General features: G+C 44.2%; 2 long non-coding RNA genes across 2 annotated transcripts; one reads left to right on the top strand and one right to left on the bottom strand.

Moving 5' to 3' along the window:
• Positions 1-1,385: 1,385 nt before the first annotated feature.
• LOC145516308 (uncharacterized) lies at positions 1,386-37,504 on the bottom strand. The gene is made up of 10 exons (XR_014061289.1): positions 37,296-37,504; positions 35,542-35,663; positions 34,140-35,223; positions 28,844-28,917; positions 22,732-22,882; positions 14,410-14,522; positions 13,613-13,702; positions 12,845-13,259; positions 5,170-5,408; positions 1,386-1,673 (listed from the first exon to the last, which is right to left on the bottom strand). It is a non-coding gene; the product is annotated as an uncharacterized LOC145516308 (long non-coding RNA).
• Positions 37,505-37,644: 140 nt separating this feature from the next.
• On the top strand, positions 37,645-55,315 carry LOC145516309 (uncharacterized). Its single transcript, XR_014061290.1, has 3 exons — positions 37,645-37,781; positions 46,442-46,771; positions 53,834-55,315. It is a non-coding gene; the product is annotated as an uncharacterized LOC145516309 (long non-coding RNA).
• Positions 55,316-72,089: the final 16,774 nt, after the last annotated feature.

A 72,089-nucleotide genomic window follows, 5' to 3' on the forward strand; every position in this document is an offset into this window, starting at 1 on the left:
CCAAGGATCAAACCTGCATCTCCGGTATTGGTAGGCGGATTCTTTACCCCCGAGCCACCTGGGAAACCCCGTAAGGTACCTGTTGGGATGAAAAAATTCGTTTACTTATATCAGTATAATATTTAGAACTTTTATGTTTAAACCATATCATTTTCAAGTGTAGTCTTGAATTATTTGTTTATAAAGGCAATCAAATAAATCTCAAAATTTTCTAGAGGATGCTCATATTAATATTAATAAATCAAAACACTTTAAAATAACAAAACAGAAATGTTTTTGTATTTTTACTGTAACCTTATTTTTTAATTTTTACTTTACATCGGAGCTTAGTTGATTAACGATGCTGTGTTAGTTTCCGATGGCAGCAAAGTGGTTCATTTTTACATATACGTTTATCTATTCTTTTACAGATTCTTTTCCCATTTAGGTTATTATAAAATATGCTGCTCGGGAAAATATTCTTAACTTAAATTTCCTTTAAAGTGATTACATTTAGTTAAAGGTTTATGTAGTACCTCCTCAAGAGATATTAATGTGACTTGATGTGTTAAAGGACAAACAAATGAGCTAAAAAAACCCTTGTTCTCCATCCAGTCCTAACATGGGCAATAAGCCAGACACCGCAAAAAAGAGTGTTATGAGTGAGTGTTCGGGACAATGGAATGAGCATGCTACGGATCTTCATGGAGCATTTGCCACTTGAGCTGCCCTTGAACTATGATGACACCAGGAATAGAAAACAGATTCCTCATGACCTAAGTGAGTAAAGCTGTGAACAATCATGGGACTCTTCAGAAAATAGGTATATTCTTGGTTCTTGGAAGAAATACTTTGAGTCAAAGTTGAAGAAAAAAGAGAGCCGGAAAAAAAACCATGACATAGACATCGGGCTAAGGGTAGAAAGTCGGATGGATGTTACAGTTTCCCAAAAAGCCCCATTTTATTAGATTTATGACATAATCCATCAGGATTCAGTTTTATTAATTTCTGAACAGCATTTAATGAATGCAGATACAGTAATAATTTACACTTGGCTTATGTTTTTCTTTCGTTATTTCCACAAGGGCACAGATTCACTTAGGGGAGAAACAATAAAAATGTTAACACAGTTTATGGTGACCATGGGAGCATGTATAGTAATTACTCTTTTCAAAACGTGGCTAAAGAAGAGCTACAAAATTATTTTCCCTCTCCACATCTAGAATTTCGTAGGAAATTATTTTTCCCTGTTTTCCAAAGGGAGAATTTATTTTTCAGGCTAAAAATAAATGCCAGATGTCAGACTGAATTAGGATGCATCACCTGACTCCATGTTGTAACTCCATGCTCATCTTCCATTTTGCAAGTTTTTGGTCCCCCCTCAAGCATGAATTGCCCAGGGAAAGAAGGAGGCTAACAGTGTTTATTTTGGTCAACTTTGATTTTTGTTTTCTACGAGATGATGAAGAATTAGGAGTTCACTTTAAAGGAGAGAGCAGTTTCTTAGGCAGGAGTGTGACTTTGACTGATCTGCATTTTTTGAAGATAGTTCTGGAGTCAGAGATCAAGATCTAGAGGACAATCCACCAACACCCAAGGGCAAAGGAACTGCTTTTTGGGACTGTGTGCTGCTCGGTAGATGGAGGAGCAGGAGGAGATGTTTTCAAAGGAAGAACCCAGAGGACTTGATGACCCTAAAAGGAAGCAGTAGTAAAGAATCAGCATCTTTTCTTTCTATTGTGGGTTTACAAAATTAATTAGCAAATACTCATGGAATACCGTTATTTGTGATTCACTAGGGCTAATTTCCAGTAGTCATGTATGGAGGTGAGAGTTGGACTATAAAGAAAACAGAGAGCCGAGGAATTGATACGTTTGAACTGTGGTGTGGGAGAAGACTCTTGAGAGTCCCTTGGACACCAAGGAGATCCAACCAGTTAATCCTAAAGGAGATCAGTCCTGAATATTCACTGGAAGGACTGATGCTGAAGCTGAAGCTCTAGCACTTTGGCCACCTAATGAAAAGAACTGACTCATTGGAAAAGACCTTGATGTTGGGAAAGATTGAAGGTGGGAAGAGAAGGGGACGACAGAGGATGAGATGGTTGGGTGGCATCACCAACTCAGTGGGCATGAGTTTGAGTAAACTCCAGGAGTTGGTGATGGACAGGGAGGCCTGGTGTGCTGCAGTCCATGGGGTCACAAAGAGTCAGACACGACTGAGCGACTGAACTGAATTGAACTGAGGGCTAATTTCATATCTTGACGGTAAGAAAATACAAGTGTTCTAATATTTTTTTTCCTCATTTGCATGATATTGTTGACATTTGATCAGAGCGGCAAACATAAATGAATCTGAAAATCCCCATAAACGGTTGAGCTACAGAGCAGGGTGGTTAAGCCAGGTCCCTCTGATCTGTGCCCAGAGCATCTCCAGGGCCCTCACCCAGCACAGCACCAACCCCACACCATGGCCACCTTCACACCTGATGTGCAGGTGAAGGGTTGGGTGATGCCACTTAGAGAAAGAGAAGCTAGGTTTTCATAATCCAGGAAACCTTTTTAATTTCTCTCTCTCATCTTATTTAAGTGTTTCAAGGCTCACATCAAGTCTATCTCTTGAATAACTACTTAACTCACTAAATTATATGAACATTTAATCCCACCACTGGCTCTTCTTGAAATTTTATGAATCAATCAAAGAATAAAGAGTGTCAAATCAGCTTATAGTTTTTCATATAAACTGTCCTTCTTAATAATCTATAATGTGGTACCTTTTAAGCTAATTAGATTACTAGCAGTTATATGAGTACATAAAATGACCTTACAAGCCAACTTTCAGTTTTTTAATGAATAGAAGTGTTTTTCATATTTCTAGTAATGCTGGAATGAGGAAACTAAAGATATCATTATTTTAAGTTTACTGATTAAACAGCCAGGCAATCTGAATGAGTCAGCTAAAAGCTAGAATGATAAATTTATTAAAGTAGCTAATTAAAGGAAAAAACAGAAAGCTAGTCATTGTATCCATACAATAGTGACTATCTTATGATAAAGCACATCTTGAGTAATTTTAGAAGTTTAAAAAGTTAACTATTAATATCATATTATGGAAAAATATAAAAAAAGGACAGCTCACAAGAGTAATATTCACTCTCTTGACTTTTAGAAAAAAAAGGCAGAAAAATCTACAGAAATAAAATGAAGTGAAAGGACCAACAGTAGTTTGGAAACATTTGCCTCAACCAGTTTGGATAAAGAGCCATTACTATTAGTGCAAGGACTTCCCTGGTGGCTCAGATGGTAAAGAATCTGCCTGCAGTGCGAGAGACCTGGGTTCGATTCCTGAGTTGGGAAGATCCTCTGGAGGAGGGCATGGCAACTCACTCCAGTATTCTTGCCTGGAAAATCCCCATGGATAGAGGAGCCTGGCGGGCTACAGTCCATGGGGTTGCAAAGAGTCAGATGGACTGAGCGACTAAAGCACAGCATTAATAATAAATAAAATTGCATTGGAGTTAGGAGAGAAGCATTAGGATGCCATTTATAAAATGAATAAGTTGTATTTTATAACTTGTAAAAAAAAAACAAAAAACATTAGGATGCTGATACAAGATGAAACCAGGGCAGCTGTTTATTGTAGACATCATGATGAGCCCATAACCATGGAGTCAGTATGACAGCACATGGGACGAGCTCTAAAGATATTCAAAGACTCTGAACTCTCCGGAAGATCTCTTAAGAATTTATAAGATGGAACTTTTTCCCAGATGTGAAGAACCAAGTCACCCCAGCTGAGTTACCAACGATAGCAAACAATTTCAAGTATTCTAAACAGCTAATGTTAGAGAGAAATAGATACTTCACTAAGCTGGTTAATGTAAATGCACTATATATACACACATATATGTATACATATAATTATTTGTATCACATCTCTTTCCATAGAATACTCGAGACCACCTAAAATTAAAGAAATATCTGTTAAAATAGTAAAAAATGTATAAAGTATAAAGTAAGAAAACACTAAGGAAAAGGCATACAAAGTTCATATGAGAGTTGGCATTATTTCTATGAATACATTTAAGACGGGGTTTAGGAGCCTACTGACGTCTTAGGCAAGAAAGAAAATAGAAATATATTCAGAATTCCAGTTATGAGAAGGAAAACACACCAAGTTCTAGGTCAGCAAAGAGTTTCTTTCCTCCTAAGCTCCAAAACGACTTTCTTGAACAGAAGCTGTACACTGTGTCATGAGGAACAGTTACATTACTGTGTGTGGGTGCCTGGATGATCAGTCAGGAGCACACACAGGACAACACCATGAAGACGTGTGCGAAAGTGTGAAACTTATAGAGCCCACAGGTCCTAGAGTGGGGGCATAGCAGGGCATGCTGGGGCAGAGCAGGGCATGCTGGGGCAGAGCAGGGCATAGCAGGGCATGCTAGGGCATAGCATGGCACGTTGGGGCAGAGCAGGGCATAGCAGGGCATGCTGGGGCATAGCAGGGCATGCTGGGGCATAGCGGGGCATGCTGGGGACCATGCAGAGGGGGCATCCGGCAGGTCGGGGCCAAGAGCGAGGCCCTATGGGCAAGGACATTTCTGCGGGTTAAGGTGGAGCACAAAAGCAAAACGAATTGTAACATATTTAGCACAATGTCTCACAGAAAAGCTTATTTTAAATGGTGACTAATATTTTAGAAGTTAGTGACATATTTTTGGTGGATCGTACTTTTTTTTTTTAGTGGTGCAGGGATTCAAGTGATCTTGTGCTTTTATTTTAATTAATTAATTTATTTTAATTGGAGGCTAATTACTTTACAATATAGTACTTTTATATTTGTATAGCATTTAAGCAGTATGGGCCAATAGGAACCCTCCTTCCAGAGTGGAAGAAATAATTTAGGCAAACTCACATAAGAAACTTCTTTAAATTAACTAAAACTCTCTTTCAGCAGTTTGTGTTACTATTTTAAGTACTGGACTTCAATGAAGGAAATAAAAGCTTAACTTGACTGAAAAAAAGTTAAAAAAAAGATGGGTGTGAATGTCACTAGTCACAGTCAGGTGAGGTCAAGAAGCAGGGAACTTGTGATAAAGGCCAGTCTCACGACCCCTGTGGACCTGGTCACCTGTCAGGGATGCTCACAGCCTGTTTGTGGGGATGTTAAAAAATTTACAAACTTACGGTGCAAACCTGGAGGACAGGAACCCGTGTAACAGCTGAGCAGTCAGAGTACTTTACATCTTTCCGTGGGAATACGTTTCTAAGAAGCTAATGCAGATGAACATCATCCTTAGTTTGGAAACACATCTGAAGAATCAAGAGGTCCTCATACAACACAACGCATCCCTAGTCTCGGGTACCGGAGGTCTTGTCACCAGAGCAGAATGGAGGGGACTCAGACATGTGACCTACTTCGTTTCCTTGTGACAGTGAAAAAAACCAACAAACATAAAGTCTCCAGATTAATGGACTGTTGCTTCGCTTTTGTAAGGTGAAAAGAAAGTGAAAGTGTCTTGCGCTCAGTCCTGTCTGACTCTCTGCGACCCTGTGGGCAGTTTTATAGGGCAGCCACAGGCAAATTTTGATATTTTGTTGACTTTGATAAATGTATAATGTGCAAAAACTAAAAATCATTATACCCACAAGCTAATCTGGATGCAGTATTAATAGCACAGTGGGTTGATGTGTTGTGTGGGTTGGCCTCCTGCGTGTTTTCCATCTCTGGGTTTGTTTTAAGTACTGAAATTCAGTGAAGGAAATAAAGACTTAACTCTACTGCAAAAGGAAAAAGGTGTGTGTGTGTGTGAATGTCACTAGGTCACAGGTGAGGACAAGAACAGAACTTGTGGAAGGACGTGTGTAAGTTGAGTTCTCAGCTGCAATGATTTGTTTAAGTAATACTTGAGCAGGAGGCCAGAGCTACGGGCCTCGTCCAGGGGTGGTGAAGACATGCACGCTGGATCTTGCAGCTGAGAAGTTCCAGCTCACACCCCTGGAGCTCCCCACGTCTTGCCCTTGACCTGTGAGCAGTGCAGGGAATCTGAGTCCTTACCTGCTGGGTGGCGATCAGGCCCGCCTTATCTTCCTCTCCCGCAGTAACCGAGGAGTTATACCAATACTCTAGAAGCCCTTTAACTAGCCCAAAGTCCTAAAAATAACATACTTGTGTGATATTTTGGGCCAATTGTGCCTGCTGTCCCCAGCCAGGAGGGGATGGAGGAAGCCTGTGGGTTTGTGAGCAAATGTCAGGGCTGTGAAACGCCATCAGTGGCCCCTCCACCCACCAGGTATGCAGGCCATCTCACTTTGAGGTGAAAGGTGTGAAAGCGTTAGTCGCTCAGTCATGTCTGACTCTCTGCGACCCCATGGACAGCAGCCCGCCAGGCTCCTCTGTCCCTGGGATTCTCCAGGCAAGAACACTTGGGTGGGGTGGGGTGCCATTTCCTTCTCCAATAGTTTAGCCTAAGACATAATATTTTGAGGATAGCTCCTCTGTATAAACTTGGTTGGGCTTATGGACTTTAAGAATCTTTACTTAGTTCCTAAATTCTCTTTAATATGCCAATATCTGCTTTATAATAGAAAATTGCAAAGGACATAAACTCGCATAATGAACTTGTCAGGGCATTGAATGTCCACGTCCCCACGAAAAATCACCATGACAAGTCACCGAGTTCCTGCGATGTGGTTGCTCCCTTAGTACACAAGACAGACAAGAGGTCACCTCTAGCAAAGTCTGCCTGGTATATCTATATCAAGTGTGTCTTCCAAATCCTCCTACATAGCCTCTTTTTTTAAAAAAAAATTACTGGAGGATAGTTGCTTTCCAATATCGTGCTGGTTTCTGCCGTACATCAACATGAATCAGCTGCAGGCATACGCACGTCCCCTCCCTCTGAGCCTCCCTCCCACCCCCCACACCATGCCACCCCTCCAGGCTACCCCAGAGCACGAGGTTGAGCTCCCTGTGTCACACAGTGAATTCCCACTAGCTATCTATTTCACATTTGGTAATGCATATGTTTCCACGCTACTCTCTCAATTCGTTCCACTCTCTCCTTCCTCCACTATGTCCGCAAATCTGTTCTCTATGTATGCGTCTCCTTTGCTACCCTTCATATAGGTTCACTGATGTCCATAGACAGATAAATGGATGCAGAAATTGTGGTACAAATATACAATGGAATAGTATTCAGTTATGAAAAAGAACACATTTGAGTCAGTCCTAATGAGGTGGGTAAACCTAGAACCTATTGTACCGAGTGCAGTAACTCAAGAAAGAGAAAGACAAATACTGTATATTAAGCACATGTATGTAGAATCTACATAGGTTCTTTTATCTTGATACTTTGTAAAACAGTGTCATTAGGGAAGAACTGCACTGAATCCTTTGAGCAAACCATGTTGCTGAGTAAATAACAGAGTAATAATTACACAGGATGAACTAGGAGTCCTATAGGGGCCTAAGACCCATGTGGCCAACCCATGATATGATGTCTTCAGTATCCTGATGGAGCCATTCCCCAGCAAAAGTGCTTTCCTGTATCTGGGTTAGCCTCTGTGCTGTGTACTTAGTCGCTCAGTCATTTTAGATTTAAATTTTAGATTCCTAAAAATGTGGTGGTCATCATCATGGAGCTGGGGCTACGCGGTGCTTAGTCGTGTCCGACTCTGTGCGACCCCGTGGACTGTAGCCCCCCAGGCTCCTCTGTCCATGGGATTCTCTAGGCAAGAATACTGGAGTGGTCTGCCATGCTCTCCTCCAGGGTATCTTCCCAACCCAGGGATCGAACCCAGGTCTCCCTCATTGTAGGCAGATTCTTTACCAGCTGAGCCACCAGGGAAATCCCCAGTCTGCTTACTTCCGAGAGTACAAGAAACGGGGGGTAGGTGTTCTGAGCTGAACTGTATCTCTCCAAAATCCATATGTTGAAGCCCTGACACCCTGCACCTCATAATATGACTGTGTGCGGAGAAAGACGTGTTAAAGAGGTGACTTAGGGCCTTTGAATGGGTTATACGGATGGTCCTTAAACCAATTTGACTTGTCTCCTTATAAGAAGAGAAGTCCAGGACCCAGAGAGTCACAAAGAGATGGCGATGTAAAGACCCAGGGAGAAGACAGTCGTCTACAAGTCAAGGAAAAATCTGAGGAGAAATCAATCCTGCCGATGCCTTGATCTCAGAGTGTCAGCCTCCAGAGTTGTGAGAAAATAAATGTCTGTGGTTTACTCAACCGGGGCTCTGGTAGTTTGTTCTGGTGGGCAAAGCCCACGCGCCCACGCGTGCAGCAGAAAAGGCAGGAGCAAGACTGCTTTGCTACAAAGAAATACTGGAAACATGTGTAAGAAACTAAAGATTGTGGGGAAGAGGGGTGGTGGGAATGGATCAGCAGGTCCAGGTATCAGAGAGAAGGGTTCTGAACCAGGTGAACGTTTTACATATTTAATACACAGAAAAAAGAACTTCAATACTTTGGGCACCTGATGCAAAGAGCTGACTCATTAAAAAAGACCCTGATGCTGGGAAAATTAAAGGCAGAAGAAGGGAACAACAGAGGATGAGATGGTTGGATGGCATCACTGACTCAAAGGACATGAGTTTGAGCAAGCTCTGAGAGTTGGTGATGGATAGGGAGGCCTGGTGTGCTGCAGTCCATGGGGTTGCAAAGAGTCAGACATGACTGGGCGACTGAACTGAACTGAAGGGGAACACTTGTGACAAATGGCTGTGATGTTATCATTTTACTATCTGATTTCATCATCCTCACCCCATTAATACAAAGCCCCCCACCTCTCTGCTGCTGTTCATGCTGAGGGAGAATAACATTCATACAAAACTCTTCCTCCTACCCCTCAAGCTGCCCTATTACTAAATGCCTGATTCATTTCATACCTAGAGCACATCACAGTTATGATCCTTGTTTACCATGACATAATGCAAAGTTAACCCTAAGTGACTTCTTTCTGGTATTTGTTAAAAAAAAAAAAGGTGAATTGCATTATCTTCAGTTCATCCTCAACTTCCCACCAGTTAACTTTCCAAATTCTCCTTTAATCCTTTGTTCCACGATTTTCCAGTTTCTGCAGAATAAAAGCGTGACATTTCAGGGCTGTACTTAAGGCTCTCCACTATGGTTTATGACAAAGGCACACTTCTCTGGGTCCTGCCTCATGGAGTGACTTGAAGGGTCTCCTGTCCTGCCTGATACACACACACACACACACACGCGCGCGCGCGCTCAGTATCCTGCCTGGCCCTCCATCTCACAAAGCCCCTGGACAAGATCAGCATTGCTGTTCCTGCTGTGCTGAGACCGCCCACCCTGGGTTCGGGTATTCGCTGAGTTTCCATCATGGTCTTGTCACCAACAAAGCCATGCCAGGAATGCCATCACAGCGTCAGCTGTCAGACAGGGAGACAAGCTGGGTCCCAAACCCACTGCTCTGAAGCCGGGCCCAGGAGCCTGCCTTAGAGAGCTATGTGTGGAGAAAGGGGGCTTAGTCGACCAGGATCGGGGTGCATCCTTGGTGAGGGTGGACGTCAAAAGGAGGAGAGACTGAGCCTGGATTAATGGACCTAGACCTTCTGGGGTGAAGGACGTGATGGCCTTTCTCTATGGCCTCTCTGGCCTCATCCGAACCTCAGCATTAGTTCCGGATGCCTCACTGGGAGGGTGTTAAACAAGCGGAGCCCAGTTGGAAAACCACGGCCAGAGTGAGTGGCGGGAGAGAGCCTGGGAGGGGGCGGGTGGAAGCGGGGACAGCCGTCCACCAGCTCACAGAGGCTTAGAGTGAAGCGCTGCCCTTGCCTGTTTGGAAGGTCCAAGTGCCTGAGCAGCATTGTGCTGGTCCCCGGATGGGCCTGGTGGCTCCACCAAGTTTAAGTCCTGACGGGAACTCCTGTCACCGTGTGACAGCAGGGGACTGTCCACAGGGCAAGTCACAGCGCTGAGATGCTCCCCGGAGGCTTCCGAGTGTCGCTGCCTGACCACCTGGCAGGGCTGAGGTGGGGGTAGTTCTCTGACCGGGTTCGGAAAGCGATTTGAGTCATGATACCCGGGTGGCACTTCCCCAGTGGCTTAGCAGGGCAAGAATCCGCCTGCCATGTGGGAGACCTGGGTTCGATCCCTGGGTTGGGAAGATTCCCTGGAGAAGAGAAAGGCTACCCGCTCCAGTATTCTGGCCTGGAAAATTCCATGAACTCTATCGTCCATGGGGTTGCAAAGAGTTGGATGCGACTGAGCGACTTTCACTTCAGACCCAGGTAGCGCTAGTGGTAAATGACCCACCTGCCACAGCAGGAGACATAGAGATGTAAGAGACGCAGGTCCCTGGGTCAGTGAGATCCCCTGGAGGAGGAAATGGCAACCCACTCCAGTATTCTTGCCTGGAGACTCCCATGGACAGAGGAGCCTGGCAGGTTACAGCCTATGGGGTCTCAAAGAATCGGACACGACTGGGTGACTGAACATGCACGCACCTAAACCTCACCAGATGAAGATCTGCCTACATGAGATTCTTTACTTCTCTAAGCCCTTTGGCATTTGGGGTGCACACCTGGCTCCCCTCCCAGCTCCTCAGCCTCCCTTCTCCTTCTGAAATCTTTCCAGACTCTGCAAAAATCCTGCCACCATCCAGAAAAGGGCAAGTGACACGCTGCTCCTGGAGAGTCCTACATCTGTGCTGCAGACCAGTTCTGCCAGGTCTCCCTTCCAAGGGGACTACTAACACTCACACTCCTTGCCCCTCCAGGGCCCGTGGTCCGGGCCTCCCTCACACACCCAGAGACACTGCCAAGGTCCTAGCTTGTCCTCTGTCCCCTCCTCCCCTTCTTCTGGCCCAGACTTCATGCAGCAGCAAACAGACCTTCTCTAACATAAGTGAGATCACACCATCCCAGTTTAAGGGACTTCCCAGGGGACCCTGGGACTTCCCAGGTGACTCTGGATTCCCTGGTGGCTCAGACGGTAGAGTCTGCTTGCAATTTGGGAGAACTGGGTTCGACTCCTGGGTCAGGAAGATCCCCTGGAGAAGGAAATGGCAACCCACTCCAGTATTCTTGCCTGGAAAATCCCATGGATGGAGGAGCCTGGCAGGCTATGGTCCATGGGGTCACAAAAAGTCAGACACGACTGAGCAACTTCACTTTCTTTTTTTCTTTCTTTTCAGGTGACACTAGTGATGAAGAACCCACCTGCCAATTCAGGAGACATAAGTGACACAGGTTTGATCCCTGTGTCAGGAAGATCCCCTGAAGGAGGGCAAGGCAACACATTTCAGTATTCTTGCCTGGGGAATCCCGTGGACAGAGGAGCCTGGTGGGCTACAGTTCATGGGGTTGAAAAGAGTCAGGCACGACTGAAGTGACTTAGCACGCAGACACAACCCAGATTAAGCTGCTTGCCACGCTTCCCGTTAGCGTTAGGATAAACCAAACTATCGCTGCTGTCCCAAGGGCCTAGGCTGTGCTTGTGCTCGTCTCTTAAACTCTGTCCTGGGCCGCCTGCCACCCCATTCCTGCTCCCCAGCCCCACTGACTCCTCTCGGGCCCTCGGATGAGCCAAGTTCTTCCCTCCTCAGGCCTGGACCTGCCGCTGACTCTGATGGGACGCGTCTCCCTCCCCTGGGCGTGGTTGGTTCCATTCTCCATGGTCAGCTCCCCTTTCAGGTCCCCAGCTCAGACAGGCTCCCCTCTGCTTCTGCAAGGGCAGCCCCTCCATCCTTCTCCTGCCCCGCAGTCGCTGGACCTTCCCACTGCTCACTGCTCAGGGCTCATGTTTACTTTGACTACTGGTTTCCTTTCTTGGGGTTGTTTCGGTCCACAGGCATAGAAACTAATTCTGTGGTGCTCGTGGATCAGCTGTTCACGTATTCTAGACCACCCCTGACCACCACCCACCAAGTCACATTCCTGACCCTACTTGTTTGTTGGTTGGTCGGTTTTTTGCTGTTTTTGTTTTCATAACACTTGAGTCTGATGGACACAGTTTTATTGACTTAATGCTTCCCATTCTGCTCCCCACCTGCAGAAAAGCATAAGCTCTATTAGGGCAAGAGTTCTGTGGTCTCAAACCCATTCCAGTCCGGGGGACACCTAAGGTGCCTAATAAGTGCTTACGGACCACGTGTTCTGTGAACAAATGTGTTATTGGATTTTCTCTAGTGCCTAGCAGTGTGTCCCATGTATAATCAAAGTTATGGTTTTTCCAGCAGTCATGTACGGATGTGAGAGTTGGACCATAAAGAAGGCTGAGCACCGAAGAATTAATGTCTTTGAACTGTGGTGTTGGAGAAGACTCTTGAGAGTCCCTCGGACAGCAAGGAGATCAAACTAGACCATCCCAAAGAAAATCAACCCTGAATATTCATTGGAAGGACTGATGCTGAAGCTGAAACTCCAAAACTTTGGCCACCTGATGTGAATAACTGACTCATTGGAAAAGACCCTGATGCTGGGAAAGATTGAAGGCAGGAGGAGAAGAGGACGACAGAGGATGAGATGGTTGGATGGCATCACCGACTCATTGGACGTGAGTTTGAGCTGACTCTGGGAAATGGGGATGGCCAGGGAAGCCTAGCGCACTGCAGTCCATGGGGTCGCAAAGGGTCAGACATGACTGAGTGACTGGAAAACAACCCATGTGTAGGTGGCACCCAGAAAGCGGTGATTATGTAACAAATGTGGAAGCGGACAGCAAAATGACGTCTTGGCCACCAGTAGGATCTAGGTGTTTTTACGGAAGAGACTGAAGATTAGGAGTTAGACGACCCTGCAGTGATGTGCTAATCGTGTTTTTCACTCTGTGGGATGTTGGGAAAAAAACACATGACATTGTTACAGTGCAGGGTCTCACCTTCAAAATGGGACAGTGGCGTCATGCTGTCACATACTGCCGAGATGACCGAGAAGTACAGGACTTGTGAGTCTTGGGACTCTTTGGTGAGAGAGGAAGTCTCCATCTGGCCCTGGGCTGCTGTCTACTTGGAATCCTGGAGACCTCACCCAGGACACTGCTGTCAGCGTTCTTCCTTGTCAGGGAAAAGGAAAAAGGGTCACAGTGAGAAAGATGCATTTTACAGCAGAAGTTAACAAACACTGTAAAAGGAAGTGCATTTATAGTGTTATGTCATAGAGATCCTGTATTTTATGGGAGATGAATGTAGTGTATTCCATATTCTGGTGTTATCTGATACTGGTTTTATCTCCTTGCAGTCCAAGGGACTCTCAAGAGTCTTCTCCAGCACCACAGATCAAAAGCATCAATGGAACTGTAGAAAAACAAAAACACAAAAATAGAAAATGAAAGATGTATCTAAAGAGACCTCCTGAAGCCTGCCAAAAGGTCTACTGTACTTTCAACCAAAAGACACTGACATCCAATTCATGGCTTGTTTAGAAAGCTCTGTGATGACATTTCTTGGCAGCGCAGGAGTGTCTCAGAATTTAGTTCCAGTCTGCTAGCAGAGTGTCTCCAGCTTTGCCAGCCCCACACGGTGTGTGAACACGCCATGAATCACTCCTGGATTTTCTCTGGGCCTCTGCCACCGCGCTTTCATTCAGGAGGCTGACCTCCATCCAACATACTTCCCTGGACCTTTCTAAAATCCCATAAAACACAAACCTGGCATTTACGGGAGACAGGACGTCAAATGACATGCTGCAAAGTAGAAGTTGCTACCCTCAGACCTTCAAACCCCCAGATGACAGGCTTCTGTTGAATGCAGAAAGGATAAATAGGGATTTGGAGTTGAGATTAGCATAGAGACGTAAATACCGCACACAGCACAAAGGAAAAAGAAACTGAAATTTTTCGGGAAAACAAAATGTGTAGAGAAATCATTCATTTCCATTTTAAAAGATAAGCTTACATTTAAATGGAGAGAGTAGCATGGAAACATATACAGTATCACATGTAAAACAGATACCCAGTGGGAGTTTGCTGTATGATGCTGGGAGCTCAAACCCCATGCTCTGTGACTACCTAGAGGGGTGGGATGTAGCGGGAAGGGGGAGGGAGGTTCAAGAATGAGGGGATATACATATACCTATGGCTGATTCATGTTGATGTATTGCAGAAACCAACACAGTATTGTAAAGCAATTATCATTCAACTGAAAATAAATGAATCAAAAAATATAAACACATCCACAGTTATGGGGAAGATTTAGCATGTTAGTCAATGCTTTGCACAAATTGTGATCTTTTGTTTTAGTGAATGTTTTGAAGTTATTTGAGAAAACAAACATGTGTCTCTTTTCTGTTTGATAATTATTTGGAATATAGCAGATTATAGTTTAAAAATGTTTGTTTTCTATGTCTGTGGATCTATTTCTGTTTTGTATATAAGTCCATTTATATCATTTTTTTGATTCCACATATAAGTGATATCGTATACTTGTCTTTCTCTGTCTGACTTACTTCACTCAGCATGACAATCTCTTGGTCCATGCATGTTGCTACAAATGGCATTATTTCATTCTTTTTATGGCAGAATAATATTCCATTGCATATATATTCCACATCTTCTTAACCTAAGTGTAATAACCTAAGGTTATTAACCTATAACCAATAGGTAAATGAATAAACAGAATTCTCTAAGTTTTGCTATGTCTACGTATAGAATTCTTGGGTTTGAATGAGGATAGTGGGAAGCAAGGGAAATTAAAGCACCTAATTGAGAATTTCTATTAAAATAGAAATTATAGAGTTTTTAACTATATATTTGTTAACATTTTAGATAGAAGTTCATATTTATATGTATATATGTGCATATGCATACATACCCCTCACACACACAATTTATTATGGCCTACAAGAATTAGGCTTTTTGAAAAAATTAGTAGCTTTTTAAAAAATCATAATTTTCTACCATCACTTTGGCCAATATGGTGCATTTTAAATTCAGGCAAACCAAGTCTGTTTCGTGTTCACCGCTTATTTTAGGCAAGTCAGGCCCACAGGTTTAGACAATGCTCGCTGTTCAGGGAGAGGGGACTGTGTGTGCTCTTGGCAGCTTAGAAGCTGAGCTGCCTGGAGGCCTGGAGGTCTAAATAGAGAGCACAGGGCGTTTTCACCTGGGCGAGTAGACAGGGACCCGTGATGCATATAGTGGTTCCCTATTGCTGCTGTAATAAATTGCCATGAACTTAGTGGCCTGAAAGAACATGAAGTTCTCTGATTGTTCTGGAGGTCAGAAGCCTGAAATCAGCAACAAGGACCAGACTCTGGAGGTCAGCAGGGCGGCATCCCTGGTGACTCCGGCAGAGGGTCTGCTCTTTGCCTCCCGTGGCATCTGGCAGCTGTAGCATTTCCAGGTTTGTGGTCACGTGGATCCACTCTGCCTCCTTGGTCACACCGCTTCATGCTACTCAGAGTGCATGGACTCTCCTTCCCTAAAGATACGTGGGACTGCATTCAGGGCCCACCCAGATCACCTGGAGTAACGTCCCCATCCAAGATCCTTGATCACATCTGCAAAGATGCACACTGGCCACATAGGCTAACACATTTTCTAGAAATCAGGAAATAGATGTTTTCTGGGGGGGAGTGGGGGAGACGTTCTAAAGTCTACTATGGTTTAATAGTTTCCCTTTAGAGAATCAAAGATGATCAAGACTTCTTTTTTAGAACCCAAGGCACACTTTTTAGTATTAGCTTTGTCTTAGAAAGTGAAGTCGCTCAGTCGTGTCTGACTCTTGCAATCCCATGAACTGCAGCACGCCAGGCCTCCCTGTCCATCACCAACTCCCGGAACTGGAAGAAAAGTTGACACTTTCGGCAACGTTTTTGAATACTCTGACTCTGTGGTGCCAACCACCGGATTTTTAGGAACTGAAAGCAGATTCAAAAGATCACACTGCCTCTTCTCTGAAAGTGTAATTAGTTGGAAGACTGAACATCGCCTTTTCTCATATTTTGCATAAAAATGATGAAACACAGCATATTTTGGATAAAACAATAATGTGTACCTTTCTCATACAATGCTTCCCAGGTGGAGCAGTGGTAAAGAACCCACCTGCCAATGCAGGAGATGCAAGAGACATGGATTGGATCGCTGGATTGGGAAAATTCCCTGAAAAAGGAAATGGCAGCCCACTCCAGTATTCTTGCCTGGAGAATCCCGTGGACAGAGGAGCCTGTCGGGCTACAGCCCCTGGGGTTGCAAACAGTCGACCATTACTGAGCACAGCATAGCACGGGCTTCATGATGACAACCACCAGATTTTTAGGAACCGAGAAAGATTCAAAGGACCACACTGCCTTTCCTCTGAAAGCTTAATTAGTAGGAGGACTCAACAATGCTTTTTCTCATATTTTGGATAAAACAATAATGTGTACCTTTTTCATATAGGCCTTTCTTTTTAAATTAATGTTATAGGAAAATGCTTTAAAGGTACACAGCCAAAAAAGAGATTCTTTTCCCCTTTAGGAGTTAGCAGAATCTTTAAATCCCTTTTGTTCGATGTTCCCAAAGAATACATGGATTCTGTCTTGAGAAAACTAAACATAGGCCAGTGAAATATTTGCTCTGCAAACCGTAGATAAGGTATTGAAAGAGTTAACGGACGTCTTCCCTGTCTCCACATTTGCCTTGTATTAAGAGGAAGAGCTGGGAGGCAAAGAGATGAAGGATGAAATAGCTGCTGTTACATTTAAGAAGGCTGTTCACACAGAGCGGCTCCCATCTCTGGCAAAAGGGGGATTCCCATTCAGCAGCCTTGAATGAAACCCAAGCAGCTATCAGCTGAGACGAAACCCTCTGCCTCCCCTGCCCTTGAAAACCCACAACAAGGGAGATCAGAGCACAGATGCCTGCCTGAGACACATTTCCAAATAAAAAGGGCAGGCGAGCAGAACTGGCCTCCGTTTTCCTCCTGTTTGCGAATCACATCATTCATGCCTTCTCTCTTAGGAAGGGTAAGTGGGTAGAAAAGAGAGGCCAAGAGCACCAACTAACCTAAAAGAAGACCTCTGTGTGGAAAGAGAAATTTCTTTTTTTTCTATTAAATTTGCCATCATTTCCTTATATGTCTGATTTGTTTGGAGAAGCCAACAATCACATCATAAAAGTAGTAAAGTTTGTCTGAGAGTCCCCAAGCCACCATAATGCAGCATATTCCCTCCAGCTAAGCAGGCATATCCTGGGACGCTTTAAAGGGGGAGACACACTGGTAGCAATCAAAGGATTAGCCAAAGCATAACTCTGAGGCAGGGGAACATTCACAGACAGGCCTGCCTAAGTGTGACTCAGGACAGAAATTCTTGCTCATGTGCATGACCCTGGGTCATTGAAAAGAGAATCTACAAAGCAAGAGAGAACTTAATGCAGGAAAACCATTGCACAGATGAGGGAGGAGCTGGGGGGCGGATGCAGAGTTTAGCATGGGCAGGAAGCCACTGCACCCACGCCAGCGGGCGATGGCCAAGAGGATGGAGTGGAGCTGAGCTGAAGCTCACCTTGAGGGGTCTTCCTGAGATCCTGGGGTTACCACAGTGCCACTGCCACGGGGGGCAGATGGCAGGAAGATGAAGCTGGCTTTTCCCTTTCCTCCACTTTCCAGGCTCTCCCCTGGCAGGGTCTGGCAGGGCTGCACCCAGCCAGTTTCTGGTGGACTACGATCTGGGGAAGGCAGAGAGAGGAACCAACCCGGTAGCCAAGATGCCCAGAAGTCATCAACAAGAGGAATAATTTTCTATCCCACTTTAAACCAAGGAAGCATGTAATACTCTGTAATCATGGTTATTTTGCTTAAATGGATCTAAAGTGGAAAGTTTCAATGACTTGGAACACAGAGGGAATTATAAAAGGCAGAGCAATTTGATGTAATTTAGTGAAAAGATATATTCCTTGTAAAGCTCCAGAGGTTTTGAGTGTCATTATATAACAGGGAGAAGTAGTAAACCATTACCTCAGTCTCAGTGGATGTTAAATAATCTGGATGTTGGATTTTCTATTCGGAATGGAAAAAATAAAAAAGCATATTTCACAAACTTCTTAGCATTGGTGGTATTTAAACAGTGATAAAGATTCTTGTTATGGACTAAATACTTGAGTCCCTCACCCCAGTATCATAGTTGTCCCTCAGTGTGATGTTAGGAGCTGGGTCCTTGCATCTATAAGAACAGATGAAGTCATGGGGGTGGGCCCTCAGGAATTGGATTAATGTGCTTATTAGAGGTGCAAGAGGGCTTGCTCCTCTCTGCTCTCTGCCATGTGTGGACACAGTAAGAAGTCAGAACCCAGAAGCAGGCCAGGGCCAGGCCAGGCCATGCTGGCACCTCCATCTTGGACTTCCCAGTCTCCAGCACTATCAGAAATAATTTTTTTACCCAGTTTATATTTTGTTATAGTTGCCCAAGTGGACCCCTCCTTGACCAACTCAAGTCAAGTTACTCTGAGCTTTCTTTTAATTAGCTGACTTGGAGCAAAGCACAAATTCAAAGAAAGATGCAAATTAACAAAACTGATTTAAAAATAAATAGAATATTTGAACAGACTTATAACAACTAGCGATTGAGTTAGTAATTAAAGGCCCATGAAGAAAATCTCAGGCCCAGATGGCATCACTGGTAGATCTTATCAAACATACAGGAATTATTAGTAATTCTTCACAAACTCTCCCAAAAATAGAACAGGAGAGAATATACTGCCTAACTCATTTTATGAGGCTAGTAGTATAATATCAAAAAAAGATCAAAACATCACAAGAATAGGAAACTTCAGACCAGTATCTTTCATAAGTATACATTGTTTTAACTCCTCAACAGAATGATAGCAACAAAATCCAGCATCATATATGTTATACACCTCAAACAAGTGGGATTTATTCCAAGAAAATGGTATTGGTTTAACATCAATAAAAGTTAGTATAATTCACAGTATTTGGGGGTTCTAAAATCACTGCAGATGGTGATTGCAGCCATGAAATTAAAAGACGCTTATTCCTTGGAAGGAAAGTTATGACCAACTTAGACAGCATATTAAAAAGCAGAGACATTACTTTGTCAACAAAGGTCTGTTTTGTCAAGGCTATGGTTTTTCCAGTGGTCATGTATGGATGTGAGAGTTGGACTATAAAGAAAGCTGAGCGCCGAAGAATTGATGCTTTTGAACTGTAGTGTTGGAGAAGACTCTTGAGAGTCCCTTGGACTGCAAGAAGATCCAACCAGTCCATCCTAAAGGAGATCAGTCTCGAGTGTTCATTGGAAGGACTGATGTTGAAGCTGAAACTCCAATACTTTGGCCACCTGATGCAAAGAACTGACTCATTTGAAAAAACCCTGATGCTGGGAAAGATTGAGAGTTAGAGGAGAAGGGGACAACAGAGGATGAGATGGCTGGATGGCATCACCAACTCAATGGACATGGGTTTGAGTGGACTCCAGGAATTGGTGATGGACAAGGAGGCCTGGTGTGCTGCAGTTCATGGGGTCACAAAGAGTTGGACACGACCGAGCAACTGAACTAACTAATAGAATAAAAGGCAAATATCTCATGTCATCATATATATCTCCTTATGCTTGAAATAAGAGTATTAAAAAACAGAGACATCACTTTGCTGACAAAGGTCTGTATAGTCAAAGTCATGGTTTTTCCAGTAGTCATACACGGATGTGAGAGCTGGACCATAAAGAAGGCTGAGTACCGAAGAACTGATGCTTTCAAATTGTGGTGTTGGAGAAACTCTGAGACTCCCTTGGACTGCAAGGAGATCAAACCAGTCCAACCTAAAGGAAATCAACCCTAAATATTCATTGGAAGGACTGATGATGAAAGCTGAAGCTCCAATACTTTGGCTACCTGATGCGAAGAGCTAACTCATTGGAAAAGAGCCTGATGCTGGGAAAGACTGAGGGCAGGAAAAGGGGATGACAGAGGATGAGATGGTCAGCTAGTATCACCAACTCAATGGGCATGAATTTGAGCAAACTCTGGGAGACAGTTAAGGACAGGGAAGCCTGGCAGGCCTCAGTCCATGGGGTGGTAAAGAGTCAGACATGACTTAGTGACTGAACAACAACAACAAAAAGCTTGAAATAGGCCCATACTTACCTTGAAGGAATAATTTCAAACTAACTTCACTTTGTTTTTCTGAGTATAAAGCAAGCTGTTTGGTTTTTTGACCCTACACTGCACTGTGTTCTGTAAATTTCTTACACAAAAATCCAATCTAACTGCTTGCATCTCTTCTAAATACAAAGACTACCACTTCATTCGTGTCTTATCCTGTGAACACATTCTGTGTTTGAATGAGAGGATAGGGACCATTTTAAACTATAAAGATTTTAATCACAAACCATAGCCTCTGGATCAGAGATTTCCCAGCTGCTGGGGCTTGTGGAGGCACAGGAAATGCCATTCTTCAGGCTGACTCTCCTCATCTTTTTTCTCACTTCTCTGCATCTTTTCCCAAAAGTAGAATCTTGACTTGATCCAGTTCTCACTTAAAAACTTCATTTATAGGATTTTTCACACATTTTTGGGATACATTTATTTTTTATTTTTTGTAATACTCTCACATACCACACATAAGCACAAGTTACTGGTGTAGGGTAGAAAATAATATTGTTGAACAGTTTCTTAATTTTTAAAGAGTGATTATTTAACTGTGGACATTTAGCCCAGAATAATCCTGATAGAGAAATGTCTCTACTAGAGGACGTAGGAGTACAGTGAAATCCTGCATGCTGGACTCCATTCACTTGCTCAGAAGTCATGAGTATCACAGACAAATGTAAGAGGATCCATCAGGAGCTATGCCTACCATGCTTTAAAATCAGAGATGACTCTCTTTTTTGACGAGGCCTAATTTTGATTTATTTAAATAAATTACAGGGCAAAGTTTGAACATGCCAGCGTATCAGGGACCAGAAAAAGGTTATCCTTACGTCCCTTCTCGTCCAGTCAAATGAGACCAAGCAACATTCAGGTAGGGCCTCGCTCGTGTCAGCTGTGGGTGTTCTTCCTTTTTCATGTGTGGAAACGGAAGCCCACCCCTCTCTTCCTCTCAAAGACAGGATAGCACACAGCTTCTCTATCTAATAGGGCCTCTGCCTCAAAGAACAAAAGCATCTGTCTTCTTCTGAGCCTGTCCTGAGACCGAAAGATGGGCAAAGAGGACATGAGTCATGGTTCCATTGTCTCATTAAAAAAGGCCCAGTGAGGATCCTTTCTATTTTTGAGCACAAGTATTAGAGAACAAGAAGCTATGATTTTGTACCAAAAATTCCCATAGGAACTTAGCAAGCTTTCCGTGTTCTACATGCTGTGATAAAGTGAACAGTTTCTTTCCAAGAAATGTGCCCATGGATCTTGATGAGAATTTCTTGAGAAAACTAGTTAGCAGTCACATTTTTAAAAATTGTCTATTTTTTCCCAAGAAGGAGGGTAATGATATTCAATGCATGGTGAGCATCAGTAAGCTACAGGACACTAAAAAGGCATTTTACTGAGCCTTCTGGTATAGAGCCTTAATATATGGAGACAATCACTAGCTTAAAAACAAGGCAAATTGACTTTTTGTAATCAGACCAACATTTTAGGAGCTCCTGAGGTCATTCCTAGCTCAAAAGATCTCTGTGACAACTCTTTTGAGGTTGGAGAATTCCTTCATGATATAAATAAACACCTCCTAGCTTAACAGATATATTGCCTGTGTTTTCTTACAAGCAAGTCTGTTAATGGATAAACAAACCATTGTATATTCGTACAATGGAAAATTATTTGGTGATAAACGGTAACAAACTACTGATGGAAAAGCTGTCAGTCACGTAGCCTCCCCACCCCCCACCACACACACACACACACACACACACACACACACACACACACACAGAAATACCTCTTCACACTCACTAGAATGGTTCAAACTAGAAAGAGAGATGACATTATATTTTGCCAAAGATGTACAGTAACCTTAAATCTCCTATATTGCTGGCAAGGATTTAAAATAAAGCAACTCCTTTAGAACATGTTTTGGCACTTTCTTGTAAAATTAAATGTATAACTACCCTATAGCATGGCAATTCTATTCCTAAAAATAGTGAAAGTATTCGAAAATAAATGGAAAAGTGAAAGTAAATCTCTACAATAAGAATTGTAGAAAATATTTATTCATGAAGGTCTAAAACTGAACACTACCAAAAAATTCTATCAAGCAGCAAATAGATAAGTGGGATGGATAATTTTATGTGTCAGCTTAGCTAGGCTATGGTGCCCAGAAGTTAGGTCAAACACCAGCCTGCAATTTGCCTTCAGATGTGATGAATATTTAAATCAGCAGACTTTGAGTAAAGCAGATTTGTAAGGTGGGTGGGCCTCATCCAATCAGTTGAGGGCCTTAAGGAAAAAATGACTGAGGTCCTCTAGAAAAAAGGGATTCTTCTTTCAGTCTTTAGACTCGAGCTGCAATATCAACTCTTCCCTAGATCTTCATCCCGCAGCCTGCCCTGTAGAATTCTGATTTCCCAACCCCCACAATCATGTGAGTCAGGTCTTTAAAGCATCTCTCTCTCTCACACGCATAAACCATCCGCACTCCCCGATATTGATTCTATTTCCCTGAGGTATGTTGACTAGTACACAAAGAAAAATTGTGAAATATTGACACAATGGAACATGATGAACCAATAAAAACTAATAATCATAGCTATATTAATCTCCAAAAGCTATAATGAGTGAGAGAAGGGAAGTCGCTCAGTCGTGTCCGACTCTTTGCGACCCCGTGGACTGTAACCTACCAGGCTCCTCCGTCCATGGGATTCTCCAGGCAAGAATACTGGAGTGGTTTGCCATTTCCTTCTCCAGGGGATCTTCCCGACCCAGGGATCGAACCCAGGTCTCCCGCATTGGAGGCAGACGCTTTAACCTCTGAGCCACCAGGGAAGTCCGCTGAGTGAGAGAAGCGAGACATAAAAGAGTAAATTTGGTGAAAGTCTATTTGAAAAGACACACACACGTCTATATTCATAGCAGTACTATTTACAATAGCCAAGACATGGGAATAAACTAAATGTCCATTGACAGAGGGATGGATAAAGAAGGTGTAATATATATGCACAATGGAATGTTACTCAGCTATAAAAAGGAATGAAATAATGCCATTTGCAGTGACATGGATGAACCTAGAGATTATCATACCAACTGAAGTGTCAGAAAGAGAACGACAGATACCATGTGATATCACTCACATGTGGAATCTACAATAAGATACAATTAACATGTCTACAAAATAAAACAGACTCACAGACATAGAGAACAGACTTATGGTTGCCGAGAAAGAGGGTGAAGTAGAGGAAGGAAGGACTGACAGTTTGGCATTAGCAGAGGCAAACTACTATTAATGTATTTAGGATGGATAAACAGCAAGGTCCTACTGCATAGTACAGGGGACTATATTCAATGTCCTGTGATAAGCCATAATAGAAAAGAAAATGCAAAAGAATATATATATATTCACAACTGAGTCACTTTGCTGTACAGAAGAAATTAACTCAACCCTGTAAATCAATTATATTTCAAGAATTTTTTTATTTTTCTGTTTTTAATTTTTATTGAGGCATTATTATCACATACACTATATTAGCTTCAGGTGTACAACATAAGGACTCCACATTTGTATAGATTGTGAAATTCACATATTTTGACCACACCCCACTCCTTGCCTGTAGCAACCACCAATTGGTTGTCTGTATATACTAGATTAAGTTTTTGTTTCTTTCTTTGCTTGCCTAAGATTACAGATATAATGACATTATATGATATTTGTCTTTCTTTGTCCAACTTATTTCACCTAGCATAACGTTCTCAAGTTTCACCTATGTTGTCCCAAATGGCAAGATTTCTTCTGCAAGAAGTTATGCAATCTTTTCAACATTATGCTTCAAAAATTAAAAAAAATAAAAGTTACGAGTGACAGAAGCCAGACAGAAGAGTAAATACCACAAAATTCTATTTATATGATGTTAAAGAACAAGCCAATAGTAATAGAAAATGGTCATAGGACATGACAATAGTACCTTTCAGATGGGACGAGCACAAGGGAAAATAGAGTGACCGGCATGAGGTAGCATGGGATCAGATTTTTGACATATTTTTATTCTAGAGCCAATAGTGATTGCTGTCACATGTCATGTGAACTATGGCAGCAAGTGTGTAGTCAGGGGTAAATGCAGACTTTTTTTGCTTTTGCTTGGTGAAAGGGAAGAATGGAGTTATCGTTTACAGAGATGGCAAGGAATGAGGAGGGGGTAGGTTTAGGGGTCACCTAGGAATTGGTTTGGATCGCATTAAATTTTGAGACGTTCAAGTACAAGTAGCAGTGATGACTTTGTGTAAGAATACAGAAGTTAGGGGAGAGGATCACGCTGGGACTAGCTTGTGCACAGATGGTGTGGAAACCATGAGACTTGATGAATTTATCAATGAATAATTGTGGATTGAGAGAAACGATTGAGCTCCTTGGTCAGAGAGATCAGAGCCAATAAGGAAAGAAGAAGGAGGAGTGAGAGAGGCAGAAGCAACACTCGCAAGAATGAACATCACACGGTCTCGTTGTCCCCGTGAGAGTGGCTTGTGTACACAAGTTCTGGGTCATTTACAAAACTCTAAATCTTTTCAGTGAGCTGGCATTGTTAAGGAGGGACTTGATCACAGTGGTACAAGCTGCCTACTAGATTACACAAGGTGACAGGTCTACCTGCAATTCAAGGATTCCAAACCTCACTCTGTGTGAACCAGACCCTAAACTGCAGAGGATCGTGCATTAAGACCCCTTAAGTCAAGACATGGATGTAACTGTGTCAAGCAGCTGCTTAAGTCGACCAGAGGGCATTTCTCAGACAGGGCCTTCTTCCACAAATCCCCACCAGCACTGACAGCCATGCAGCCCTATTCTTCCATGGGATATCAAAAGAATGTCCCCAGGGCCAAGGTCAATCCTTGGTTACCCAATATATGCAAATCATGAACATACTGGTTCATGTAATAACCTATCTGGATGCTATTTTGGTCCATTCCTGCTGCTACAACAATATATCACAGATGGGGTGGCTTAGGACCACAGGAATTTATTTCTCATGGTTCAGGAGGTTGGGAGTTTGAGATCAAGGCACTGGCATATTCCACATCTGGTGAGATCCCACTTCTTGGTTCATGGATGGTCTCTTCTCGCTGAGTCCTCACGTGGCGGAAGGACGGAAGGAGCTCTCTGGGATCTCTTTTATAAGAGCATTAGTCCCATTCATGACGACTCTGCCCTTAGGACCTCCTGGAGGACCGACCCACTCTTGATCCCATCTCCTTGGGGATTAGGTTCTCAATGTATGAATTTGCTGGGAAACACCAACCTTAGTCTCTAGCACATGTTAATTGCTATATGTGAGGTGTGTGTGTGTTAGTTGCTCAGTCGTGTCTGACACTGTGTGACCCCATGGACTGTAGCCCGCCGGGCTCCTCTGTCCATGGGATTCTCTAGACAAGAATCCTAGAATGGGTTGCCATTTCCCTCTCCAGGGGATCTTCCTGACTCAGAGATTGAACCCAGGTCTCCTGCATTGAAGGCAGATTCTTTACCATCTGAGCCACTAGGGAAGCCCAATTGCTGTATATGTTCATAGCTAAAGGAAATTTAACTATTTTGATATTTATGTTTCTCTTGAAATTTTTGTAGGTTAAACATACCAAGAAATGTATTAAAATTGTGTTTGTGTTTTGAATGTTTGAAGTGACCCGATGTCTTTCATCAGGTGACCTGTGCACTAGGAGGCGAGGAGAGAGCGCTCTGGGCGGAGAAGACAAAAGCTATCATCTCACTGAGAGTATAAAGAGCAGGGATGCGAGAAAGTGGGATTTGGGCATGTGGTCAAAATGAATGAACTTAGAAAGTAAAATTAAACTCTACTCTCTCTATAAATACTAGGTACATGGATATGTCATAATAAATGAACTATTTAATATTTAATTTGTATGCTGCATAGATAACTGACGTGCTATTGAAGTATACGTCCTCTATCAGCTCATGATTTCTTAGTGAAATCAAACAATGGCAAAATTTTTGAAATTAGGAACGTGGTTTATGAGCATTTAGTAAGTGCCAATGTAAGCATTCTCCTGAATCGATGCCATGTATGTTATTTACAAGACATTCTGATTTCTCTTTCAGAATTCAGTATGTTGCTGTGACTTGGTTTGCTTATGGTAAGTCCTGCCACCCATAGGTAAACAAGCCTTGGAAGGGCCAGTGAGATCCTGGTACTCCGTAATTCCAGAGGCCAGGCGTACGACTCTGTGTGGATTCTGGGAGTGGGTAGCAGCAGGCATTGGCTGACATAAATATCCCCCAGACTTTAAGATTTTTTTACTTCTAATATTTTTAAAGTAATCAGGTGATGGAAGTTCTGTATTTCTGCCAATTCGCTGTTCTGTTGATTTAGAGCATGTGTGTTTTAGTTGCTCAGTCGTGTCCGATTCTTTGTGACCCCATGGACTGTGGCCTGCCAGGCTCCTCTGTCCATGGTCTTCTCCAGGCAAAAATACTGAAGTGGGTTGCCATGTCCTCCTCCAGGGCACCTTCCTGACCCAAGGATCAAACTTGTGTCTCTTGCAGACAAATTCTTCACCACTAGCACCACCTGGGAAGCTAGTTGATGTAGAGCAGTGCTTCTCAAGGAGGGGCAGTTCTCGCACCCAGGGGACATCTGACGGTGTCTGGAGACGTCTTGTTGTCACGACTCAGGGGAAGGTGCCCCTGGCATGGTGTGGGCAGAACCCGAGGATGCTGCTAAGTGTCCTGGGATGCACAGTCAGTCCCTGCCGCCAACAAAGATTGATCTGGCCCTGAACGTTAGCAGTGTCAAGGTTGAGAAAGCCAGATTTAGAACCACTGGCATAAACCTCTGAGAAGCAATCATTAGTCATCATCTGTGTGGCTCTGTCTCAGGCACAAGGCATAAGCTTTAGGTTAAGGTTAAGGGACTGAAGGTTTGCCCATGAATGGTATTTGAGGTTCAGTTCAGTTCACTTACTCAGTCGTGTCCAACTCTTTGTGACTTCATAGGCTGCAGCACTCCAGGCCTCCCTGTCCATCACCAGCTCCTATAGCTTACTCAAACTCATGTCCACTGAGTCGATGATGCCATCCAAACATCTCGTCCTCTGTCGTCCCCTTCTCCTCCCACCTTCATTCTTTCCCAACATCAGAGTCTTTTCCAATGAGTCAGCTCTTCACATCAGGTGGCCAAAGTACTGTAGTTTCACCTTCAGCACCAGTCCTTTCAATGAATATTCAGGACTGATTTCCTTTAGAATGGACTGGTTGGATCTCCTTGCAGTCCAAGGGACTCTCGAGAGTCTTCTCGAACACCACAGTTCAAAAGCATCAATTCTTCTGCTCTCAGCTTTCTTTATAGTCCAACTCTCGCTACCATACATGACTACTGGAAAAACCGTAGCCTTGACTAGACAGACCTTTGCTGGCAAAGTAATGTCTCTGTTTTTTTAATATGCTGTCTAGATTGGTCATAACTTTTCTTCCAAAGAGCAAGCATCTTTTAATTTCATGGCTGCACTCACCGTCTGCAGTGATTTTGGAGCCCAGAAAATAAAGGTTGGAAAACCCAAAAGAGAGATGTCTATTTATACTAAGACAACACCAGCTCCTTTAAACATAAGCACCCAGTTCTCACCGCACAGCACAATGAAAGTTCATTTCGCACTCACATCTTGGTGCAATAACAGGGTCTTGTGGTGGAGCACTTTTCACAGGTCCCTTCAGGTTTCCCACCCCTTTTGAGTCCCCTCTGCTTCCTCAGAGCACTATGCATTCAATCCATGGAGGGGCAGGGAAAGACGACATCTCATGGGAGAGTTCCTGGAAATGATGGGAGCCCTTGGCACTCAGCCACAAGGCCACACTTTCCTGCAGGAAACGACTTCTGGTCCCACATCCCAAAAGAAGAGGCTCCAGGTTCAGGCAGCATCCAACCTGTCCCCGCCAGACCAACCAGCCTCTCTAACAGGTCGTGCACATTTCTGTGATGAATACAAAGAGAATTCTAAAGTTGGGAGAACTGAAAAACATCGACACCCTCTCATCAGACAGGAGAGGAAAATTAGTCCTGAAATATCTGCCTTTGAATAAACAGCAAGTAAAGGGCCAGGGACCTACCTCAGAACCCTGGCCTCATAGTTTAGGTCCTGTTTCATAGTCTAGTGCATGCAATTTCTGAGCATTCTGCACACCTTGGAAATACTGTTACATAAACAGCAGGCTGCATGCTACGTCATTTCAGCTGTATCCTACTCTGTGCCACCCTATGGACCATAGCCCACCAGGCTCCTCTGTCCATGGGATTCTCCAGGCAAGAATACTGGAGTGGGGTGCCATTTCCTTCTCTAGAGGATCTTCCTGCAACCCAGGGTTTGAACCCACATCTCTTCTATCTCCTGCTTTGGCAGGTGGGTTCTTTACCACTAGCGTGGGAAGCCCAAATAGCAGGCTGCGTGGCAGCTGTTTACTTTAGCAATAATAATGACAGCAACAATAAATTACCTTTACTCAAAGGAAATAGTCTTAGATATCTTAGAAACAACTTTTCTGCAAAAATATTGGAGAACAAGAGGCCTTGCTCCTCCTGGAGGCATGTCTATTCATCACAAAACACACCTGTGTCTGCAAAATTCCTGAGAAACTCATTCAGCTTTGGAAAGAATAACCAGCGTGTCTGTTTCACCCAGATGCTCCTTGGAAGCAGACTCTAGTAACACTTTCCTGCTTCCAAATATACCAGATCTACTTTCCACAACTGCTGGAAACATGGAGAGTTGGATGAGGAAAAAAAAATCTGTACTCACATATGAGGGCCAGCTGGTTCTTTTATAGCTGTAAGGTCTGGGCTTCCCAGGTGGTGCAGCGGTAAAGAGTCTGCCTGCCCGTTGCAAGAGACAAAAGTTCGAACCCTGGGTCAGGAAGATCTCCTGGAGGAGGAAATGGCAACCCTCTCCAGTATTCTTGCCTGGGAAATTTCATGGACAGAGGAGTCGGGTTAGCTACAGTCCCTGAGGCCACAAAGATTTGGGAGCATACACCCACATGTAAAGATATGGAAGCAATAAATCTTAATACTACCCTCCAAGTAACAACTAAGATGACACTATGTTGTTGTTCACTTGCTCAGTCATGTCCGACTCTTTGCAACCCCATAAACTGCAGCAGGCCAGGCTTCCCTGTCCTTCTCCATCTCCCGATGCTTGCTCAAACTCATGTTCGTTGAATTTGTGATGCCATCCAACCATCTCATCCTCTGTTGTCCCCTTCTCCTCCTGCCTTCAACCTTTCCCAGCATCAGGGTCTTTTCCAGTGAGTCAGCCCTTTGAATCAGGTGGCTAAAGTGTTGGAATTTCAGCTTTAGCATGTGTCCTTACAATGAATATTCAGGGTTGATTTCCTTTAGGATTGATGGTTGGATCTCCTTGCAGTTCAAGGGACTCTCAAGTCTTCTCCAGCACCACAGTTCAGAAGCATCAATTCTTCAGGGCTCAGCCTTCTTCAGGGCTCAGCCTTCTTCATGGTCCAGCTCTCACATCCATACATGACTACTAGAAAAACCATAGCTTTGACTAGACGGACCTTTGTTGGCAAAGTAACATCTCTACTTTTTAATATGCTATCTATGATTTTCTATGCTATCTTTTCTTCCAAAGAACAAGGGTCTTTAATTTCACAGCTGCAGTCACAGTCCGCAGTGACTTTGGAGCCCAAGAAAATAAAGTCTGTCTCTGTTTCCATTGTTCCCCCACCTATTTGCCATGGAGTGATGGGACTGGATGCCATGATCTTAGTCTTTTGAATGTTAAGCTTTAAGCCAGCTTTTTCACTCTCCTCTTTCACTTTCATCAAGAGGCTCTTTTGTTCCTCTTTGATTTCTGCTGTAAGAGTGGTGTCATCTGCATATCTGAGGTTACTGATATTTCTTCCAGCAATCTTGATTCCAGCTTGGGCTTCATCCAGCTGAGCATTTCTCATGATGTACTCTGCATACAAGTTAAATAAGCAGGGTGACAATATACAGCCTTGATGTACTCCTTTCCCAGTTTGGAACCAGTCTGTAGTTCCATGTCTGGTTCTAACTGTTGCTTCTTGACCTGCCTACAGATATCTCAGGAGGCAGACAAGGTGGTCTGGTATTCCCATCTCTTTAAGAATTTGCCACGGTTTGTTGTGATCCACAGTCAAAGACTTTAACGTAGTCAATGAAGCGGAAGTAGGTATTTTTCTAGAATTCTATTGCTTTTTCTATGATCCAACAGATCAATATGACACTAAAACCACAAAATTTCCATAGTAACCACTAAAACCTAATCAAATCTGTAGCTAGTACTTGTGTTTTGATTTTACGGTGTAGCTCTGTTGCTTATAATGGTTGTCTTTTGAATTTAGAAGGTTGAGCTGGTTGTTAGGAGGATGGTATAAGGAGATACACATGCGCGCGCGCGCACACACACACACACACACACACACACACAGTTGTGCAGATGGCCAAGAGACCCAGCAAGGTAGAGAAGGTAGAGCTACAGGAGTAGTGGTCTCAATGTGCAGAAGTGTGTTTCTTACTCAAGATCTGAAACCCTGTCCCTGAGGATGAGTCACTCTTCCCTAAGCAGGGATTCCAGGATGCATGCTCCTCCCTTCTTGAAAGGACTCATGACCCCCAAGGTGGCATGTTTGTCTATAGCAAGTCAGCAGTTGAAGCAAAAGTGTGGAGAGTCTTGGATGAGGGTCTTGAAGGCAAGGACTGAACGTATTACTAAGCACTGGACGTTCAACCTCACATCTCTTCAAACCTACCAGCTTATGCACAGTCACTGCTTCCTCTGGAGGAAGACAAGGGCTGATGACCCTTACAGGGTCTCATTCAACCCTGAAGTTCAGTGTTGAATCCACCAAGTTCAGTAATTGTTTGCTACAAGGGCAAGTAGGGTAAAAAAGTGAAACTGTTAGTCGCTCCTTTGACCTGACTTTTTGCGACCCCATGGACTGCAGCCCGCCAGGCTTCTCTGTCCACGGAATTCTTTTCAGGCAAGAATCCTGGTGTGGGTGGCTATTTCCTTCTCCAAGGGATCTTCCCCACCCAGGGATCAAACCCGGGTCTCCTGCACTGCAGACAGACTCTTTACCATCTGAGCCCCCACAGAACCCCGAGTAGGGTGATAGTCCTCCAAAACACAGAAATAGCTGTCGCCAATTTGAAAGCCTCCACGTCTCAGTCTAAGGAGGACAGGACAAGGAGAAGAATTTGAGGGCTGCTGCCAGGATGCACGGCGAGCCCCATGCTTAGTTTGGCTCAGGTAAGCGAGCGTCAGAGAGACCTGTGAATTTCTGAAAGCATTCTTCTGAGAAGTAAAATGAGGAAGGGCCAGCCGAGCCCCCGTGATTCTGAAATGTTCTTGCAAACAGTCCTCTGCTTCTCTGAGAACTGTCTTGGTTTCCTGAGGCGGTTGCACCCAGACGCATTTTCCCAGCAGAGACTCTGCCTTTGATCTGTGATGGGGCCACACTGCGCCCACGCTGCCTTCTCACCTGGAACCAGCTCAAGCATGTGCTCGGCGGATGGGCAAGAGCAGTTAGTGCATCTCGAGAGGGGAGGGGAGGCTGACAAAAGCATGCCCTCTCTGTGACACTCTCTATAATCATTTATAGATGGCATTCGTGAGTCAGGCATTGGGAGGCAGTTCCCATCCCCGGGTCAGGCTGTAAGTCACTTTCATCCTGCTTAAGAGTTTGCTTTTGTGAATTCTCAGACTAAACTATGCTCAACAACAAAGCCAACAGACACATACTAAGTAGAGCTGTTAAATGATGCAAATAACAGCCTATAGGCACTAGTTTATAAAACAACAAGACGGAACACTGGGATGATTTCAGAAGCGTGATTCATGAAGGGCGGCCATATTAAAATATGCTGTAAACTGAGAAAAGCCGCTCAAGAACCATGAGTTTCCCTGAGTCCTCGCATGATTGGCTCTACATCTGCTCGTCAATCAAAGAGCAGCAAGATATCTGGGTGCGTCAGGCCCCGTGCCCTCCATAATCCACCCTATTTAGATGCTAGGAGAGAGAATACTTCAGTTTGGTTATAGAACATGTAGTCATGAGGACAAGGATGTGGGTCCATCCATTTGCGTGGGTGACAACTCCAATTCACTTTCAAAGCAGAAAGGGAAATAGGTTCTTGGAGAGAGTTTGAGTTGCTGCCTTCTATCTTCATAGAATTTTCCAGATTCCTGGAAGCACACAGGCTGGTGGCCTACACAGCAAAGTTGGGTCACCTGTTCTGTTGTCATATTTATCTGGTTGGAGGTGAACAGGGCCATTGTGGGATATTTATTTGATAAATTGATTAATCAGTTTATCCCCAAACTTTTCTTTTTTAATAGAAATCATATGTTAAAAAAAATATTTTGGGGACTTCCCTGGTGGTCCAGTGATTAAGACTTCACCTTCCAATGCTGGGGACGCAGGTCCTATCCCTCGTGGGGGCACTAAAATCCCACACACCTTGCTGCCGAAAGACCAAATCATAAAACGTAAGCAATATTGTAACAAATTCAATGAAAACTTCAAAAATGAACTTCATCAAAACAAAACAAAGCAAAACAACTTTCAACATAAGAAGATAAAATAACAATTCAAACCGATAAGCACAAAGAAATCAAACAAAAGAAGAAGGCGGGATTTGGAAGACGACCACCACCCGCATCACCTCATGGGGGATTATCCACTGTCTCACTGCTCACTGAACCCAGGGTAGGCAAGGCACGCGCTGAGAAGCTGGAAGAACATGAGAGGTGCTATAAGAGCTGCAGACAAGCTTTATCCATTAGTGGCGGATGCAGCAGCAAGGCACAGACATGCTTTATTCCCTCGTGGCTGACGCCGATGCAAGGGCTTTTCAGGTGGTGCTTACATAGGTGTACAGAACAAAGGTGGCACATGGCCAAGCAAGTACATCATGACGCCTGTGCACATCACTATCAACCACCTCAGCTGTTACATAAGCATGGAAAGTCATCGTTTACAGAATGAACTGAGAGCGAGAGCGCGGGGGAGGGGGGAGGTGAGAGAGCCTGACCGTCACCATCTTGGCTAATTGCTCTTTCCCTACATCCATCTTTTAATGTTGAAAAAGTAAAGGCCTGAATTTCCAACATACACACCGTGGGAATCCAGTCCTTCTCCAGTCACCCCCAGGGCTTCTGTGACCCCGTCTTTCTCCTGGTTTCCTTCCCTAAAACTGATTCCTGCATCTGTTGAGTTCTCCTGTTCTGTGTGGGGGAGCCTAAGGCCACGCTCAGGCTTGAGGACTCACTATTGATAGGAGAGCTCCCAGCCCTTGGGGAAGCTGTTAGACACATAGTTACGGCTTATTTCCATGCACGGCTGTGGGGTAAGACGGGCACAGGGTGAAGAGACACGGTCCAACATCCAGAGAAAGCCCGAGAAGCCGCCAGGGGTCCTCTCCCTGTGGACGAGTGCGGTATCACCAGCCAGGGAAGCTCAGCTGACCCCGCGTCCAGGTTTCTCAGTGGGGCGCAGTCCCGGTGCCTGAAGTGCTTACACGTTGAGGGCTTTAGTTCTTCTGAATTTTTAGAATCTCTGTCCCAGGCCTGTCTTTGGGCTTGCTGTGTGGTTCTCACCACTTCATCCAGATTAGGGGGCAGGTCACTTTAGAGCAGAGCTTCCGAACCAGGAGCAGAGGGTTAGGAATACTCTTAGATGGGCAAACATCCAGCATTGCTCTTTTAAACGGCTTATGGCACGTGCATGCCAAGGTGCTTCAGCTGTGTCCCACTCTTTGTGACCCCATGGACTGTAGCCAGCCAGGCTCCTCTATCTGTGGGATTTCTCCAGGCAAGAATACTGGAGTGGGTTGCCATGCCCTCCTCCAGGGGATCTTCCCAACCCAAGGATCAAACCCAGGTCTCCCGAGGCTCCTGAATTGCTGGCAGCTTCTTTACCACTAGTACCACTTGGGGTAAATGGCTTATATGGCTTTATGCTTTTTTATCCCAGCGCCCTCTAGACTCACCCACACTCTTCAATGTGGGAACATCCCCTTTTTCTGCCTCTGTGGACAGTTTTCCTACCAACCTGGTCTTCATCCCTTCAGCTGGAAGGATACTCTGCAGGTGGGTGTTTTCAGTTCCTGGTCTGCGGCCAAGCAATCAGGTCACGCTGCAAAATCAACTGCGTAGGACTTGCTGGATTTTAGCCGCCATGAGAGGAGCCTCACTCCTGGAGCTGGACGTGGGGGTGGGCGTCCAGGGCCACTGTGAGAATTCTCAGGGATGCCAGGTCCCCACGTGCAGTGTGACATGTGGCACCTCAGCCACCTCCTTGGTGTGTTTCTAGGGGCACCGATTATAATTCCAGCTGCAAAAGGAGTCACAGGTGACCTAGGATAATTTCTCTGAGTTTGGGAGATTCTAAAAGGCTTGAAAGTGTCTGCAAAAGAAGTTGGAGAAGGACCGGCCTTCACTGTTGACTTCCATTGCTGAGGAGTCAGTAACGTGCTAACAAGGAAAATGCTTCTCAGAGAAGAAAATCAACAAGATGGGAAGAGTATGTTTTCCTGGAGGTTCCTCCTGAGCTCCTAGGATAGGACAGATATTTCAGAAGAAAAAGAGAAGAACAAAAGTAACAGCTTTATTGCTGTTATCACAGAATTACATAAGGTCTTTGTTTTTGAATCTCGCAGTGTGGTATCACCATTTTTCTCGCGTAGCTTTACAATATCCTGGGGAGACATAGGCAACTATGATGATGTGTACATAATGGATGAGAAAACTGAAACATAGACTGTTTCATTTAAAAGTCCCTGGTCAGCAATGAAAGTGAGAATAACGGCCATATTTACTCATTTCTAGGTCCTGAGAGCCACTTATTTAATAATAAAACAGTTTGCTATCCCCAGGAATCGAACACCGTGTTAGATGTAGGGGTGAGAGAGAAATCAGAGCCAGAAGAGCAAAAGATTCAGGCATGAAAATCAGTGTGAAAAGCTACAGTGTGATGTGTGCTACAATATTGATGTAGGCGTCAATTATTATTTACTGATTAATTGCCTCTACAGAAATATGTGGAGTGATGTGTACAGGTGATATGCATGGATGAGTAGGGGTGATAGAGCACAGAGAATGAAATATGAGATTCCTGTCTTCCTGGACCTTGCAACCTGGTAAAACAGGAAAAAAAAAAAAAAGACATATTAAAGCACAAATACTTAATTACCATGATCATACAGTGCTGTAAAGGATGAGGACAGGACCCGCTGGGAAATTTTATGAAGATTTCAGGCTGTAGGAACACAGGGGAAATTTTCTACTACAGGAACACAGGAGAAATTTTTTACTGTAGGAACACAGGGGAAATTTGTTACTGTTGAGAATGCAACAACATGATTGATATGAACTCTGTATTACTTTCTTCTACCATATCAATATCATTTTCAATTTCTGAAAGAGACTGAAAAAGAATGGAACAGTGAACAGACCTGAAAATCCAAGGACCTGCAGTCCGAGTCACCGCCTGGGGTATTTTAGACAAAGCATGAGGGATGGACTGGGAGGTTTTCAGGGTCTTCTCGGAATTCTTTTTCTGTTGTGTTTTCAAAATCTGTTTGTTGAACACACAAGCATTTGAAAAGGAACAGGTTAATTCACTCGAGTAATGTTTAACCTCACATCACAAATCGTCTCTAATAAACTCTTGAGCTGATGCCCTAAAGCCTGCATAGATGCACTCCCCAGCACACAGAGCACTGATGGTCTCCTGGAGAGCTTGGCCTCAAAGCGGTAAAATGACTAATATTGTAAATGGAGTGCTTATGTCTCTATTTGGGATGTTAGCATAGAAGGTGAAAGTGTTTGCCGCTTAGTCCGTGTCTGACTCTTTGCGACCCCATGGACTGTAGGCTGCCAGACTTCTCAGACAATGGAGTTTTCCAGGCAAGAATACTGGGGTGGGCTGCCATGCCTTTCTCCAGAGGATCTTCCCAATCCAGCTATCAAAGCCAGGTCTTCTGCATTGCAAGCAGATTCTTCACCATCTGAGCCACCAGGGAAGCCCTTGTTAGCATAAGGACTAGGTCTGAGTGCAGCTGAATACAGACATGTGATAAGTAAGAGTGCTGCAAAGAGGCAATCTCTCATCACTGACTACTCTTTGCACCGTGCTGGAGGAACCACAGCCTACCCATCCTCTACTGACTGCATTGTCCTCTGTGGACATCCTATGAGTTCCAAACACTCGGAAGGCAATGCCACCTGGAGCTTGCTCTTAATCAGTGCTATGTTAGAAGACTAATAGCCCCTCAACAATGTCCTTGAAACATATGAATCTCTTTGTGATGGAAGGTCACCCAAAAGGCCACAAGCTCTAAAAAAACATTGTCTCCCTTCAGGATCATGATGGTTCAGATGGTAATGTATCTGCCTGCAATGCAGGAGATGTGGGTTCCGTCCCTGGGTTGGAAGATTCCCTGGAGGAGGAAATGGCAACCCACTCCAGTGTTCTTGCTTGGAGAACCCCAAGCACAGAGGAGTCTGGTGGGCTACAGTCCACGGGGTCATGAAGGGCTGGACACGACTGAACACACATGCACAGTCCAGAGCATGATCTGTAACAAATTACTTTCTGGACTTGAAAGAATATTGAAAGCGTAGGAGTCAGTCTTTATCCTTGGTATACGTGAAAAACGGACTCCACTTTTTCTATTTTGCTGACAGTGTTTCACATTTCTATTTTCTGCGTCGGTCTTTCATGTGGCTGCTTCCAGTGCAATGGTTCAGTCCACTGGTGAGTGTGACGAGATCAGTGGTCCTCAGACTTCAGCCCAGAGGAGAATCACCTGGAGGCTCCTGAGGACAAAACCGTGGAGCCATGTCCCTGGGCTTTGTGATTCAGTCAACCTCGGGTATGTGCTAGTTTATAGGCGATGCTGCTACTACTGGTCTGGGGACCACACCCCGAGACACGCTGATCTAGACCACCTCCCCCTTGCTGCGGACCGTGTTTCCAGTGAGGTGTGGCGGGGATCACTCACTCCACTGTCTGCCATGTGAACAGAGATACCACGGGCTGCACAGATTATCTCCCCTCAGACTTCTGTAGTAACCCAACAAGAAACGGAGGCTCGCTATTGGGGACCACCAAAGCATTTAAACAAACAAACAAAAACAGAACCAATTCCTTGTCTTCCAGTTACATTTTAAATCTTAGAGCAAAAATAAATGTCTTGACTTTTACCTAGATTTGCACTGATATGATAGAAACAAAATTAATACTCGCTTGTGAGCGCTGACGCTTTCCTTAAACAAGTCTCACTAATATTGCCCACTTTCGCTTAACTCAAATCACAAATGAGTATCCCAAATTCCAAATTTCTCTAGAAGAATATTTTCTTAAATTTTAAGTTAAAAAAAATAATACTGAGATTGCTTGACCTGAATGACATTAACAAATCAACCACACACCCTATGAAAAAATGTGTGGACTCAGGAGTTAAAAGCTCACATTGCAGTATTATGAAGTCATGTTAAAACATAATCGACTCCACCCATTTCCCTCCTCTGCTAGGCTTCCGCCTTAGCTTAACAGGTGGCTTGCCAGCAGAATAGGAATCAATTGCCGAGAGATATTCCAAACAAGCCAGGATCTTGGAAAACTAGCTGGCATAGGAAACTACTTCAGCTCACGTCCCTCTGAGAGAGGCATGTTTCCACACACAAAAAGGTACATGCACGTATTATTTTTCTTATGCATTTTGATACTCTTCTTTTACAACATTGCTGTGAAACTTTCGAGGGAGTATGTTTCGATTACTGATGATTATTATCATTAATGCTCAAATTAGTGTTATTTTTATAAGTTCTGAATTATATGATCCATGACGACAAATAGAACATTTAACACTCAGAGATTTGACATTTAGTTTTTTTTTTATAGATCTCTTTATAGAGTCAGATCTTGCAGAGGTAATTTATATTCTCATCATTGCTGTGTTCCAGATTCTATTTTCACAAAATGCAGAAAGTTTACCCCATTCACTGCTTTTGGATACATTTTTTCCTTTTATTTTCCAGAAAGTTAAAGCAAGGAAGACAACTCCCTAAAAAGATTGTTCCATTTTAAATTTTCTGAGACACTCTTCACTTTATTGTCAGACATCAGATGGAACTACTTGATTTCTGCAGAACAAATAGAGAAAAAAAAAAAGGGTGGACTGACTCTTGGGGAAATTTTAGTACTCAGTGAAGTAAGTCAGACAGAAAAAGACAAATATCATATGATATTGCTTATATGTGGAGTCTTAAAAATGATACAAATGAACTTACAAAACAGAATCAGACTCCTAGACTTAGAGAATGAACTTACGATCAACAGGGGTGAAGGATGAGGGGAAGGGATAGTTAGGGAGTTTGGGATTGACATGTACACCCTGTTATATTTGAACTAGATAACCAACAAGGACCTACTGCTATGGCACAGGGAACTCTGCTCAATATTATGTAACAATCTAAATGGGGAAATAATTTTAAAAAGAATAGATACATGTATATAGATAACTGAGCCACTTTACCGTATACCTGAAACTAACATAATGTTGTTAATCACATATGCTCCAATTTAAAATAAGACATAAAGAAAAGAGAGGACAGAGTGAAGGCAGGTCCTTTTGACCACGGGCTGGTTTCCATCATCTTCCACTAGAGAACAGTATTCAGGCTGGACAACATCGAGGTGTGAGCAAAACACTCTGTGTCCTCTGAGGGGGGTAGCAAGAAAGAAAACCATCAGATACTCTGGGAAAGTGCAAGTTACAACTTAGTCCCAGCAAAGTTACCACCGGGGCCTGAGAGTATGTGCAGAGTCTGTGAAATGTGACAGAGGATTTATTTTTCCATGAGAAAATACTGAATTGTGGGAGAGGAGCCAGATGAGTGGAGGAGGCAAATATTTTTCCAATTTCAAAATTGGAAAAAAGGATGCATTCCTGAGACCGCAGGCCAATCAGTTCAACATTGATCACTGACAACAGGGAAGACGTGATTATTAACAGGCTGGTGGGCACGTTAAAAGGAGCAAGGGCCACGAGATCCGGCTCAATTAGTTTCACAAAGAAGCTGCGTGTTTTCTCTTTGTTTAGTAAATTCACTTTGCTGGGTCCTGGCGACACAAGGATTAATGAAGAGCTGTACTTGAACTTCAGGAGCAAATTCTACCAGCATGTCAGACCGGTCCCTGCCTCCAAGTTTCCCACTTCAGCCCGGCATGGAGCTGTCCTTTCCATATCCCTGTGCACTTGATGAAATCACAGTTCAGTAGATCAGAACCCCCTTAACAATCTACACAAAGACTGCTACTAAATAATTGGTGTCAATCAAAGAGCAAAACGCTAAAACACACAGAAGTGTGTCCTGTTCTTTATCATGTGCTGACGTCTATTCCGTGGTTTGGATCAAGGCACAAAACACATGCCTAGGAGATTTGCACATGACCCCAAACTGGGAGGGGTCCCTGATAGAGCAGATGACAGAAGTGAGCTTCAGAAGTATTCAAAACAGGGAACTAGAACCAAGGAAATGGGATAAAACTTCAGTGGGGGATATACAGTTAGGAGTTTCTAGGAATTTGTAGGCCGGGGCTCACAAGATGGCCAGCAATCAGAGTTCCATACCTTCTCCAGGTTGAAGTTCACAGGAACTGGGTGTGTACTTACGGAAGTGCTGGGGTTTTGGTCCCAGGGGCAGTGGGGACCGCGTCCATGCCAGGCAGGGCTGGCGTTCGTGTCCAGAGCAGTGTGGCTTTTGTTTTCCGAGCACCCACAGAGAAGGTATGCCGTGAAGGGCATGAGCCTGGGTGAGAGCCCACCCCAGCAGATGGAACTTGAATGTGAGTGGAGCCATCGGCTGGTTCCCTCTGTCCTACAGGTCATGATGGGCGCATGGCAGTGTGCTCCAGTAGGAATCAGATCCTGGCTTTACTAGAAGCCACGTGCATCTACAGACACCTCCATCCAGGGGTGAGCCACGCATTCCGAGGGGAATTCAAGCCAAGGCTGCAGGGCCATAGTGACACAATACGGAGCGGAGTCTGCATGGGGGACCGGCTGGTTCCAGGCCCTTCCGGATCTAAGATTCTCACCTCCCTGGTCTGGGCTGGCCAAGTGCTCAAGGGCCCCTTCAGGGCGTGTGTGCACAGGTGGACACAGACACACAGTCATGCGCGCGTGCGCGCACACACACACACACACACACACACACACACACTCACACACAACATTCTGCTCAGAAGAGAGCCTGGCATGGAGGAAATGAGAGCTGTCCAAGTATAATTCCTCTCCTGTCACTGTGGACCCTTCACTCAAAATATGACTCTTTCCAAAGACCATTGAGCAACACAGCATCCTTTTATAAAAAAAAAAATAAAATTAGAGTATAATTGCTTTACAAGGTTATGTTAGTTTCTTCTGTAGAGCAAAGTGAATCAGTCATGTGTATACATATGTGTCCTCCTTCTGGAAGCCTCCCTCCCCCCACGACCCCACCCCACCTCTCTAGGTCATCACAGAGCCCCTGTTCTGTGCAACAGGTTCCCGCTAGCTATCTGTTTCACACATGGTAGTGTGGATGTCTTGTCTGGTGTGTTTTTCATTCACATTTGCTGCTGCTGCACCAAGAATTAGTTGGGTCTAATGAGACGCCTGGTCTAAAGCCGCCAGGTTTTAATGAGACTTTGGTTTCACTGTAGCTCATTCTCTCTTGCTCCTATTTGTTTCCTATGGCAGCACTTTGGATGTTGAAGTAATGCTTGTCCCAGATCCAGCTTCTGAATTAGGAAAACACGGGTTCTGAAAACCTGATGAAAACATCTATGGACAATTAATAAAGGAACTTTATATTGTAATTAGTGATTTTTTAAATTGCTTCCACAAGAAAGGAATAGCAGGGTTTTTTTTTCTGGATAAAATTAAAAAAAAAATTAACAGCAGGAAAATGTAATAGATGAAAACTTGAAGATTAATTGAAGAAGACATGGAACTCCCTTTCTTTATAAATTGAGATAACAGTTATGAAACATTTTGAAAAGTATGAAGTAGTAATGATAACACCATTTTATTAAATATAGTATTATTTAGTAACTGGCGCTAATAAAACGGCAATCATCCCACATTTTACCTCTGAGGAATGAACTTGCAAACTACAGCAGAATTCTGTCTGTGCTTAATTTTTCAAAAAGGAAAATGATGAGAAAGATCAGAAAAGGATGTATACTCATGCTGGTGCTCTCATTTCCTTAGAATTCCAAGACATGGCCTCATCTAAACCCAGACAATTACCTTGGCTGTATCATTCACTCCTTCTTTCATCCATCCATCCATTCATTAATCGAGCCAGCAGCAGTTTTTATGTGACTCCTACGGAGAAGGCAATGGCACCCCACTCCAGTATTCTTGCCTGGTAAATCCCGTGGATGGAGGAGCCTGGTAGGCTACAGTCCATGGGGTCGCTAAGAGTCGGACACGACTGAGCGACTTCACTTTCACTTTTCTCATTCATGCACTGGAGAAGGAAATGGCAACCCACTCCAGTATTCTTGCCTGGAGAATCCCAAGGATGGTGGAGCCTGGTGGGCTGCCATCTATGGGGTCGCGCAGAGTCAGACACGACTGAAGCGACTTAGCAACTAGCAACGAGGTGCATTTCCTGTTTGCTTGTCTAGTTTCAGTGACTGTCAATGATGTGGATGACAACCCACACATCCTGGAGCTCGGGATCTTTTTATTTTTATTGGATTATAATTGCTTTACAATGTTCTGTTAGTTTCTACCACACAACAGGAATCAGCCATATGTACACACAAGGCTTCCCTGGTGGTTCAGACAGTGAAGAGTCTGCCTGCAGTGCAGCAGACTCAGGCTCGATCCATGGGGTGGGAAGATCCCTTGGAGGAGGACATGGCAACCCACTCCAGTATCCTTGCCTGGGAAATCCCACGGAGAGCGGAGCTTGGTTGGCTATAGTCCACGGGGTCACAAAGAGTTGGACATGACTGAGTGACTGACACTGTCACTTTTCATCCGTGGGGCTGTGGGGTCATTAATCTCACAGGAGAAGCATTCAACAGTTACAAGCAATGAGACGGCTCCTTCAGATGGACAGTAACATGATGGTGGTCCTGTCCGCAGGGATGTGGGCGCACGGATGAGCCACTGAGACCATGGTGAGCATGAGGAGTCTTGCCTGAGGCACACCGTATATGCATCCTCCAGTTCTTGCTGTCAGCATTCCAGCCTGAGTTTACAGAGCTGAGGGCAGAGGGGAAACGGCTCTTGTTTTCCCTGGGAGGGAACAGACTGTGTTCCCTTTGACAGCATGTTCACTGCTTGGTATGAAAACCATACACTTTTAAAACATCAGGAAGACCCTGCTAAAGAAGGTTCCAATTAGATGGGTATTTTGACTCAGGTTTACTGATCCTAGGGAGGCATAACTAAGTCCTGAACCAATAGCGGTTGTGCATGGGTCTATGCCAAGGAAATTTGAGAATTTGCAAACCTTCATTCCCTAGTATTAGAAATGTGCTCCTCAGTCAAACCTTATTTGAACTAGCATGTAAACCAACAGGAAGAAGTACAATGGAGCACCCTTTATCAGACCCGTTCACATGAATGATCTGGGTGGAGACAAAACCAGAATCACTGGCGATCTGAGCACAGAAATGAGAGGTCTTATAAAGAAAAGGATTGCTCCTGCCGGTGCAATGTGAGACCTATTCAGAAGAAGGAAACTCGACTACTTACGGTGCGAAGCAGGAGGAATCACTGAACATCCACGTGAACTTCATTCATCTCACAGGTTGTGTGTGTGTGTGTGTGTTTTCTTTTCTTTTTTTTGAGAAACTTTGACTGCACCTTTGTTTAATTTGTTTGGAAAGGGCCACTGTAGGCAATTCAATAGCCAAGGTCCAGCAGAATGTGGCTGTTGGTGTTACCTGGTGTCAGTAAACCCCATCAAAGTGGGATGGAGCTGAGCTCCTGTGCTGTTCAGCAGGTTCTCAGGAGCTATCTGTTTTACACATAATAGTGTATATATGCCAAAGCTAGTCCCCCAATTCATCCCATCCTCCCCCTCTCCACATCCTGTGTCCATTCATCCAGTCTCTATGTCTGTGTCTCTATTCCTGCCCTGGAGCTAGGTTCTTCTGTACCATTTTTCTAGATCCACATGGCAGAGTCACTTCATGGTACAGCAGAAACTAACACAGCATTGCAAAGCAATTATAGTCCAGTTACAAAAAAAAAGTAGTGCACACACAAAAACAACGTGCAAAACAAACTTACAGTGCCATAACAATACATACATAGGAGGGCTGGCATCAATTCAGTTCAGTTCAGTTCAGTCGCTCAGTCGTGTCCAACTCTCTGTGACCCCATGGACTGCAGCACACCAGGCCTCCCTGTCCATCACCAACTCTCAGAGCTTACTCAAACTCATATCCATCAAGTCGGTGATGCCATCCAACCATCTCATCCTCTGTCATCCCCTTCTCCTCCTGCCTTCAATCTTTCCCAGCATCAGGGTCTTTTCCAATGAGTCAGTTCTTCACATCAGGTGGACAAAGTATTGGAGTTTCAGCTTCAACATCAGTCCTTCCAATGAACACTCAGGACTGATCTCCTTTAGGATGGACTGGTTGGATCTCCTTGCTGTCCAAGGGACTCTCAAGAGTCTTCTCCAACACCACAGTTCAAAAGCATCAGTTCTTGAGAGCTCAGCTTTCTTTATAGTTCAACTCTCACATCCACACATGACTACTGGAGAAACCATAGCCTTAACTAGATGGACCAACCATACTAAATGTAAAAACCAGGTGGGATGGAAAGGGGTTGGCATTAGAGAAGATGTCTCTTTGCAGGTGCGTGCCTCCACTGTGTGGGGTTGCAAAGCAGATGACAGCCCAGGCTCCTTGCTTGCACTGGTACTTTAAGTTTTCTCTGCTGTGTGTGTGTGTGTGTGTGTGTGTGTGTGTGCAGGGGGCTTCTCTGGTGGCTCAGGTGGTAAAGTATTTGCCTCCAATGCAGGAGACTCGGGTTCTATCCCTGGGTCCAGAAGGGCCCCTAGAGAAGAGAATGGCTACACACTCCAGCATTTTTGCTTGCAGAATCCCAAGGACAGAGGAGCCTTGTGGGCTACAGTCCATAGGGTTGAAAAGAGTCAGGTATGACTGAATGACTAAAAAGAAACAGCAACAACTCTATCAGCCCTCAGTTTGACCTACTCACTCCTCACAGCTTTGCTTCCGCAGTGCCCTCCCCTCCTGCTGCCTGGAGAAGGTCTCCCTTGGCTCAAGTTCTAGTTCAAATGTTCCTCCTGCAAATTTTTCTTTGACTCTACTGGCCACACTCAAGCAGAAGCCATTTAGGTTTTGAATGACAAGCTTTATTTGGCTTCCTCCTATGGCTGATGTTACAGGAATATTCTGTTTCTCCCTGGAGGAACTGCAAAATTTGGGGCCTGGACTACTTTCTACTTTCCCTTGTGTCTTCAGAATCTAGCTCCAGTCTTGGAACATCGTGTTCCTTCAAAAAGTGTCTGTGGGTGTACAAGCTCCCAGGAAGGGTGTAGGCAGGGTATCTACTCCCCACAAATAGTCATGTGTGTGGGCTTGCTCCTGACTGCTGCAACATCCTCCCCATTCAGAAATCTCCCCTTCGCTCCTTGGCCAGACTCTCACCCTGGCTGACTCCCTGTGGGGTCTCCTCGTTGCCGTGGTGGAGGTGGCCCTTTCTGCACATCAGGCCTCTGTACATGCCCCCCTTTCCAATGGCCACACACTTCTCTCTCTCCTGGGCACTGGAGATGAGCCGTGGGCTGGGAGAAGGAACAGGGCCTTGCGCCTGACAAGGGTGAGGAGGTGCTCCTCAGTTACAGATGAGGAGTGAAGAAGGGTCTTCCATCACAGGGTTAAATGTTGTCGGTAAAATAAAGCTGAATTACACACATGTATCTCAAGAACTCAGGTGGCTTGTCACCACTGAACAACTGCTGTAAACTCCACTTTGATGACCTATTCTCCACAAAGTTCATCAAGGGTCACTCCCCAGAGGCTGAAATGCATCAGCTGATGAATTTCAGGGAACCATTTTAGAAGTGACATTTGTGGGACAATTACCAAGGGCTAGGGATCATACACACAGCATTGCTTTTCATTGCATCCTCAAAGCAACACTTGCTGTCAGCTGGGCTCCAGTCTCAGTTCCTAGAGGTTATCCACAGCCCTTACCATGTAGCCCTATCCATCTTTAAAGCCCCAAATGGAAGCCCTCTTTCTTATCAAATCCCTCTTATTCCTTGAAATGACCTCCTCTGACAGGAAATGCTTAGTTCCCTTTAAGGATTCACCTGATTTTCCATCCCAACAAAGACAATTTCATTCTCTTAAAGTAAACTAACTTGGGGCCTTGATCACATATTAAATGAACTCCCTCACAGTAATACTTAGATTAATGTTTTACATAATAACTGGAAGAAGATGTACAAATATTAGAGTGAGAATGTTAAGGGTGTCACAGACTTTTATCTGCCATAAGAAGAAAAGCAACCACGTTACACAATCATCTATTCTTTCATTTAGCAGATATTTACCTATTCTCTTCCATGTACTGGTCAAGTACTGACCATAAGGCAGAATTCTTATGAGCTTATGAGTTCATTATTTTGCATGAGCAAGGGAGATGTAAACAAATAATAAATGAATAGTGTAACAAATGCTATACTCTATTAAGGGTGCACCATTAAGTGTTACATACTGGCAAGCAAAAATGGTATAAAACGTTTTTTAAAAGTTAAGCCAAAAGGATTTGTTGATTAATAAGAAAAGTAATGGGAAAATCAATGGTGTCTGATCATTAACTGGGGGCCAGTATCTAAAAACTGAGCCAGTCACTAGGAGGGCAAGGTAGAATAAATGGTAGATTTGAGGAGAAACAATTAATCCACAATTTGACAGTCTGAGTTTGAAGTACAAAGAGGTCATTCAGGAAGAAGATTTTCTGAAAGTATACTAGTTGGAGAGATTTTGAGTGTATAACTTTGATGCCATTATTCTAAAGTTGAAGGTGCAACCATGATTAAATATGAACCAAAGGAGAAAAGGGGGGATGGGATGAATCGGGAGATTGGGATTGACACATATACACTATTGACACTATGTGTAAAATAGATAACTAATCAGAACATACTATATAGCAGATGGTGACTGCAGCCATGGAATTAAAAGACGCTTATTCCTTGGAAGGAAAGTTATGACCAACTTAGTCAGCATATGAAAACGCAGAGACATTACTTTGTCAATAAAGGTCAGTCTAATCAAAGCTATGGTTCTTCCAGTAGTCATGTATGGATATGAGAGTTGGACGGTGAAGAAAGCTGAGTGCCAAAGAGTTGATGATTTTGAACTGTGGTGTTGGAGAAGACTCTTGAGAGTCCCTTGGACTGCAAGGAGATCCAACCAGTCCATCCTAAAGGAGATCCATCCTGAGTGTTCATTGGAAGGACTCATGTTGACACTGAAACTCCAATACTTTGGCCACCTATTGCAAAGAACTGACTCATCTGAAAAGCCCCTGATGCTGAGAAAGATTGAAGGCAGGAGGAGAAGGGGACGGCAAAGGATGAGATGGTTAGATGGCATCACCGACTCAACGGACATGAGTTTGGGTAAGCTCTGGGAGTTGGTGATGGACAGGGAGGCCTGGCGTGCTGTGGTCCATGGGGACGAAAAGAGTTGGACACGATTGAGTGACTGAACTGAACTGAACTGATATAGCACAGGAAACTGTACTTAATACTTCCTTGTGACCTGAATGGGAAGGAAATCCAAAAGGAAGGGCATATACGTCTATGTATGGATGATTCACTTTGCTCTACAGTAGAAACTAGCAAGCACTCCAAGAAAATTAACTTAAAAAAGATGAATCAACTTACCTGAGACAGTGTGTGGAGAAATGGCAGGCATAGTTAAGGACAAGATTTCAGATAATACTAGATTAATCGTGTCCATAGTTAAGGACAATATTTCAGATAATTCTCCTGAGACTTGAATATTTGTGAAAGTTTGCTTCTTCCTCTAACTTGGAATTTCTTTCAGTTCATATTGTCATGTGTTGCTTTGCTCCAGCTTCTCCCAGGTCGTATCACAGTCAATGTAGTAGCTGCTTAAATGCTGTTTGTTGATGGCATAATGATAGATTTGTAAATCAGAGTTCCCCAGATGTTAACTTATAACAACTGTGCCAAATCCTTAGGCCAGATGAGATAATATATCTGAAAGTATTGTAAACCCCAAAAAAGCTCTAATAATGCAAATTATTACAAATAGTGGAAGCAAATGTAACTAGTCCAGAAAAAACAGTATGCGGAAGGGTGCTCTGAGGTCTCCCTCCTAAGGATTTTGCTTTAAGGCCCCAAGTTGCAAATCCATGTGAGCCTAGGAAAGTATGCCCGAGTGAAAGCTGGGTGGCAGACTGACAGATCTGGAAGTCATGGAAGGCAATGAGAATCATTGCTTCACAAAGAGGAGAATCTCTGCATAGGCTTTGACTTTCTCTTCTCAGAGACACTTCAGGAATGTTCTGAGGGCTGGAATTTGAACAGGAGTTTCTTCAAACAGAATTAGGATGCTCATGGGAATTATTCTGTCTATAAGGAATCTCCCAGTATTGGCAATACTCTAAATCCAAATCTAAAAGAAGGTTCTTCCAGATGATCTCCATGTCTTGCAGGCATGTGGCTTTGGCCCCTGTGAAATGTCTCGGTTTCCTGCACAGAGTCACCACAGCTCCATGTAAAGAGATGTGTGTGGAGCATCTTCTGAAGGTTGCTTCTTCACTGACGACTAGCTTTCCCTCAAGAACATCATCTGCAATCCTCCTGTCCACCAAGGCTTCATGTCTGCAGGGCTCTCATCTTATATCTTTAGAAAGCACCACACTGGCTTCCTCAACCCTGTGCTGACTCTCATGAAAGAGGGGATTCATCAGTTGAGCACTTGATGTTTAAGTCGATGACTATTTGTGGTTTCATTTTTAATCTCATCACAATATGATGAATTCTCAAGCCCTCATATGTACTTTAAAAGAAAATACACACTTTAATCTGGGGATCATCCCTGCATCTGAAGGTGGGAGAAGAGGAAGGAATTGCAGGCACAGAGACAGTCATGTTGGGAAAGTTATGGTTCATAGTCCTTGTCTACTGGGCGGAAGCTTGGTGGGGAATACTATGGATGGTCTACACATTTGTAAAATAATTTAGGGTGGTGGTTCCTTATGTATTTATGTTAAGACTTTCATGCTTGACTCTATATTAATACATATTTTATGTTCTTATGAATACTTTAAGTGAGAACACTCAAGCATCTAATTCTTAAGCAGTCATGAATATGAACTGTCTGTGAAAAAGATACTACTTTCATTTATTCAATCTCTCTATTGTATGTGGAAGCTGAAAATCCAATACTTTGGACACCTGATGTGAAGAGCAGATCAGTGGAAAAGACCCTGATTCTAGGAAAGACTGAAAACAAAGGGAGATGGGGACAGCATAGAATGAGATGGTTACATAGCACAACTGGCTCTGTGGACATGAATCTGAGCAAACTTTGGGAGACAGTGGAGGATAGAGGAGCCTGTCATGTTGCAGTCCCTACGGTTGCAAACAACAACAGCAATTCTATTCACAAGACAAGGAAAACTCTTTTCCTTTTATTTCCTGTCTGGACTTGTCACCGACTATTGATTGTTCCATTCTAATTTCTTCCATACTCTGTTCCTTTCTCACTTGGTACTGCTGTCAGTTGAGTTCAGGTACCACCTCATGTTTGGTCATCACTGAAATAAGGACAGAACTGGTCCATAAGAAAGAGCACTTAAGCACAGTGCAAATCAGTGACAAGGTATGGTCACAGGACCTAACTCTTCCCTTTCTCCACCAACCCCTCCCTTCTTTCCGCCTTCCTTTCCTTTTGTAGACATAAACTGAGAACATCTCTTGTGTTCCCATCTAAGTTTACATAGGCAAAGAGTAAAATCCTTATCCTTAATGGAGCTAATTAAAAAACACTGTCATAAATGTCACGGCAGAAGACAGGGGGCTTGTCTTTCCACTTGGAATGGGCGTTGGATTTCTAATGCAGTCATTCTGGAAGAGAATTTACCATCTCAGCTGACACTTAAAGGATGGACAGGTGGTGAACAATGAAGGAGGAGGAGTTTACCCCAGGTCCTAGAAGTAGCAGAAGCATAGAACATTTCAGAAGAGAATACTTTGTTGTGGTTCAGTCCCTAAGTCATGTCTGATTTTGCGACCCTATGGACTGCAGCATGCCAATCTTCCCCATCTTTTATTGTCTCCCAGAGCTTGCCAAATCATTGATTTGGTGATGCCATCCAACCATCTTATTCTCTGTTGCCATCTTCTCCTCCTGCCTTCCATCTTTCCCAGCAACAGAGTCTTTTCCAATGAGTCGGCTCTTCGCATCAGTTGGCCAAAGTATTGGAGCTTCAGCTTCAGCATCAATCCTTCCAATGAATATTCAGAATTGATTTCCTTTAGGATTGACTGGTTTGATCTCCTTACTATCCAAGGGACTCTCAAAAGTCTTCTCCGGCACCATAGCTTGAAAGCATCAATTCTTTTGTGCTCAGCTTCTTTGTGGTCCAACTCTCACATCTGTACTTGACCACTGGAAAAACCATAGCTTTGACAATTTTGAACACTTAGTAGAACATATATGGTTCAGAATGACATGAGAATTAGATTCAAGAGAAAGAGCTAAAATAGAGAGTTCAAGTTGCAGCCCGACTGAGATCTTGATGGAACTTCCAGACCATGCCAAGTTTAGATTCCTTCCTAAGTCAAATGACAAATGAACAGAAGATTTAAACAGAGAGTCATGAATGGATTGCTCCATCCTGGTTTGTTCATCCTTCTAATGTAGATTCTAAAGAGCACAGACATTGCTCTGCTACCAGGATCAAGGCGAATGCCTGCTGATAATAGGCACATAATAAATATATGTAGTATACATGAATGAATATGCATTTTTCAAGAGCTTTAAGTGGAAGGAACTTCAATGGCCAAGACTTTTTGTGGATTCTGGAAGAAAATGCAAGTAATCTGATGTGCAGAGTCATAATAAGAGACATAATAATATAAAAACTTACCTCATAACTAACTTAGATATACACATAGGGGGAAGGCTCTGTAGCATAAAAGAGGTCTTCTTTAATCATTGATGGCATCTCCCCGTGATTGTTCTTGAGAGTTGCTGGGATGAATGCCCATCACTGAAGTACCTACTAGGAAGGCAGAAGAATCTCTGACTGCACAGAGAAAAGTGTGAAGTAGGGGGAGTGGATCATGATTATGCAAAGGGCCCCCAAACGGTAGGTTCTGTGGCTTCCTCAAGCCACGTTACATGCAGTGGAGAAAGAAGAGTTAAGCCCTCTGGCTGCCTCCGATGTCATCACACCAGTCCACGGTAACAGTCCCCCAGGACGTCTCTCTGGTTCTCATCTCCACTCCCACATTCCTGGTCCAACCGACCTGCACTCCATCAGACTAATGCTCCCCAAACACTCGTTTCATCATGACATTGCCTGGGTCAAATAGTTACAACCTAGACAGCATTCATCTCACAAGTATTTATGACTTGGCAGACGGGGAGGCTGGGCTACAGCAAAGCAAACCTAGATAAGCCACTGCCCTGTCCTCACAAACCTCAGGGCCTGGGGGATGCTGGCCACAGGGGAGCACCTGGGTTGGCAGCTTCGGCTGCTGTTCTGGACAGGACTGGGCTGTCCTACCCATGGATACAAGCTTGGACAGGCGCTCCGTCCTGTGGCACGTCAGGTTGCTCACCCGCCAAGTGGAAACCAGGACTGCCTCTCTGAGGGTGGTCTTGGGATTTCATGTGAGAAGGCATGTGAAGGATAAACTACTGCACAGGTTCATTGGGTATCAAGAGTGGTCCTGATGCTGCCATCCAGAGGATACAGGATGGCAGGATGCTGTCATCTGGAGGATACAGGATGGCATTTTTTAGGACACTCTCTAACTTGGCTCTTGATTATCTTGAATGTTTTTTCCTGACTCTTTTAACAAACCCACTCCAGGTAGCTGTTCCCACTATCAACATATTTCATATTTCCTGCAGGGAAAGGGACCTTTGGTTGTCTTTAGAGTGAGAGAGAAGATCTCAAGGTCACCAATGACTTGGCTTGTTTCTCTATCACATGACAGTAAGTCTCTCTCTCTCTCTCAGGTGCTAGCTCTAAGTACTATTGTAAGGTTAACCCTAATTCCATCTCAATTATCTGAGGGTGGGGTGCAGAGAGAAAGAAATAAAAATGGATTCATGTTTATGATGAGCGTCCCTGATGGCTCAGATGGTAAAGAACCCTTCTGCAATGCAGGAGATCTGGTTTCCATTCCTGGGTTGGGAAGATCCCCTGGAGAAGGAAATGGCAACCCATTCCAGTATTCTTGCCTGAAGAATTCCATGGACAGAGGAGCCTGGCAGGCTACAGTCCATGAGGGTGCAAAGAGTTGGTTACAGTCATGGTTGAATATTTCACACCACTCTACAGAGGGCAGTTTATCACACCAAATTTTTGGATGAGACACTTGAGACTCATGGAAATGAGATGACTCATCCCCAGTCACTCAGTTAGCAAGTGTTAGAGTCACCTTTCATGTCCTTGCTCCAAAGCCTACATTCTCTCCCTTTATGCTGTTCAGACTCTCAGAAGCACATAACATCATTTCTTGACTGGCTCCTTGAGCTGCTGTAGAGGCTGGTTCTTTCAAAGCTGGCAAAGAGCTTTTTGGAATTTGAGTGATGAGACAAACCTCCTCCAGAGTGGTTGGCCACAGTCTAGGAGGATGGCCTTGTCCTGCAGAGCCCTGACAAGAAGGCTAACAGGTATTGCTTACAATGTCTTCTCAAGTGGAACCAGTCTGCTAGTTATTAAGTGTCTGGAAGCATTTCCCAGTTTTTAAGTAGCCAGAATATGCTGCTGATACAGTCAGAGCCAGCATGACGCTCACTGCTCATAAATGACTTACTTAGAAAGAGGCAAGACTGTTGTGACTTGGCTGTCTTTCCATTCTTCAGAGATAAGGTAGAAGTTCCTAGTAACAAAACATGAAAACAAACAGATTACAGCTCTTCAACATATGTTACAAGTAAATAATTGGATAATGTACATTTGCCTTCTTTTTCCTCTGCCTTTTGTTATTACTTCCTTTGAACTAACACATTCCCCCAGCTGCCAAGCACATGTTTTTCGGGTGATGGAGTCACTGGGAGGGGCAGACGCAGCTTGCTTCTCCACGTTCCCATGCCCAGCGGGTCAGTGCCGAGAGGAGGAGGTTGCACTCCGACACAGCTCAGCTGTGACCAGAGTCCTGTCATGCTCTAGTAACGGATCCAGTTCAAGAAATCCTGGCTTGTTACTTGCCACAGCACAACAGCAAAAGGTGCTTTTTCCAGACTCGCCCGTGCTGTAGGCAACTTGGGACTGATCTTTTGCTTTCCAAGGGATCCACGTCCTGCCCTTTTGGGAGTCAGTCTGTTCACGGAGGACAGCACTGCCTGGTGGATATGCGTGTGTAGGGTGGAACAGCTTGAGATGATTCCTGGCTCCACCACTAACTGCTACACGGTAAGCTACCCAGCTTACCTGTGTCTTAGTGTCCCCATGGAACACGCCTTGTGGGGTGTTTGAATGGATTCATAGAATTAGTTACATAAACTCTGAGGACAGCGTCTGCCCCATGGAAGCATCATGGAAGTCTTTGCTATGACGATGATGAAAAAGAAGGTGATGAAGATGCTGGTAATGATGCTGGTGCTGCTTGGATTATGTAGAAAATTCTTAACAAAAAGAATAACTGGAGTGATTTATTGGAATAATTGGAGTGAAATTCTGGTAGAACTAACACAAAGAAATAAAGATGATTGTAAAGTCTATTCTTTTTTGTAAATATTTATTTATTATTTACTTTAATAAATAAGTGGATTGCATGTGTCTAAAGAGTTAAGATAAACCCAACAAGAAATATTTTTTTCACTTGTCACCTCATTTTGGAATAAAAATGTTTTATAAAATACATTTAGTTTAGTTAAATTATATGCTATGATTCAGACATACACAGGTAAACTCTTTTTTAAAAATGATCAAAACCCTGAATTTTTGCTAAGTATCTCTCTATTCAGAGAATTAAGTAGTGAAAATGACTTTGTTTGTTTGTCCTAAAAGACTCTTGCTCTTTACCTCAGTCTCTTCAGCATAAGAATCCAGTTTTTTTTTTTTTTTTTTTTTTAGAGTTGTTCTCTTCATTAAAAACATACATTTTATTGTAGACTAGTTTTAAAATTACAGAACAATTGTTAAGGTCGTACAGCTAATACCCATATATCTGACAACCAGTTTCCCCTCTTATTAACATCTTACCTCAGTACCACTTGGAAGTGAAAGTGTTAGTCCTTCAGTCGTGTCCGACTCTTTGCAACCAAGTGGACTGTAGCCTACCAGGCTCCTGTGTCCACGGAATTCTCCAGGCAAGAATACTGGAGTGGGTTGCCATTCCCTTCTCCAGGGGATCTTCCCAAGCCAGAGATGAAACTCTGGTCTCCCGCATTGCAGGCAGATTCTTTATCATCTGAGCCATCAGGGAACCTTAGTTAATAATAATGTATCTATGTCTCTTGGACAGCAAGGAGATCAAACCAGTCCATTGCAAAGGAAATCAACCCTGAATATTCATTGGAAGAACTGATGCTGAAGCTGAAGTTCCAGTACTTTGGCCACCTGATGTGAAGAGCTGACTCATTGGAAACAACCCTGATGCTGGTAAAGATTGAAGGCAGGAGGAGAAGGGGACGACAGAGGATGAGATGGTTTGATAGCATCACTGACTCAACGGACATGAATTTGAGCAAACTCTAGGAGATAGTGAAGGATGAGAAAACCTGGCATGTTGCAGTCCATGGGGTCGCAAAGAGTCGGACACAACTTAGCATCTGAACAAAATACTTCACATTCAGGTTGTGTTATTTTTTCAGATATCTTTTTTACATTCCAGAATTCCATCCTAGATAGCACATTGCTTTTAACAGATGAGTCTCGTTAGTCTCCCCTTTGATATGACAATTTCCTAGGCCCTTTTTTGATATCCCTGAGAGTTTTGCATTCTGGTCAGAATGTCCATTAAGTGGGGTTCCTCTGATAATTTTCTTATGATTAGACTAAGTAGTGGTATTAGGGGAGGGTTTCCCTGGTGACTCAGCAGTAAAGAATCTGCCTGCAATGCAGGAGACGCAGGAGATGTGGGTTTAATCCCTGGATTGGGAAGATCCCTTGGAGAAGGGCATGGCAACCCACTCCAGTATTCTTTCCCGGAGATTCCCATGGACAGAGGAACCTGGCAGGAAATAGTCCATGGGGTTGCAAAGAGTTGGGCACAACTGAAGTGCGTCTGGGGAAGAAGGCTCTGGAGATGAAACACAGTTATTATCCTTTCATAGTATCCCTTCATATACTGCCAACCTGATTCATCACTGTTGATGTTCATTCACCTTGACTTCCTGGATGAGGGAATGTCTCTGAAGTTTCTCCACTATCAGGCTCCTCTTTTTTCCCCATTGCACACTGTACTCTTTGGAAGGAAGTCACCATGTAAAGCCCACATTCATAGAGTGGACAGTTACCATTTAGAAGTGGAGTATTTTCTTAGTCTGTCCTGGATGGTATATCAATAACAACAACAACAAACAAACAAAACTTAGGAGTGAGGGGCCTATAAACAGCACATTTGCAGTTCTGGAGACTGATCTGGAGACTGACAAGTCTGAGGCCAAGGCACTGGCAGACCCGGTGTCTTCACAAGGCTAGACCATTGATGGCCATCTTCTCCGTGTCTTCACAAGGCAGAAGAAGTGATCGCTTCCCAAAGAACCTACGTCTCATTATCAGCTCATTGAAAGTTAGGTTTTAATATATGAATTTTGCAGACGTTTTAATATATGAACATTCAGCTCAAAGCAAGTGTTTACACACATTATTTGCAGTTCTTCTGCATGGAATATTTGCCTGTTTTTCCCCATTTTAAAATTTTTGTCATCCTTTATTTATACCAGTATGGGCTTATGGATATTTATTTTATTTTACAAATTATAAACCAACTTTGGATTATAAACGAAGACTATTGTGTTTATTTCGCGGCTTCGAATGTTCTAGTTTTGGTCACAGGGAACCCTTTCATTTGGCTCCTGCATCCCTTAGACCCCCATCAATTGTGCATTTTGTTTGTGTCCTTGCTTGTTTTTGAGAAACTCCTTACTTTCTGGCACTAAAAGATGCTGCAAGCTCATTCTTTATATCTCCAGTTACAGTCCTAAAATCAGCCATTTCTCCAAGGAGTTCTGCTTCTTTATCAGAGAGTGGACTTAGAAATCATCACCTGAAAGCCATATGTACTGATTCCTACTCAGGTACTATTGCTCCTTTTCTTTCTCAGCTGACATAACAAGGGGATATATGCTTGCATTTCAACTACTGAATTTATCTATTTATATATCAACGAATATCTGCAAGTATTTCTATATGTAGCACTCCTTGTGACCCCGTGGATTGCAGCACTCCAGGCTCCTCTGTCTCCCACCATCTCCCGGAGTTTGCTCTAATTCATGTCCATTGTGTCAGTGATGCCATCCATCCATCTTATCCCCTGTCACTCCCTTCTCCTTTGGCCTTCAATCTTTCCCAGCATCAGGGTCTTTTCCAGTGAGTTGACTTTTGGCATCAGGTGGCTATAGTACTGGAGCTTCAGCTTCATCACCAGTCCTTCCAATGAATATTCAGGGTTGATTTCTTTTAGGACTGACTGGTTTGATCTCCTTGCTGTCTGAGGGACTCTCAAGGGTCTTCTGCAGCACCACAGCTTGAAAGCATCAATTCTTTTGTGCTTAGCCTTCTTTATGGTCCAAGTCTCATGTCCGTACATGGCTGCTGGAAAAGCTGGAGCCTTAACTGTATGGACCTTTGAGCAGAGCTATCTGAATAGAGCTGGTACCATGTCCCCCAGAGAGTTCTGCTCCTTGGAATTGTGGGCAAGAGAGTGGCATGCAAAACAATGACCTTGGCAAAGGAAGATTAAAACAGCAGCTCTTCAGCAGGAGCACTCATTGGAAAAGGGAGTCTGGTCCTGAGGTCTTGGTCTTCCACCGTGAACCCAATGTCTCCAGCCAGGTCGCCAAGGTGGCTTCTCATGGAAGGATGCTAGCTGTGGCTGAAAGCCCCAGTCTGCTCAGCTGGCTTTCTGGAAGAGAAAACAAGGGGGAAATGGGCTTCCCTGAGCATTGGCAGGTCCAAGAGAGACCCAGCAGGCAAAGCAAGTCCAAGTCGAGCTCCATCACAGCGACAACTCAAGAGTCACCTAACTCTCCCCTGACTGGGAAAGAGCAAGTGCATGAGGGCTTGCCAGAGGGACTGGAAATACTCTCTGGGTCCTCGGGTGTCTTCCCAAGAGCTGGTGAGGACAGGTGGTAACTGTCTCTCTGTTGATGCCAACATTGCGTTTCCCTGTCTGTCCTGGCTGTTCTTCATGTTCCAACGAAGACCTCACGATACACAAGTTCAAACCACCCCCGGTGGTGAATCTCAGCTGCCTTACCCGTGGGCCTTCCCTCACACCTGTGGTGGAAACAGCTTACTGTTAACAGTTTTGGCCTCTGGCTTCTGCACACGAGGGCACCAGGGAAGTGAGTGTTGCTGGAGAAATCACACACAACCGTGCTCTTTGGGTCAGCTTGTGTTTCTGTATCTAGTCTGTTATCCCCTCAACACCAATATTTGACTTCATCAATGGGCTCCTGTCATCAGCTCCCTCTCCCGTTTGTCTAACAGTTGCTCCCAATGTTTCCTGGTCTGTGAGCCTCTACTAACCCTCGGGTGTGTCTTCATCCTACTACATGGAAGCTTCCAGGACGGGATCCCTGGAGGCGCTGTCCCCTCCCTGGGACCGACACTCTCTGGTCCACTCACAAGTTGCTCCATTCCTGCTCAGAGGCTGCCCTCCAGAGGGCCACCCTCTCCTGTCCATCATGTGCTCTTTCTTCAGCTTGTCCTTCTCCACTGCCTTCTTCCTCATGGAAACACACCCATACCTACATTATAAACAACTTACAGAAAAAACCCTAACCTTCTCTTAGTCTTAGACCTTTTTCAAACACTGTCTGAAACATGTCTTATTTTTTGTGGTTCTATGTCTAGAAATGCAGGCCTATGCTTGTCATCCTGTTTCCTCAATTCATATACCCCTAAGATCGGTAGTCTGTCCTGTTCCCCACACAACTGAACTCTTCTCAATGGGATCCCGGTGAGAAACCAGAAAGCCAGCCAACTGGGTCCATCCCATTGTTACTGGTAGCCACATAAACTTGACACCATTGACCCTGAAACACCCTTCAGACTGCATTTCTGTCCCGCTTGTTTCTGTGTTTTGTTTTGTTTTTCTTTCTCTGTTCTTGCTTCTTCTGTTGTTTCCTGCTCAATCCTCTTTGAAGATTCCTCTTATCCACTCAGCCCTCCCACCTTGGTGGTTTTCAGTCCCTGCCCTCGACTCTCTCCTTACGTCTCAGGCTTCCCCTGGACAATCTGACCTGTGTTTCTTGAACTACCCTAGTCTGACCTCCCTTAGCTCTTTTACTGATTTGTATTCATCTGTACACAGATATTCTTCCACTCTGCACACTGACATGCCTAACGCTACTAGGCATCTCTGCCTGGCTGTCTTCAGTCTGGGCACTGTTTGAAACACACTTTTTGTGAACGAGTCACTGCTCCTCATCTCAAGTCTCCTACTTGAGATGAAGGACGGTATGTGTGGATCTCCAGACCCTAAGTGAGTCTGGGGACAGTACTTTAATGGAATCCATTCTTTACAGAGCCTGTTCTGCCCAAGGTCATGTGTGGAGGCCCTTGAGCTGCTTGGTAGCTATGGCTGCCACCTTTGAACATCCTTACTCTAGAGCATCTTACTCTTTCTGGCTATCTGTGCAAGGTCTTAGAGGTACCTGTTGTATGTAACCCCAAGTAGGTACCTCACCTACTCCAGGTAGCCTGCCTGGCTACCTAACTTACATGAACACCTGATTGTTGCAGCAGACAAAGCCTCGTTACATTTCCAGCTTTGCTATTGAAATTGACTGAAGAGCACCACTTCCTAATTTTGATGGTGGGAAGTCGGATAAGCAGAAAGCCCTGATACCGCCTTGTGAGTTCAGGAGTTTGTCCACGGTCTATAGGTGAACGTGGGCAGCTGTGTCAGACTTCATGAGGCGTCTCCCATGGGGTGTCCTTCTGCAGTGCTCTGGATCCTGTTTTTTGCCTATTATGATTATGTTTTTATTTTCTCCCTTAAAAATCTCTTTTAATATAGCTCTTTCTTTCTTGCAGTTCTGAAGAATCTCTCAAATGTCTAATTCATGGACTTATCCCAGATTCTGTTAACGTTACTCTCAGCTTGACGAAACTTTAGGCACACTTCTTCCTGACTCTTGGCCCCTGACCGCTCTTTCCTCTGGGCTTCTTCTTCTTCTTTAGAAAACTCATCCTTGTAAGTTTGTTTTCTTCACCTTCAATATACAGGGAACTCTTTCTGGAAGACTCTCGCCCGTTTTACAACCCAGCAATGTTTTTCTCAAGAACCCGGAAGTCATACCTTTGAAACGTGATCATCAAGGAAGACAGCACCTTATCTCCTAGTCTCCATGAGATAGGAGAGCCCAGCCTTTGTGGGCGACAGTGAGCAAACACAGATGGCCTGATCTCAGAGAGAAACATTTGCAGATGTAGGAATAACTCAAAGTTCTGGACACACCCTACTAATCAAACTCTCTCCTAACATTCTCCAGGACTTTCCGTCACTCCAGCAGATTAAACCCCTACTTCTCTTAGTTTTATCAGAGTTGAGGTCAGTCTGAGTTCTAGTCTCTCTCCCCTATTGCAAAAGGCTTGTATAAAGTCTTCTTTGCCTGTTTAACCTTGTTCCGTGCAATGTCTGTTCTGACAGACTACGCTAACTGGGTTACATTCTTTTCCTTTCTCAGATGTATCAGGTCAATGCTGCAACCACAGAGTTTTAGGAACGTGACTCACAGAAAATAATGATGCCCACACGTAATCAACTATTAAACAGGTAGGCTGCACAGAGAGACCAGTGACACACAGTGAAACTCAGAAAGTAGTGCTGGAGGTTTTCCTTTTCTCTCAAGCTGACTTAAGAGGGCTCAGGATTCATTCACTCTTGTTTCTACGACATATGTTCAAGATTTAGATCACTGTAGTCCATACAGATTTTCTATGTCTCTCACTCCTATGGAAGAGTCCTTTGTCTTGGGAAAGATACCTCTCTGTACCCTGGACAAGGTTAACAAAATCTCTAATTTATTTCCAAAAAAGCAAGAAAGTGATCCTTCTGGGAACCCACATGCTCCGAGGTCATTTCTGGTGTTGAACTCCATCAGTTCCAATTCCCTGGAGAACATGGGGGACTCTACTGGCTTCTGGACATCTCTGAGCACCCCTCTATCTACCAGGGCCCTATCTTTTTGTATTCTTCCCCAGAAGCTAATTCTGAGCTTTCCTTGGGTACCTCTTTCCAACTGATTCCCAAAGGATCTTGTCTCCATAATGCATTTTTCACACAGCAAGATTAGATCTGTGTTTCAGGATACGCTGCGAAGCAGATTCTGCCCTTAAATGCCCTGTATTTTCAGCAAATGTATCTTTTACACTTGGACACGGGGGCTCGCCGCACTAACCCTTCTCATCCCATCCCTGGTTTAGGTTAAGTCACACGTGGCAAACTTGCCACAACACAACAGGATAGGCTAGCCGGTAGGAATTTTAAAAAGTGCTCTGAAACTTTAAAAGTGTTTTTCTGCGTCTGGATTTTCATTTTGAATCATCTGGCTGTACTTTATCAGATTAGGTAATGCTGAAGAAGAAAACCATCCCCACCTCTAAAAGTATACCTCAAGGGCTTTGTGGTGAAAGAAGCATTTGTTAAATCAAATACATTTGCGATTTTTGACCTGAAATTACATTAAAGCTCGGTAATTAGAGGAATCTGCGTGAAACATCATGCATCGAGCAGTCTAATCTCCCTTGTGAATCCAAACAGTTGGAGACGCATCAAGCAACTTGATTCATCAAATAAAGGGGATCCATCAGGTCTCTGAGTGTATCAGTGATTTACTCTCTAAGTAGCGAACTATTAAAGATGACTTTTGGAATCATTTTTGAAATCTGAAAGCAAATGCTTACATCTGAGTGGGCAGCTTGTTTCCTTAGGAACATCTCCACCTCTCCCCCCAAAATAATGCATACATTCACATTTCTATGTGACTCAGTGACATCTGGGCTCTCTCTTTTTCTTTTTAGCTGAAAGATTAAAGTCTCTTAGATTTTTAAGAGAAGAAGGCATTTCTAAGATACTTCAATTCTGGTTCCTGTTTCATTTTGGTTTTCACCTGAGAGTTGTCTTTTAGGGTTTGGCCCAGCCACGCTTTTATGGACCATTTTGTATGTTCTGTTCTTTAGGTCTCAATCGGGGGAGGTATTTTAACAGAAAGGAGATTTTCAATCAAAATGATGCTCGAATTTAGTAGTAGCTATGCATATTCTGCAAATGTCTTTCCAAAGTAGGGCAACATGGTACTCTATTTGCTGTTTGCACAGGCAGACAATGTATGATGTTCAAAATATGTCACTGAAAGGTGAGAAAGGTGATTGAAATTCCAGTTAGGGAGCGTTGGTGTGGCTTTGAACTTTATGGGATCCTTCACTCAAAGCAGGCGACTGGGGCACAAGACCCATCATATCTGTGACACAAACAGAATGATTCTTCATCCTGCCCTGAACAACATCTGCATCTGTGGTGCACGTGTGTGTGTGTGTGTGTGTGTGTGTGTGTTTTCTAGTTGTGTCTGACTCTTTGCAACCCCATGCACTCTAGCCTGCCAGGCTCCTCTGTCCATGGGGTTCCCCAGGGAAGAATACAAGAGGGGGTTGCCATTTCCTCCTCCAGGGGATCTCCTCAACTCAGAGGTTGAACCCTCATCTCCTGCATTGGCAGGCTGGTTCTTTACCACTGAGCCACCTGGCAAGCCCCTGCATCTGTCGAGACAAGCTTAAACTCAGCACACAGCAGCAATGGCAACTAAAGTGGCGTGGAAGCATTTCTTGTCCTTATGTTTCTGTCTTCAGCACCTGCGAATTGGGAAGAAAGTTTGTCTGTGTAGGTTCTGAGATTATAACTTATAGACAGGGTCTGTAACATAGTCTGGAACCAGAAAAAAAAAACACTCAAAAGAACGCATTTTCAATTATTGTGTTGTAATCAGATGGCAAAGCGTGAGTATTAGGGATGAATTTGTTTTATAATTGCACTGGGGGGATGAGATAAATGAACAAAACAATCTGAAAGTGAACCGCTACTTTCATTTTAATTTTAAAAAGCATTACAAAACCCCTTAAAGTACATAATAAAAATAATTGTGCATATTCACTACCAAGTAGAATGCAACAAAATAGAAGAGCTTTCCAGAAATCCCTAAGGTCGCTGCATTCAAGTGCAAACCTTCTTTTCTTGTTTTCTGACCCTTGAAAGGTGAAAATTCATTTTGATTAACATTATTGGGATATAAAATCATTTACCTAGAAGTCCTTTTATTTGGTTCCATAACTACTGTTGTCAGTCACCCCAGTGAGCCGATTAGCATTATTTATTGGCTCTGTATCTTCTGAATCATCCAACTTCCAAACTGACCACTGTTTCTGCCTAATTAAGCCAAGAGGTCATTGTCACAATTACTAGGGTGCTCTTCCTCCTTTATTCAGGCATGAGTTTCAGTATTACAGTTGTCTTTGTTAAATCACAATGCTCATCTTTGCTTGCTCCCAGTATGTTATTTTTATCACTAAACCAAAGAAACCTTGGCTTTTTTCACTCATTTCTATCTACCAATTGGGGCAGCATTCTAAACCCGTTCCTCTTGATGAACTATGACATGTGGGTGAGTGCTTCACACTTTTATTGATACTGACACTCAGAGCTAGGAATATCGTCTACAGCTTTTGACCACAGTTGATGCCCCAACCAAAGTCCAAGAAGAAGTTTGGGAAACTTCCAATACCTTGTTTCCTGCTGAAGCACCAGAACATCAGTAATGGGTTCTAGAAATTCTGTTGTTGTTCAGTCACTCAGTCATGTCCAACTTTTTTTGACCCCTTGGACTGCAGCACGCCAGTCTTCCCTGTCCTGAGAATCTCTCTGAGTCTGCTCAAACTCATGTCCATTGAATCAGTGATGCCCTCCAACCATCTCACCCTTTGTCGTCCCCTGCTCCTCCTGCCTTCAGTCTTTCCCAGCATCAGGGTCTTTTCCAATGAATTGGCTCTTCACATCAGGTGGCCAAAGGATTGGAGCTCCAGCTTCAGCATCAGCCCAAAACTTTGAACTTGAAAAACAACAACAAAAAAAAGTGTTTCCCAAAGTTTTTGGACTAAAAATATGTGCAAAACTATTTCTTCTTTTAAATGTCATACTTGTCACATCAAGGAAACCTGTGTTATATTGACAACATCTTGGAAAATGAAGCAAATCCGCACCAAATTTTAAAAATTTAATGAAGCAATTAGTGGAGCCTAAATAGTCTAACTTTGCCTGTTTGCCAGAATTGTTGTGATTAAAAGATCACACAGTGAAGGGCCACTTTGTCAATTTAACAATGAGCTTCAAAGTCCAAAAAGGACTAATGGTTCCTAAACACAGAATCAAAGTTCAGCCCTACATCCCAATTAAAGCAGGCATTCAAAGAACTTTTAGAAATACATTACAACCATTCATTTCAGCCTTTGATTTGTTTAGACATTTTTCCTGATTACTTAATGATTTTGGTTTGGGTGAGAACAACCAGCTCACTGGGAGGAGAGCTTTATTTCTAAAAACTGTTTAGATTATGTCCCAGAAGTAGGAAATCAGCCCCAAGAATTGTGAGATCTATGAGAATTCTGTATCATTTCATCTTATCAGTCAAAGGTACTTTAGAAGTTATTGAACTCTTCCTGATTTATACATTAAAAAAAAAAACCTTCATTAAACACTAGACAACTTAGTGTGTGTGCTCAGTTGCTACGCTGTGTCCTACGCTTTGCAACCCCATGGACTGTAGGCCACCAGGCTCCTCTGCCCGTGGAATTCTCCAAGCACGGATACTGGAGTGGGTTGCCATTCCCTTCTCCAGGGGATCTTCCCAATCCAGTGATCGAACCCATGTCTCCTGTATTGGTAGTGGGTTCTTTACCTCTCAGCAACCCAGCAAGCCCAGTTTAGACAGATTTTTAATAGTAAAATTCAATCTTAAATTTTCTTTCTCAGAGAGTCCATTTCTTTCACGTGTGCTATTTATAAAACATATCAACACGGACTTCCCTTGTGGTCCAGTTATTAAGACGCTGCCCTCCTAATGCAGGGGCATGGGTTCAACCACTGGGCTGGGAATGAGGATTCCACATATCACACCGTGAGGCAAAAAAAAAAAAACACCACAAAAAGCATCAACTGGAAGACGTTGGTGACCTCGTGTCTCTCAAGAATGTCACCATTTATTTATGGGCGGTGTTACAGTGACCCACTCCAGTACTCTTGCCTGGGAAATCCCATGGATAGAGGAGCCTCGTAGGCTGCAGTCCATCGGGTATCGAAGAGTCAGACAGGACTGAGCGACTTCACTTTCACTTTTCACTTTCATGCATTGGAGACGGAAATGGCAACCCACTTCAGTGTTCTTGCCTGGAGAATCCCAGGGATGGGGGAACCTGGTGGGCTGCCGTCTATGGGGTCGCACAGAGTCGGACACGACTGAAGTGACTTAGCAGCAGCAGCAGCTGTTTTATAGACTCAGCAAAAATGAGGCCTAGAAGAGGAAGTATTCTAAGTGGTTGTGTCCATCTTCTTAGGCTGCTGTGAGGAAATCCCATAGACTGGATGGCTCAGACAACAGGAATTTCCTTCTCACAGTTCTGCAGCCTGGAATTCAGGAAGAGGGTGCCAGCGTGGCTGGATAGCCCCATTCCTGGCTTGCAGACGGCCGCCTCCTACCCCAGTCCTCTCACGACCTTTGCTCAGTGCGTGAGCCTGGAGAGAAAGGTCATGGGACTCGGTCCTCATGACCACAGCTGATCCCAATCACCTCCCAAAGGTCCTAGCTCTAAACGCTGTCACACAGGGAGGTGGGGCCTCAATACACAGACTTTTGGGGGTGCTGTGCTGGTCTCAGCCCATCCCTAATGATGCTCTTGGCTTGGGGTGCCCCAGGCCTGCCCTGCTTGTGGGACCCTAGAGACATTTCCCCAGTGGGAGCCAAGTTTGCAACTGCACCAGCCCTTGTGATTCTTATAATAATGACAGAATACATTTCAGCAGAAACCATCAAGGAACTTTGAGAGGCAAGATGTATTACTCACATGTTCTGGAGGGTAAAGGACCCACCCAAAGCCACACAGCGAGGTCATGGGGAAGCAGAAAGGGAGATGTTGCAGATCTTGGGCACTGCCTTTGTTGGGGTCAAGGGTGGAGGGCCTAGGGCTTTGTGGGTGCAATCTTAATGGGCAAATTTAAAATCTGAGAGCAGGAGTGAGGACATGGGAAAGGAAGGGGTCACTCAGATGATCAGTTATCATGTGACCCCAGGCTTTATGAAGAGGGAGCTTCATGTGTGTGTGTGTGCACACTCGGTGATGTCTGACTCTGTGATCCCATGGACTGTAGCCTGCCAGGCTCCTCTGCCCATGGAATTTTCCAGGCAAGAATACTAGAGTGGGTTGCTGTTTCCTACTCCAGGGGATCTTCCTGACCCAGGGATTGAACCCACATTGCTTGTGTATGGCCTAATTTCTTATCTGGCCGTTTTGCTTTGCTGTTGTTGTTCAGTTGCTAAGTTGTGTTTAACTCTTTGTGACCCCATGGGTCATAGCATGCCAGGCCTTCCTGTCCTTCACCATCTGCTAGAGTTGGCTCAAACTCATGTCCATTGAGTTGGTGATACTGCCAACCATCTCATACTCAGCTGCCCCCTTCTGCTTTTGCCTTTAATCTTTCCCAGCATCAAGGTCTTTTCCAATGAGTCAGCTCCTCGAATCAAGTGGCCAAAGTATTGGAGCTTCAGCTTCAGTAGCGGTCCTACCAATGAATATTCAGGGTTGATTTCCTTAAGGATTGACTGGTTTGATCTCATAGTCTAAGGGATTCTCAAGAGTCTTCTCCAGCACCATGATTTGAAGGCATCAATTCTTCAGCACTCAGACTTCTTTATGGTCCATCTCTGACTACTGGGAAAACAATAGCTTTGACTAAACAGACCTTTGTTGGGAAAGTGATGTCTCTGCTTTTTAATACGCTGTCTAGGTTTGTCATAGCTTTTCTTCTGAGGAACAAGCATCTTTTAATTTCATGGATGCAGTCACCATCTACAGTGGTTTTGAGCCCAAGAAAATAAAGTCTGTCACTGCTTCTATTTTTTCCTCATAATATGAGTGGTAATATGTCTATTCGAGATAAATAACTTTGAAAATGATTCCTCAGCAATCAAAAAGCTTAAGGTCCTTACACTACAAGTGGTTACAAGCTTTTGGTCTGTAATCATTAGCTATATAGCAGATATTACCTCCCAAACTAGGAAGCTAACATCACATCACCCTGAATCTCACTTTTCCAGGCTCAGCTTCTGAGGCTGGTCCAGCGACTGTTCATGTGTTGTGGGTCCTCAACCTGGAGAGATTCCAGCCATTGTAAACGCGCCAGTGTCCTCTTGTCCCTTCTTACAAGGCGGCTTTCGGCAATGAGCGAATTCTAAGCCTGTGATCACAAAGAAGAATGTTACTGTCACCTTGACTGTGGCAGGGGTGCACAGCAAGGGCACTAAAAAGTTTGCTTGACCTCTCTGTACGTTGGTTATTCCAGTTCTAAAGTGGGAGTAATGATAAAATTCTAATGAAATTGCAATATAAAAGGAGATATGATATTCATTATTGCTAAAAGAGAAAAAGATCCTCTGGATTTGTACCTCGTATTCTGACAAATATGTGATAATTGGATGGCTTCACCAACTCAATGGACATGAACTTGATCGAACTCCGGGAGATGGTAGAGGACAGGGAGGCCTGGCATGCTGCCGTCCATGGGGTTGCAAAGAGTTGAACATGACTGAGAGACTGAACAGCAACAAATTCTATCAAATTCTGTTAGAATATCTATTGTCTTTTGCATCATTCTTCTCTCTTCACTTTCCTTCTCTCTGTGAAGGAAATTTGCCATCTACAAATGTTAACATTTTTAAAGGAAGTTAATTGCATTTGTAGAGCAAATGTTATTTCCTCCTGGACAAACAACTGGCTATCTTTCTAAATTAAAATGCTCAATAGGAAAAGTTTCATTAATAAAACACAAAGACTAAATTTTCTGTTTATCAAAATGAAATTCTATTTTTGTTTCAGATTTGACTAAGGAATTTCAATCTCATGTGATAATCACATACCGGGATTTGTAATCTTGAATCCTATCTGCATGTGTGCATGCTTAGTCGCTTCAGTCGTGTCCGACTCTCTGGGACCCCATGGACCATGGCCCACCAGGCTCCTCTGTCCATGGGATTCACCAGGCAAGAACACAGGAGTGGGTTGCCATGTTCCTTCTCCAAATATTAAAAGATATACTTATTTCTAAATTGTATTGTCAGTCAGCCATCTGTTTTAGAAAAAACTGCCAACTGCTTAAAATTAAACTTCACCAATATTTCATTTTAAAAAACATTCATGAAGATCATTTTTGTTGATAGAAATTGCCCTCCTTTGTTGGATGGATAAAATACTAAATTCAGTGAAAGAATCTGTTGAAATGCTATTAAAGTGGTAAAATCAGCAAAATGATTCTTAAAGGCTTCAAACTGAACCTTTAAATGAGAGGAATGAGACCTTACTGCCCAAGGAGCAGGGTGTCCACGCGTCAGCATGAGGCACTTGCTCTCACCGAGCGTCTCATCACAGGCAGGGATTCAGACTGTGGCCACAAATGGCATGTGCCCACCTTAGATTTAAGCAGTGGCTGATCTTAGAGCTAACGCTCAGGGTAAAAAAAACCTGCTAATGCCAAAGACCCCCAAAAGTGCTTTTCTATATTCACATACACAAAAAAATTACCAGCTACTGGAGACCTCACCCTTTGTTTTGGAGCAAATCATGTCCTTTCTAAATTCACGTCTTAAAGCCCTAACCCTGCAGTGGGACTGTATTTAGAGACAGGGCCCTTAACAAGGTCACTACGGTTATTTGAGGTCACAAGGAGCTCAGCCTAATATGACTGGTATTCATAAGGGAAGTAACACCAGGGAGTGCCTGCCGAGGGAAAAGGCCGCGGGAGGACACATCGTCAGCTTGTCAAGGACAGAAGCCTTGGAGAAAACAAACCTGCCGACGCCTTGATCTTGGACTTCCGGCCTCCAGAACGCTGGGGACATCTGTGTTTAAGGCCCTCAGACTGTGGGGCTTTATTATGCAGTCTGAGCAGCTTACTGCACCTCTTCTCCACTGAACATTTTCAATGATACCTGAATGGTGGTGGTTGGTTTAGTCGCTAAGTTGTGTCTGACTCTTGCGACCCCGTGGACTGTAGCCTGACAGGCTCCTCTGTCCATGGCATTTCCCAGGCTAGAATACTGGAGTGGGTCACCCTTTCCTCTCCAGGAGTGGTGGTATCTTGATCCAACTTGGGTTTGGAGCTGTGTCTTGCAGAAGATGCCCTAGAACCTTTAACCCTCAGTGTGATGAAGGACCTAGTCTCTGGCTTCTTCAACCACACACTGTACTGGACTGCTAGTGATCCACCTGATGTTTACTCCAAAGTGTAAGACCATGAAGGGCATCCATCTACCAGCACCCAGCCCCAATCTATGCAAAGACAATACAGCAGAGTGTCTGCCTCCAAGGAGCTTGCAGGGTTGACCTAACGTCAGATGAACTGGTCTAGGCAACGTTTTCAGCGTCTTTGAATGTCTCTTCAGGCCTCTATTTCTAGGTTGGGCCATTGGAACAGCATCCCCTTACCTGGCTCAGGGGTTGAGCTCTGAGATTGTTGTTGTTCAGTCTCTCAGTCATGTCCAGCTCTTTGTGACCCCATGCACTGAGGCACACCAGGCTTCCCTGTCCTTCACCGTCTCCCAGAGTTTGCTCAAACTCATGTCCATTGAGTCAGTGATGCCATCCAACCATCTCACCCTCTGTTTTCCCCTTCTTCTCCTGCCATCAGTCTTTCCCAGCATCAGAATCTCTTCCAATAAGTTAGCACTTCACATCAGGTGACCAAAGTATTGGAGCTTCAGCTTCAGCATCAGTCCTTCCAATGAATATTCAGGCTTATTCCAATCCAATTCCTTTAGGATTGACTTGTTTGATCTCCTTGCAATCCAAGGAACTCTCAAGAGTCTTCTCCAGCACCACAGTTCAAAAGCATCAGTTCTTCTGTGCTCAGCCTTCTTTATGGTCCAACTTGCACCAACTCTAAGTTTAGACATCCCCAGTCCCTGTGATCCTTGCCATAGATCTGCTGGGACAGGTCTGGGGTGAGCCTGCCCACGGACCTCCTCCTGGAAGCAATGGTGACTGTGGAGGTCCCTGCCGAGCACTGCAGATCCGTCTGCAAGGTGCTGCTTCTGGGATGGCACCTCTTGACCGCTGCACACAGGTGACTTACATGCATCCTTTGGGGCTGCCTGGCTCGAGTCCTCCACGTTTTGATTCTTGCTGAGGTGACTGATTCCTCCAACCACCTGCCATTCGGGAGGCACTGGCCCCACACGTGATGCTTCGCTCCCACTGGTGCTTGGGATTTCCTCAACTAGCTGAGTCAGGATGCTTCATATCTGTTATCTGGTAAGGGATACATTCAGCTACTTTTTCAAACGTACATCATGCTATCAGAGGATGCCTTGGCTCACTTTGGACTTCTGGGACCTCGACAAGGATGCGGTGTTGAGTCACAAGAAGACTGTCACCCTCTAAGAGATAGATCACGCCTCAAGGCTTGTGACCTCCAGACTCTCACAACCCCTATTCCTGTAAGCTCTTCCCTCCCCTCATTGTTCAGATACAAAACATGGCTTCACTTAATGTCTTCTTTAATATGCTAAGCGTTTCTGTAATGTGTAATCCAAGGATGTTGGTTTTTAACCAAGTCTCCGTTTCTCCATTTCTCCCTATTTCTAAAAAGAGGAAAATAAAAATCCGGCATTATCTTGGTTATCAGATAGGAGACTATGAGAAAACGCTTCATAATCCACAGCATCCACAGATGCTCCCCGGGCCTTTTGGCTTGTGTATCTCAGGGGTTATTTTTGTCCAGAATTCCTCCCCTAAGAAGAGCCACAGGATCTGATCTGTCCACCTTGCTGCTGTTACCTGGTCCAGGAGTAGGTCTGTGGACCTGCCTCGGTCTGTCATAAAGCCTCAGCCTTCCTCCGCTCCTTTGGCCCTGCCCATTTTGTTCATCCAGATTTGATTCCCAAGCAGGCAGCAGCAAGACGGTGCTCCCTGGGGGGCTTTGAATCCTGGGGAGAAGGACGCCCGCCTGCTCACTCCAATGCGAGCTGGCTGAAGGCCTGTGTACTCTCCAGGGCAGCCAATTCATAAAACCGAAATCCCAAGGCAGACAAAAACAGGACAGCTTTCAAGTCCGCCCCTGCCCCCAAGTCCAATCCCATCTTTGCCCTTCTAAGCAGCCCTGGGGTTCTGGAGCCAAAGTCCCCTTTGACATAAGTTGTTTGAGTTGGATAAGCCCCACTTGCAAAGCAAGCCTAGGGAACATAATAATGATGAGTTAAAAAAAAAAAACAAACAAACCCTCACAGCCCACCCTGCCTGATGGGCGGACCAAGTGCCAACCGCGTAGACTTACTCTTTCCTAAGAAACAAGAATTTGTAATCGAGTTATAGACTCTGTGATAGTATCATTGTTCTCTGTTCGCACAGCTTAAGGGTGACATCACCATCATTTCTGGACTTGCACTCTTTCTGTGCGATTGCATATGTTGCAATTCAGAGCCAAGGGAGGTGAGATTCCAAGCAGTATTCCAGATCTTGATAACAGGGTCACTCCCTAACTCAGGGGGGCTCTCTAGGCCTGAGGTTTCTATGTCAAGGGAGCGTCCATCTTGGTCAGTAAGGGAATACGTTCCTCCTAGGGGATTTTTCCCTCCCATGCTTGATTTGGGCCACCTGCCTGGGGCTTCCCAGGCCATCCGCTAAGGAGAAGCTACACAGGGCGTAAAAACCACATAGTCGTTGTGGTAATAAGGAATTCACGGACAATGTATTCTAGAAGAAGCAAACAGCAGAGGTCTTTGACTTATGAAGAAAAAGGTAGCTTAGCAATTTATCATAAATCTACATTGCATGTATAAGTGACTAAACTGAGTCTTTGACTTACTCCCTGCAAATGAAACTGTTTCACAAAGCGGCACCTCTTTCATGCCAAATCCGTTATTCTTCCTGACTGAACGTTTATGTTTCCAATAGCAGAACTTGGTGTCTATGGTGCTGACCACTCTAGCTCGTTCCTGACCATCGCATGAAACTGAGGCTTGTGATGCTCAAATGCAACTTGTCATTTCTGTATCAAGTAGATGAAAACTATTTACACATGCGTTCTGTAGCTTCACCGTGTTATTTATTCCTTTCTGGGAAGTAGATGAGCCTGCAGATTGGGACTCGGGAATGTGATCGGAAAAGCACTGTTCTGGCTCTTGGCCTTTCAGAAGTCAGAGTATAAACAGTAAAATGGAGAGGATCAAATTGTTCCTCGAGAAAAAATAAAATATATTGGATCTTAAATCAGATTATATAGAGCCAAAAGAAATAAATCATGTTGCTAGTGAGAAATAAAGGAATCCTGGGGTGGAAGTATTGGTCAGGAGGTTGGAAGAATCAAGTTGCAGCTGAGGGTGGGGTCCCTGAGATCTCTGCCACCTGGAGCTGAGGACCAGCCAGGGTCTTATGGTCAAGAGGAGGCGTGGGTGACTCGTGTCCTGGGGGAGCGGGCGGCCCTCTCCTCAACGAGTGCCTGGACATCTGGGAGTAGAAAGGGGGCTACCTTCTTAGGTCTTGTATGGAAAATTATCCTTGACGAAGTAGAGAACTGTGTCCTAGAAGGAAAGCGCCCCTCCTCTCTCTTGAGCCTTGGATACTGCCTGGGTCGGGAGACTGAGACCAGCGTCCCTGCCCAGCCTCCACTTGCCACAGAAAATTCTTCCCCTGGCAGTGGGTGCCTGGGTGGGGTCCTGAGACATTCCCATTTTAGAAGAGGGTGGAGCTCCATCTCTGTCATTGTTCTTGTTGTTGAGTCACTCTTTTGTGTCCGACGGTCTGCGACCCCATGGACTGCAGTCCAATAGGCTTCCCTGTCCTTTACCATCTCCCAGAGTTTGCTCAAACTCATGCACATTGAGTTGATGATGACATACAACCATCTCATCTGTCAACCCCTTCTCCTCCTGCCCTCTGTCTTCCTCAGCAATCCTTGGAATAAAGAAATGAGGGAAGACTCAGGGACTCTGGGGAGGAATTAGGAAAGAAAAGATAGAAGAGAGGGCGGAAGGAGAGAGGGGGGCAAGGGAGCCCCGAGCATCTGTCCATCAGGACCTGGGTACATTCCCAGGACAATCTGGACGAGAGCCGAGCAGTGAAGGCTCCTCTGATCTGGGAAACGAGCCCAGGAAACCATAAACTTGGAACCCCGCAGGGCTCCAGGAGATTTGCCTGCAGAAAGGCATGTGCAGTGATAAGATGGAGAATTTGGGACAAGATGGAGAATTTGTACCATCTCCTTCTGCCCAGGCAGAAGCAGATATTCCAGTTGT

The sequence above is a fragment of the Giraffa tippelskirchi genome, chromosome 8 (genome assembly GCF_054371585.1).
Source record: "Giraffa tippelskirchi isolate mGirTip1 chromosome 8, T2T-mGirTip1v1.2.pri, whole genome shotgun sequence".
NCBI lineage: Eukaryota > Metazoa > Chordata > Mammalia > Artiodactyla > Giraffidae > Giraffa > Giraffa tippelskirchi.